General features: G+C 34.2%; 5 protein-coding genes across 7 annotated transcripts; 3 read left to right on the plus strand and 2 right to left on the minus strand.

The window, feature by feature from the left end:
* Positions 1–5,563: 5,563 nt before the first annotated feature.
* On the minus strand, positions 5,564–17,183 carry LOC140060653 (kelch domain-containing protein 3-like). 3 transcript variants are annotated; one of them, XM_072106955.1, is made up of 10 exons: positions 17,077–17,183; positions 15,727–15,928; positions 11,007–11,180; positions 10,541–10,656; positions 10,342–10,413; positions 9,521–9,734; positions 8,920–9,118; positions 8,374–8,441; positions 7,729–7,807; positions 5,564–7,184 (listed from the first exon to the last, which is right to left on the minus strand). In XM_072106955.1, exons 2-10 carry the CDS (start codon positions 15,878–15,880, stop codon positions 7,145–7,147), a joined length of 1,116 nt encoding a protein of 371 aa, XP_071963056.1. In that variant the 5' UTR covers positions 15,881–15,928; positions 17,077–17,183; the 3' UTR covers positions 5,564–7,144. The 3 variants fall into 3 exon arrangements, with proteins under 3 accessions (XP_071963056.1, XP_071963055.1, XP_071963053.1); XM_072106954.1 differs by lacking the exon at positions 17,077–17,183 and adding an exon at positions 16,302–16,400; XM_072106952.1 differs by lacking the exon at positions 17,077–17,183 and adding an exon at positions 16,197–16,230.
* Positions 11,798–15,259, plus strand: LOC140060862 (uncharacterized). The gene is made up of 4 exons (XM_072107222.1): positions 11,798–11,879; positions 12,257–13,804; positions 14,046–14,170; positions 14,274–15,259. The coding sequence occupies exons 2-4, from the start codon at positions 12,270–12,272 to the stop codon at positions 15,074–15,076; spliced, it is 2,463 nt and encodes an 820-aa protein (XP_071963323.1). The 5' UTR covers positions 11,798–11,879; positions 12,257–12,269; the 3' UTR covers positions 15,077–15,259.
* A 309-nt stretch (positions 17,184–17,492) lies between the features above and the next one.
* Positions 17,493–48,206, plus strand: LOC140061135 (potassium channel subfamily K member 13-like). The gene is made up of 2 exons (XM_072107588.1): positions 17,493–18,457; positions 45,244–48,206. Exons 1-2 carry the CDS (start codon positions 18,115–18,117, stop codon positions 46,161–46,163), a joined length of 1,263 nt encoding a protein of 420 aa, XP_071963689.1. The 5' UTR covers positions 17,493–18,114; the 3' UTR covers positions 46,164–48,206.
* A 910-nt stretch (positions 48,207–49,116) lies between these two features.
* LOC140061133 (uncharacterized) lies at positions 49,117–56,027 on the minus strand. Its single transcript, XM_072107587.1, has 4 exons — positions 55,732–56,027; positions 53,743–53,871; positions 53,039–53,296; positions 49,117–51,866 (listed from the first exon to the last, which is right to left on the minus strand). Exons 2-4 carry the CDS (start codon positions 53,774–53,776, stop codon positions 50,650–50,652), a joined length of 1,509 nt encoding a protein of 502 aa, XP_071963688.1. The 5' UTR covers positions 53,777–53,871; positions 55,732–56,027; the 3' UTR covers positions 49,117–50,649.
* A 1,319-nt stretch (positions 56,028–57,346) lies between these two features.
* Positions 57,347–60,475, plus strand: LOC140061321 (gem-associated protein 6-like). The gene is made up of 2 exons (XM_072107831.1): positions 57,347–57,534; positions 60,094–60,475. The coding sequence occupies exons 1-2, from the start codon at positions 57,347–57,349 to the stop codon at positions 60,473–60,475; spliced, it is 570 nt and encodes a 189-aa protein (XP_071963932.1).
* Positions 60,476–62,855: the final 2,380 nt, after the last annotated feature.

Genomic DNA, 62,855 nt, shown 5'->3' on the forward strand with positions numbered 1-62,855 from the left:
ATGACAAGCGAAGTTATAGACAGTTAGCACTCACAAGCGAATAAGCCATCGCTTGTGATTGGTCAATTCACTTGCGTTGCGTCGCTAGTGAGAACAACGCTTAATGTAATAAAAAATGTTGTGAGCTTAGCACTATATTTTCAATAACTTTCGACACAAATATATTGGTTATTCGGTACAACTACACAAGCAGAGTTTTGACTTTGTTTAAAGTATCATTGTTTTTTTACTGTTGCTTTTTAAGGTAATGGAAAATGTTGCGATCGGAACTCATGTAGGATACTTAATGATAGTTGATCCAGATATTGATGAAGAGGCCACTTGCCAGGTTCTAAATACAAACCAAGTTCCATTTGATGTAAGACAGATATATAGTTTGGGTGATAATTTTACCAGGGAGTTGATTTTACTTAGACGTTGGAGTCGACACCATGTTGCTTCAAATATTAATGCATTTTAGAAGTTCGGTGTCGACGCCAGGTTGTTCAAAACATTTCCGTAGACGTTTGGATTCAATGCCAGGTGGCTCCAAAACATTGCAGACGTTTCGAGTCGTCGACGCCCGGTCGCGATATTTCTTTTCGTACATAAGTTGAGGACCCCTCGTGAAACGTCACAAAATAAACATGAATATTCATTAGTCATATCCATAAGGTGTGACGTAAGAATCGAGCTAACTACAATTCGCTATTGTAAACGATTTCTGTCGAGCCGTCTGTGTAGTCGAGTGGATAAGACTATGGACTTTACATGTCGATGTATGGGGTTCGACTCCCATGAGCTACTTCTTTTACTTTATAGTGAGAGAGAGATTATTTGGAGGGTTAGGTTTAGTTATATTTAGGAAGTAGTTTGGCTATCTTTCACATGGGGTCCCCAACTTATGTACGAAAAGAAATATCGCCGCCCGGTCACTCCACCACACGTTGATGTAGACCTTTGCCTCAATGCCATATCGCTCACAACGCCAGGTGATAGATACAAACTTTAATGTAGACGCTTGGATTCAACGCCATGTGGCTCAAAACGTTTATGAAGACGCTTGGATTCAACGCCATGTGGCTCAAAACGTTTATGAAGACGCTTGGATTCAACGCCATGTGGCCGGCTCCAAACGTTTATGAAGACGCTTGGATTCAACGCCATGTGGCTCCAAACGTTTATGAAGACGGTTGGATTCAACGCCATGTGGCTCAAAACGTTTATGAAGACGTTTTGAACCGACGCCAGGCACGTCAATACATTCTATTTCTTACAATTTACGTCAAAGCATAAATATTTTGTTTTATTGTTTTAATTTCAGATTGCTGATTCAAACGAGCTTATAACGTCGGGTCCTTTGGATTTTGAAACCTTTCACATCAATTTGGTTGAGGTAATACATACATTAGGCCTACATTCGAAAATGACCAATTATGGTAATGGCGAGTTAGTGTTTTGTCTGTTACCACGTCATTTTGTCTTCGCAGATAGAATGCAGCGATTCCGATGGCTTATCCTTGACTAAGACGATCGAAATCAGCATTAAAAATGTTCTAGAATCTCCAAGCTTTCTAAGTCTAAGCAAACTTGAGGTCAACGAAGACGCACATGAAGGAGAGAGTGTAGGTCAAGTGTACAGCCTCATAGAACAGGGTCATTGGGTGAGGTACAGCATAGTTCAGGAGGATGTTCCGTTTGACATCGCGGGAAATAACACGTTGGTGCTCACAGATACAGTGAACTACGAAGATGTTTCAAGATACGATATTACGGTTGCTGCCGAATTGGGAGACAATCCGTCGCTTGTAACTTATGCAAACTTCTCGATCACGGTAAGGCAATCAAACAATCAGAAGGCTACACTAATACTTTTTTTATATTATATATATTACTTTAAATAATTATATATTAGTTTGTACACTCACATTATCAACTTCATTTCTAGAGCTCTGTCTACACTATCAAAGTAGTTTGACAAGAAAATGTGATTTGCCTAAATATGGTGGTGATATTTAAAGTAATTTTAATATTTTCAGGTTCAGGATCTTAACGACCCACCAACGTCTATCCAGCTCTCTCCAAGTAGCTTTTCCATTCCAGAGAATGCTATTGATGGTACGGTTGTCGGATCTTTCACCACAATAGACGAAGACGATGGACAAAGTCATGAATACCGTATACTATCAGATGTACAATTAACTGGTATGTATTATTAGACATATTTCAGGTATTATGTTGGAAGTTTTTTAGACCAGAATAGTTGTTATCGCTTCCATTAATGACCTTTACTTTCGGAAAAGAGAGGTAGTAATTTATACAAAAGATTAATATTCGCTTATATCTTCAGTATACATGGTTAAGTTCACACAGAACTATGCTTGATGATGATTAACGTTCGTCCTTCCTCTACCATCCCGAAAACTCACTGTTCACACGTAGTACGACGAACACCATAAGACAGTATCCATAACGCTTCTAATTCTTTTAGTCAACTGCCAATCTCATATTCCAACGCGATGACTGATTTAAGGTCCATTTACACTTGGCCTCTAAAATGTTGATAAGCATCGAATGTATAGTAACTTTTACTAAATCTTTTCTTGAATGTGTCAATATTAGGTGCGTTTCGAATTGAAGGAAACCAACTAGTCATCGTGGAAGGCAGTGCCATAGATTATGAAAGACATCAATACATTGATCTTCTCATACAAACAGTTGATGATGGAAATCCAGTCCACTCATTTAAGGTATCGACCCTAATTGTGTCAATTTGTTCCAGTAATATCTATAAAATTAGAGGGAAATTGCGATTGGATCGATTGGGTATACCGCTGGTGGTGGTGCTAGTTTTCCTATGTTTAAACAGTATCTTATCAATAGTTATTTGGTTTAAAAAATAACGGAATAACTAATTAATTCGCTTTTTAATTTCAGGAAATGATACGTATACGAGTTATTGATACAGGGGAACCACCACAAGACATCATCTACCAAACACCAACACTTCCTGAGAACAGTCCAGCAGGAACATTGGTGACGCGAATTCTGGTCGATGATCCAGACAAAAACGAAGAACACACCTGCTCTATCATTAGAACAGACATTCAGTCTGGTCTATTTGACGTAATCAGGACGTCGAATAATGATATTAGGTTGGTTGTGGCAGAAGGAGGTGATATTGATTACGAGACCAGACCATACCATCGCGTGGAAGTGGAATGTGGAGATGGTTACAACTGGATTCGTAAGGTACGACTTGTCATCACTTTAAACCTACCACTGACATCTGGTTACATGAGCGTTCCTTTATGGTTGCATCATTATAACGATAAGAATTGCTTCTTTGTAGACTATAACTGTCTTTGTTGATGACGTCAATGAACCACCTGAAGGAGTGGATTTGGCGGGCTCTCATTCGGCACCAATTGACGCAGAGACTGGCTTTGTGGTTGGTCAATTACAAGTCCATGATCCTGATACGGACCAGCAGCATACGATCTCTGTATCAGGCGAAACTTCAAATTTGTTCAAGGTAAATTGAAATATGAATTTATTAACTTCTTGTTTTCGAAATTTGATGAATTCTTTACCTTAATGTCGACTCTGAGCAATAATATTATCGTTTCATTTAGGTTGATGGAAATTCTTTGATTCTTGCACAAGAATTTCAAGAGGAGTTGATTGACAAGTCGAACCCTTTCCTACAAGTGATACTGAAAGTCGTAGACAACGGCCCTAACATGTTATCAAGAACTCAAGCATACACTATTGGCATTACAGGGTTGATAGACTTTGATCTACAAGGAAATGAGGTATCTGAGCTAGCCCTCGTAGGTCAACCGATTGGGCGTTTTACGTCCGATTTAGGAGGAGAGTATGAGCCACCTCAATACCGGTTGATGGATGATGCGGATGGCAAGTTCTCCTTAACAGATGATAACATACTGGTTCTTTCAGATGTAGTGGATTACAGAGAGAGTCCTTATTTATTTTTAGAGGCAGAAATGCAAGTTGGGGATGTTAAAGAGACGAGGGTGTTCCGTGTATCAGTCTTGTCAGAGGATTCATGCAGTACGGGTTTAGCACAATGCCTTCCTCACTCCTCATGTGTAAGGTTGTCAAAGGCTGAATTTGCCTGTGTGTGCCATCCTGGCTACAAGGACATCAATAACCAGTGCTTTGCTGTTGATGACTGTGCAACACTTAATGGTAATCCGTGTATGTACAATGCACCGTGTTGGGACGGTGTAAATAGCTTTAGTTGCGTCTGCTTGATTGGGTATCAAGGAAAGCTTTGCGAGTTGCCACCACTGGATCCATGCAACTCGCAACCGTGTCTCAACGACGGTACGTGTCTGTACAGTTCCGACTACACACATTACGTGTGCCAATGCAGGAGTAGTTACACCGGAGACAACTGTCAGAATGGAGTAAACGATCAGCCATTGTGTAAAGACGTTGATTGTGAAGTTGGAGACTGCATCCAAAATGGTGATGACGTCATGTGCCAATGCCCTTCGTCTCATTACGGAATCAAGTGTCAGTTTGCATCTGGCGTTTGTTCAGATAATTCTTGCAATTCAGACGAATATTGCATTCCTCACATCAGAGCTCCCGATATGTTTATATGTGCGCCGCACTCGGAAAGCGTTGATATCAACTTCTTAAATGAAAACTTAGGCTCGGAAACAACAGACCCATTTGTTCAGTATAAATTTAACAGCTTCGTAGAGTCTACGAATGAACTTCCTGACCTCTATGTTCTATTTGCTTCAAATACGCCAACCAATGTATCTATCTTGGTGTTCTTCATTATCAATGAAGCTGTAACGTCCGTTCTCGAAGGTGACTACGTATCATGTGTTTTATACGACAGCTGTGTTGACTCAGGCGCAATAGACGAATTCTGCCCAGATATACTTGATCAATTTGTAAGTCTTTGCGGCCCAGAGAAAGTTGTCGCTACTGAAGAGACAGGAGATTACCTTTGGATATCTCTGCTTTCACTTTCGCTAGCCTTCTGTTTAATCATCCTCCTTATCATTCTTGCTTATAAACGATGTTCTAGAAGGAACTCTGTCATCCACACCTTTGAGCCAATCATAACAAAACAAGAAGGTATACGGTACATCTCCCATTTGCAGCAGAGTATAACAGGATCCTCCAAAGACAACACTTTGACGGGATCGGGAACCAGAATGACGGGCGATTACGAGTATTTCACAGACACTGCTAGACGACCGTCCAGACTGTTTCGTAGGTCCTTATTCCCAGGTGGCATGGAGAATGCCAGAAGCCAGTCTGATGGCCAGTTGGCACAGCACATGTATGCAAATAGAGAATCAAACAATAGATTGTAAAATTAAACTTACTTTAACTAGTGCCAAGGCAATCTAACAACAGGACACTGAGCTCACATTGCCAAGATAGGAACTCGTAACATCACTTTGATCATATGTCTGGCTGCGACAAATACCAACAGTAATGTAATGTACAAATCTTTTCCCAAGTGTGTATTTCATTTTTCCTTTTTTATGTTAGTTAAATTAAATTTTTGTCTGGAAAGCACTATACGTATGAAACGCCATATGTGCAAAATGTTTTATCTTTTTACTAATATTAAGTAGAAACACAGTCTAGAACCTAGACTAGGATGGGGTATACATCAAATCTATATATGCCACTGGCAGCGCCTGGAAGGTAGTCACAACAAAAACAATACAGTCAATTTTAATAAAATATACGTATGTAAATGATGGAATAAATTTTATTAATAATTTATTATCATTTTCTTACAAAGCTTCAATAACTGCAGCTGACAGGATACATTGGGTTTCACAAAATAAATAAAATGTTACATACATTTTTGGTATTTATCAAACAAATGCTTTAACCACCCATATTTGCTCACTTGAACAAAACAGTAAATAATACAGTAGATATTCCCTCTTTCTCTCTTCAGGGGAGACCCACCCTTAAAAATGGAACAACTTCAAACTTGGTGTGTAATACAATATCCCTTAATTAAAGATATATTGTCCCGCTTCTTTTTCAAATTTTTGGCCGAATATGCCATTTGGATGTTCCATAATAGTTAATCACTTTGATTAACTGTAATTTATTAAAGCAAAAAGTAGTCAAATTGGCTGTCAGCTAATGTGTTTTTGGTTTTTTCAACATATTTTAATGCATGTTTTCTTTATCTGGGCCCTGTTCAAGAGTCCCAGTAAGCTCAGGGGTCCCTGGGTGTAACTAGCTCATAACCCTAACTGTATTGTATTGATGATATTAATGTGTATTCTATAATAAGAAATGTTGATATCAAGGGGTTTGTTAGTATTTATCAATGAGAATTGCATGAATGTTTTGAAAATAGAATAAAAAATAAAAAACACTTATTATACATTAAAATATGTTTTAAAATATGACATACACTTTTAGAAAATGGATAATTAATTAGCAAACTTTGGCGAAGCTTGCGTTCCATAGCTACCTATATAACCAAGATACAGGACCTGATTTTTTAAATATCATCATAAATAAATCCTTGTATAAAAATAGATTTACATAATAATAGTTATTAAAAATAAGGATTCCTTATTTGAGAACATAATTTCAGTTAACTTGTTAAATCTTAGTTTGTATAAGAAATTAGCTTTTATCCTTTTCTAGCTTAAAAAATAATACCTTTTCTTTCATTAAAAAATCTTAATGGTTTTATTGTAATTTGTAAATATGTAATTTACTTTACTTTCTATTTTTTAAGCTCTGTTTTCCTTTTCATTTTAAAAACAATGTTTTGTAATTTTAGTTTTAATAATTTAACAAAACACTCTTCATATCTATGTTGAATTACATTACACTGATTGCTAAAAATGTTGAAAAATTGTTTGGAAAAAAAAAATTTAAATCTAAGTTGTACATACTGCACATCAAGAATCGCAATGCAACATTAAAAACAAAAAACAGTAAAATCTATTTAGAATTTACCTATTTTACACCAAGATGTTAATGACACACTGTACACATTTGCCGATTAATTACTGGGCATTAGGCCCAAGCTGTACAAAGAAATAATAATCCAAACATTGGAAGTTATAGAGAAATTGTATAAAATACTCATCGTTGCATCATTGGTCATGTGATTATGTCATGTGACTCCTTAAAGTGAGTTGCTTGAGATCATATTGGTTATTTCAATTCTGGAAAATTAAAAAGCACAACATTTAATAAATATAATAGTATGACAAATATGATAGAATATAAGAGACATTATTAAAACTAGAGGGCCAACTGTGAAACATAGCTGCCGTTTCCGTTAAAAAATATATCAGCATCGGAGACTGATGACCTGGGAAAGTTAGGTCATGTCAATTCATAGCATGCATACGGGGAAGTTCTGACTTGCTTGATCGCTCTATTCTTCAATACAGGTTTAGTAGTTTCTAGGACCGATGACAAATCAATAGATTCAGATTCGATTTATTAAGTCATTCATACATTGTACAATGATAATTGTTTTCTTGGCAGAAAAACACAAACAAAACAATACACACATAATATTTACATTCGTGATCAACATGGAACTAACACCTGATCAAATAATATAAAATACAAAAGACCTAATATAATAGTAGTCGCAAATTATCTAATATATTCTGGACAAAAAAAAAATGGACAAAATAAAATAAACACAAAGCAAAATGTTGTTGAATTATGCATCAACAAATATTTTAGTTCCTTTACCTTAATTCTCGTGGAAGTAAATATGTGTCGAGATTATTTTCAATTACAACCAACTGACAAAGGGTTTTTAAACTTGGCTCTTAAGGAAAGAAGAAAAGGTACCAGTAAGCAATCATAGCAAAAACAAAATCGAGAATGTTAATGGTTTGGAAAAAGGAGGAGAGGCCTACAATTGTGATAGTTCTGAACTTAACATAAGACATAGGCAAATATTATATCATAAACTCCTTTCAAATATTTTGAAGATTTCAGTAAATGTAATGCATTCGAAAAGACTTTGCACCAACTCAAGTTTGAGTACCCATTGCAGTCCATTCCAGACCCTCTCACAGTCTAACATCATTATGGAAATTAGCCATCTTTTGTAAAATATATTAACAGAAGAAAATAAAAATACAGCAAAATTTTATTTTCCTAATCTCAATACAGTATTAATTTTTTGTAAAAACGAAGAAAAAGAAGCACTTTTTTAAGGAACGAACACATTTTGAAAATGGGTGGCTAATGTAATTTAGTTCTCATGGCCTAATGTCATACATTTTATATTGTTTTTTCTCCAGTTTAGTTGACCTCTTGAGATTATCAATCCTTATCATTTCGTTGCAAAATAATTAATTAATAATAAAATAATTTTTTAATTCTTACCAAAATCTAGTATATACAAGTCATCCATGTCCTGTAGATGGTCAATTGAGGTAGACTTTGATGTTGGGCTAAATAAGAAAATAAAACCAGTAAACTAGCTTAATTAAATTGTTTTCAATTCTTCTTTCATACTTGTTTACATTTTGACTTTTTACAAAAATTAAAAGTGAGTTAAGGAGGAAATTGATGTCAACCTGAAACTAAAATAAACTCAATTAATCTTAACTTTCCTGAAATGAAGTAGTTGCTTGAGGAACCGATTGTAACTAGTTGTGATTACCATACCAATCGCGAGATGATTCCTAGAATTAGTTGTGCTCAGTTACTGTCAGTTCCAAGAAATATGTAGACTCTACTACTGTGGTCAATTCTAAATATTTTGCATTACTTGAGTTGAAATATGTTGCTTTCAGTTGCTCAGATTTATGTTGACATAACTGAGTTGAGTTCATAAGCCCACCTGACCTCTGAACTTTGAACTTTTAAGATTGGAAGAAAACCACTAATGCACTGAAAAAACCCATGAAAGAAAATTACAATATTCACCTTGTTCCACCAAACATGATTAGTTTGCTGTCCATCATGACACAGCATTGTCGACGCCGTTGGCATGGTTTCAACACCCCTTGAACTTTAACCTTTGACCATTCCATTGCTTTGGTATCAAATTTATGAATTGTGTCAAAATGTTGATTAGTGACACGATTGTAGCCTCCAAATATGTACATATTGTCTTTGTAAACAACTATAGAATGATAAACATAACAAAACGTAAAAAATAAATAGTAGAAATAAAAAATATATAATTTCAGATTCTATGCTACAGCAAAGTGAGGTGATAAGGAGATGACCCTGAAAAGGGTTATCTGTTAAAAAATGTATAGGTACAATATATATATAAAACTTGAAATGACCCTCCTTCCCGACCTTTGATGCTAAATCGACAAACACCACATGAATGGGAACTAGGGGAAGACATACATATTTGGAGGAAATCCTATTTGTCGTTCGAAACTAGTAGCGTTGCAAAATGAAACAGAACCCATTCAATATTTTTAAACTAAAATTTAGAGATATTTCATCTTACCAGGAGGGGTAGAACGACTCGAAATATAGGGAAGTCCCTATGCTTATTTGTTATACTTACAAGCTGAGTGGCTCCTCCTTCCAATAGGTCGATTCCTTGATATTGCTGGTTGAGTCCATGTTTTATTCTTTGTGTCAAATACTGCTAATTCGTTACTGTAAAATTCCATATTTGTGAACACTGGGCCATTTAAATCTGACCTTCCACCAAATATATACATGTATTGTCCTATGGTTACAGCTGAGTGGAAATCTCGCCAATGTGCTGGTCTGCCCTGTATGGTGACAGACAAAAGTTCTTTTCTTTTGATGTCATATTATGATGTCATGTCACCAGAAGTATTTACAGTATGTCATACAGTATGGTAATTTAAATATGCTAATTTTTGGAAACTTTTATCATATGTTCTTCTTTGTAATATGATGTCATAAGAGAATTATTATGACAGTATTTACACTATGTCATATGGTAATTTAAATATGGTAATTTAAATATGCTAATTTTTGGAAACTTTTATCATAATGTTCTTTTTTGTAATATGATGTCATAAGAGAATTATTATGACAGTATTTACACTATGTCATATGGTACTTTAAATATGCTAATTAGAAACTTTTAGGTGGCCTAAAACCAATTGAGATAGTGGACTTCAAAGTATACAATTTTTTTTTAATTATCTGCTCGACAGCAAATGGTAGGACGCAGAAGATTCCAGGTTCGAATCTTGATTTGGGTGGTTTTTTCTCATTCTCTAAGACTTCCTCATTTTAAACGTTTTATATATTAATTAATTTTAATTATATCCCTTGGTAATTAGGAGTGTTTCTATGCTCTATGAATTTATAATAAACAATTATGATATAAGAAAAATAAATTCATACCTTACATTCAAGTTTTTTCCATCTCATTTTATCTATATTCAATTTATGAACAGAGTTTGAAAAACACTGTGACTGAAAAAAAAAACAAGTCTGTAAAAGAAAGTGTATACATTCGCTGCTGCCATGGTTTCTTGTACGTCATAGAAAATAGAGGGCGGTACAACGCTGTCAAAATTCATAAAGAGACTATAATACGTACCTCATCTTCATATCCACCAAATACATACATCTTATTTTTAATGAGACAGACAGAGTGGCCATCTCTAGCCGGTGGGATATCGCCAGAAGGTTTAGGTAAGCACCATTTAAAAGTTGCTATAGGAATGAAAATAATACTGAATTAAGTTAAATTAAATTGAATTAAGCAATATTTAGCTTAAATTAGGGGTGAGATTACACTTAACCATGGGATTCTACTGTATCTACTACTCATAGTAAATACAGTATATGATCGCAAAGTTTGTATGCAGGAAGTTAATTGGTTACAACCAATGATAAATTGTCCAGAAAAGAGTGGGGGATTGGTATAGTAGCACAGAACAGTACAGAACATGAGTAGCAGTTCCTGGAAATTAGAGTACAAAACTTATTCATACTGGACATAAAAAAGAGACAATCACAACAAAGTGAATGCCAAAAAAACAGACTTGTTGTTGTTTACTTACAGGTTTGAAAACAATACAGCTCATTACAGGCACCATCTGGGTCGTTTCTGCCCCCGAATATGTAAATATTGTCATTGTATGCGATGGCCGAGTGACCATACCTCATGAAGGGTACGCATCGAAAACTTGGATCATGTTTCTCAACTTCGGGAAGTTTCTTCCATTTCAACGATACTAAAGAATTTAAATTGTTCTTATTAAACCAGTTATATTTACATAATATCTAGACAATATTAAGCCATAACAAACATTTAGAAAATCTCTAAAATATCGGGAGACAGAGTTGAATAGTCGTCATCACAAGCCTGGTTAGGACCGATAAAAATTAATCATTTAATATAGGTTTTTAGAACGTATCCCTTTTTGTATTTACCATGGGCAATGCTTGAAACTATAGTAAAAGTCAGTTTCTTTATTTTGTTACTTTGATGAGGACAATTTAGGTGGTGGGCGGAACTGGAACTTCAGTTTTGTCAGTGTCGGTAATACCAATTGGAACAACACTTTTTAATTTTACAGTAACGTAAACAGTAGCCTAATGTTGAATAATGCAATAGTAGGGCCCAGTTATAATATATTCTCCACAACATAAAGTAAATCATAATATTTATCAAATGATAGGATTCAAATGTTTTTTCCAGATATTTCCTGTATATTTTGTGAACTTGTAAATAGTCATTTCTAAGTATAGACATGAAAACATATTCTTGAAATTTCGCACTTCAATGCATTCACACAATTTTTGTAAGTTTCTTTGTGAATAATTTATTGTAATGACTATAAGGAAATCCAAATCCTTCACGAGTTGTACCTCAAATTTCCAGTTTTCAGATTTATCTGTCAATTGGCTAAAGAAGACATAATTGTTTATTGGTAAGTATTTTATATGATTTTATAGACAATTATGTGCTGCACAAATAACATTGTTTTAAATACAAGAACTGGTAGGCACTGCCATGCTGGCTGCTGTGAGCCATGTAGGCCTAATCCGAATGTCCTCAGTTTCCAGTTAAGCTGTAGGACCAGATTAATACCTTAATATGAAATTAGAAAATAGCAGGATTACTCTACTTGGGGAACAGGCGTCTATTACCCTAGGGGAACAGGCGTCTATTACCCTAGGGGAACAGGCGTCTATTACCCTAGGGGAAGCGGTGTGTTAGGCCTACAAATATGAGAGGTTGGTGATGCCTAGACATAATATGCATAATATTACCAGTAGTAACGCTGCAGATATTATTACTTTTCAGAAATTGTAGCAAAATGGATAACAGTGAGTACACAGTGGACAATACAGTGTTCATCGGGCGAGAAAAGGAAACTCAACATTTAAAAGAACTATTTTCCGACGCTGTATTGTCACCGAAATCAGAAATACGACGAGTGATAATAATTACAGGAGAACCAATGGTCGGCAAAACACGTCTATCAAAAGAAATTGGTAACCGACTGGTAAGTGATTTCCAACTTTTGGATAAGCAACTAAATGTGTATTGCATTAAACTACATCAAGTAACACATTTCAACAGAGTCCTTGTCAAGCTATCTGCAGCATTAGGACTTCCACCATGTTCTGAAAATGCACTTATAAAGCATTTCATGCAACTCAAATTTCATTGTCTACTGATTTTTGATGCGGCGGAACACTTGTCTGTTGATACGTCTAATGAGTTGCAGACTCAATTTCTAGACTTTTGTACAAGACTTGTCAATAACTCAAAAGTGTTGTTGCTAATAAACTCCAGGTTTAAATACAGGTTGCTGTCAATCCATGTTAATGTGTACCACCATCGTTTGAAACCAATAAGTATTGAAGATTCTATCAAGTTGTTAACATCCGTTGCGGAAAATGTTGGATTTGTAGATAGTATTGATAAGAAGATAGCTAAATATTGTGCCGGAATTCCGCATGCTTTAGTAATCGCTGAAACTGAACTTAAAAATAATACATATACTCCACATGAACTCTTTGCGTTGCTAGAAGAGAATCGCTTGGAAACATTAAGTTCTGCCAATTACAGTGAAGAAGAAAATGTTTCTTTCGTCATTAAATCATCCGTCAACAAGTTAAAGTCAATAAGAAATGATTACATAAGGCTTTCTTATATTCCTTCTTCATTTACTGCTAAAGCAGTTGCTGACATTCTTGAATTAAACAACGAAAAACCAGTAGTTTCTGCTAAACAACGTGTTTTGATTCCACTAACAACACGGTCCCTTGTTGCCAGGGATACACTAAATGATCGTTTCGATATTCATGCATTTTTACGGGAATTTTTATCCTACGAATTATCTTCACTCACGTCAGAACAGTCAATTGTTCTGCGCAATCGTTATTGTTCATTTTACGGAAAGTTGCTGCAATCGTTGGCGCCAATTGTTGAAGAAGACTCGTGTAAGAAACTCCCACTATTCAGTATAGAGTTAATAAACATACAGAAACTTTTGCAAGAGGCAGCGTTTTGTCCTTCGGAAGACTACGATCTCTTTCTTGACGTTGCTTGCAAGGCAGAATATCTTATTATTAATTTTCTGCCAAGAAAAGAATCTGTTGAATTTTATGCGGCTTGTGTACGAGCTGCTGAAAGTCGAAATCAGAAGAAACATCTCGGTGTAATGTTGTCATCCTATGGTCAAGCATTAACCTTCACTGCATCAAATTGGAAATTGGCACAAGAGCAGTACGAGAAGGCAGTTGACATTCTAGCTGCATATGGTGATACTGTTGACATGGCATGGTTGTTAAAACATATTGGATGGAACTTGTTCCTGCAAGGCTCTTTCAAAGTCGCTTTGAGGTAATAAACATTCTAAATGTTCAGTATAAGCTGTCATTACAGAAGACATTATCATCCTTATAATATTCTTTGATTTATGGGGGAACTCTTTTTGCTGGGGTGGCAAAGATGTCATGGAACAAAAAGCGGAATGTGAAGCTTTTTTAATATTAAATTTTCATGTTAATTGTTATGGGTTATTTGATTTAGATTTATCTGTCCATTATTAGTTTTTAATAGTTTTTTTAAAAATAATCAATAGATATTTTAAAGATGCCGAAGAAACTTTGTTGAGAATGAATGAAATTGAAAGAAAGTTAGACACCCGATGGGAGAGAATAATTGCAGCAGTCTGGTCGTGTATAGGAATTGCATACGTTCTTCTTGGTACGTAATTATTCAAATTATTGTGTTAAATTCCACTTTTTCTTTCTATTAAAATACAGCATTAATCTACATTGTTTTGACTTAAATATCTTTAATTTAACAGATTCATTAAAACGTGGTATTGGATATCATGAGAAGACGTTAAAGATGCGAAGAAAAATATGGGACGATCACCCTTTAATCGGAGGAACATACAACAACATGAGTCTGGCCTATATCAGAATGGGAGACCAAAATAAAGCGCTAGAATATGGTCAGAAAGGACTAGATACGAAGATGCGCTTTAAACGTGAACCGGCTAACGACATCATAGTTTCGTTAAATAATGTCGCAATTAACACATGTATTTATGAAGATAATCCCAAGAAAGCTCACAGGCTGCTTGATCAGTCGTTTGAAATGAGGGAATTACTTGGCCTAAATCATGTGGACACAGCTCTCATAGCTATGAATCGGGGACGAGTATACGAATACCAGGAGAATTATAGCGAAGCAATGGTATGCTACCAACGAGCAGTCGACATTAGAGAAAACCTACAATATTGGCATAAGTCTACAGCGAATTCATTATTTAATTTAGCGTCTTTAAAGCTGAAATTTAATCAATTAGACGACGCACTTGAGTCATTCTACAAGTGCTATAGAATACGTCAAGTTGGAATTTCACAAAACACCGAGCTGGGTGAGGTCATGGAGAGTCTTGGTACAGTTCACGAAAAACGAAATGAGTTTAGTGATGCAAATAAATATTTCATGGAAGCACTTGAGGAATTTAACCGATTAAAAAAATCTTTCGAAAATCAAGATAACGATAGCATGGCAAAAGAAATGGGTAAAAATGTTGAAAGGATTCGCAGAAAACTACAAGATTTGCCGTTTATAGCCATTAACAATATTGATAGATGAAAATTGTGACGGTGTACAACAATTTAATGGATCGTCATTTACTCCTGAAGGTCAAGTGAACCAGAGTCATTCCGATAAAAAAAAATAAAAAAAACATCAATTAAAAAAAAAAACTATATATCAGAATAATGGTAGAATGGAGGGGGGTTTGTTTTCACAACTTATAGAAGTTTTCATTTGATATTCACCTTTTTTTTTCATAATCTATCAGTTTTCATGTCAAATATCAATGGAACTGTTATTGTTTTATTAGTCTTGTAAATAAAAAATGAAAAAAAGTATAAAAAGTGTCATCTATTTTTCAATAAAAACATACTTTCAATCATAGGCCTCAAATTCCTATAACGTTTCTTAGTGATATTTACATTGTATTGAGAAATACCCTCCTTCCTCTCCTTAGAGTTCTCACTGATGATCGACTATTTTGTATTATTGATTATTGACCTATTGATTGATTACACATGACTATTCTCTTTTATTACCCTAATATTTTTAGAAGTAAACCATATCCATAGTGTATTTATTCGAATAAACATCCACTATAGAACATCGTTTGGAATAAACGCCCCAAAATCATGTTATAGAATCTGTAAATTTAAGGTGTTATCATCATTTTTTAACCAAGGATGCCGATAGCTCACCATACCTACCAGTGTTAAAGACATGGACATCAATTGGTCTCCGTCGAGAGTAGTCATCCCCTGTACAATAGCCTCCAAACGAGAAGATTAAATGGTTCACAGCTGCTGCTGCATGGTTTACACGACGTGGACCACTATCAAGTCTCAGCGTCCACATCGGCATCCTGTTGGAACTAACTCTCACATAACTAACTGCAACACAACAAGTTAACTGCAAAATATAAGATTTTTGAAATGGTTTATTTAATATTAATAATACATTTTTCACCATTAATCTAGTATAACTATAAACGGCGCTAATGCAGTTTCGTACCCACCCTAACCTATCCTACAGTGAGAGTGAGTGAGGAGTTTTCCCACCACCCGCGTGTGAACTGACTCAAACTAGGCTAGGTAGGCCTATAAACTAGGCTAGGCTAGCTAGAGGGCCAGTCAGGCTAGGCCTACCCTCCTACTACTAAGTACTAGGCTTGACTAACCATTATATTAAAAACCAATATGATTTTAAGTCTCTTTAGCTAACCACCTAATAGTTAAAATTAACTACACATAAGCAGCAAAAATAAGCTCATTTTTGGGCTTACTTATCTCATTGAAATAAGCTCAGATTATTATACGCTCGACAACAACAAAAAACGGGGTAATCCCAAACACAACTTTTTAATATGTGACGCCGTTTTCGCCATAATACCAGTTAGGTTGGATGGTTCTTGAAATACGAGACGCTATATTCGCCAAATTAATAGAGTGGTTATTTATATTTATAGTAAAATTCATGATAATTCCCAAATATTCTGACAAAAAAAGACCCGGGCGCGATGAAGACCATGAAGACAGCGATGACATAAATAATGGTAATTGGAGGACATGACCGAGTGTGAAAGGTAGTTTAGTAACAACAGATTTAAGAAATACGTACTAGCGCCCTCATGCAATCAACCACTTTCATCATCAATCCGCAAGTGAAAAATGGCAATGGTTATTGAAACAAATGTTGATTAAAATAATTGCGTTACTGAAGCTAATCTAACATTTTGTGTTATTAATCGCAAACTGTGAGCTGTTGTATGAATTATGCAGGTTATAGTGACGGTGAATATATATAAAATATGCTGGTAGTGTTACTGAACAAAGAGATTTAATATTATTCTCGTTGTTCGTTATAATAAATTCAGAATTAGAATAAATAAGAATTACTTAATAAATGAAAAAATTTGCGACAAATTTGAAGGTAAAATATACAAATAAACAACAAGCGTGAATGTCGTCATTAGAATTCGTGACCTGCGAATTATTCAGACAATCCGCTGTTAATTTATTTCCGTATTGGCAATGAACTCGCACACAGGAGATGCTTACGTTAGTGACTTCCTTCGTTTCTCCGTTTTCTTTGATTTAATGTCAATTGCCGATCGATATAATTTCTGCGGACCGACTCGAAATGAGGCGATGGGAAAGCGGCAGCTGCTGTTAGGTTTGCGATTCTCGTAAAATACATCTGTCTTTAGAAGCCTCAGTCAATATGAATTTCACGGTATTTACAGCATTGATGATGGCTTGAGCTGACTTGAAAAAAAAACCTGTTGATATTCTGCTTCAGTGTGGTGTGCGCAGTGACAGAAAACTAATAACGGAAGCGGCTACCTCATTATTTATTCCGATCATTCATGAATATTCATTTCGGAAAGTATAATACGCGCTGTGACGTAGCATATAGCGATGCACTGATGACAAGTTTAGATCAGCGTTATATGGTCGAGAGAGTTGGAGCCGAATATGCATCTATAGTAATACTATTATAATTTGCTCATTATCATCTCGACCTGACCGAGAGCATCCAAGGCAGTGCCTAGGATATAGATGTCTGTACAAGAAAATCATCTTCAAGTAACATAAAGATAATAAAAGGATTTCGCGATATCGAATAAAATGTAAAGTATTTCCAATATACATTTTTTCGAATGAATCTACAAGGTGGATTTTCTGTTATTCTGTGATTATCATCAACGCTCATGGGATTCGAGAGATGTTCTTTAAAATCTACCATAAATACAGTGCTATATTATCACTAGCAATAAAATCAAGTTTTCTCTATTCGCCATTTTGAAGGAGCATTTTGGAATTTTATCGTTATATAAATGCCGGGAGTTTTGATTCGATCAATGGTGGTAAAAATTGGAGATTATAATCACGCACCTGATGGATAAAGTTAAAAAGAAGAAATGCGCGATTTGAAAATATATCTTTTATCTGGAGTTCAGTCTGGTTTAGTTCATAGTTTCAGGCGAATGAGTCGTTGTATGCTTGTTTGACAAGGATATGGGTATTTATTGAGGAGGAATAGACCTCCTAAACTAAGTAGGTCCGTAAAATCATTTTAAATAGGGATTTCAAGGAATGGCGCGAACAAACAAATGTTGCGCTATTATTCGTCTGAAAGAGGATAATTCCCGGTTTATTTTGCTAGCTTTTTTTATCTTATTTTATTGGTTGATGGGGGCTATAATTTTCCACTTTCTTGAGGCGGACATGGAGCAGGTCGAACGAGCGGAATATTTAGATGTTCTTAATGGTTTTAAAAGCAAATACATTAATACGAATATTGTAGAAGAAGAGGACTTTGACGAACTGTTAAAAAAGCATGAATATGCAGTTGCAAAGGGTTTAACAGAAGAACACCGGCTAAGATGGGATTTTCCAGGGGCATTTTACTTCGTCGGTACAGTAGTCTCAACTATAGGTAAGCCTACAATTTTATTTTCAAATAATCATTATGTGTTGACGGTACTAACACCCATTTATTTCAGGTTGTTTTAAGTACATCTATTGGACCTGCGCATCAGCTCAACGCGTCTATAAATAACATGTTACCCGGCAACGTTAATAATTTTATAAATCAAAACGTATATTCATGAGGTATAAGCCTATAAAACGACCCCTTTACGTTTAAGTACATTTAATATTTTTGATGCTGGTATTGTTATTGTTAAACAAAATCTCACTTTATTATCTCCTTTTAATATTTGGAAAATATATAATCAGTTATTTGTTCAAACATGACTATATTTAAAATCAGGCTCACAGAAGAACATGAATGTTGAAAAGAACAAAGCAGCTGACGCGTGCCTACAAGAAAAGTCCAATTTCCATCAAAATGTCAACGCGCGCGTACAGTGCCACTTTCATCAGCATTTCAACGCGCGCGCGTACAATACGATACCATTTTCATCAACATTTCAACGCGCGTGTACAAAAAAGTACTATTTTCATCAACATTTCAACGCGCGCATATAAACAGTACCATTTTCACCAGTATTTCAACGCTCGCGTAAAGAACAGTACCATTTTCATCAGCATTTGAAGGCGCGTGTCATGTATTTCTCAAACTTGTAGCAAACAGATTCAAACACGTGGTCTATAAGCCATTGACCATTGACCTACTTACATACATTATGCTTGAGACAACGGTACACGGATTATACTATAATCTATGATGCTAAATATAAATTTTATAACAGTACATTTGATGACGATAATATTTGATAATTTTTAGAAATTTAGTAAAGAAAGTACTTGGAATTTGTCAGCTAATACGTGTCCAATATCTTTATCCGTATTATGTTTTAATTTATATAGTTTTGGGGGGTAAACGACGAAATGAGATTGCAAAGTATTATCTATCAACATATTACTAATACTAAATCAAAAATATTGCAGTATTTTATATCATATTAAAACCAATGTTTTCATATTTAATATTAAAACCATGGATATATTGTCATACGCCCGTGATTCGTCAATTTAATTTTTTTTCAGACCGGCGAAGTTGCCCTTTAACAGCCTTCATATCGCTTTAAGCTACTACTATATGACTCTGAACTTTCGATTATCCTTCTACAAATCTCATAAAGCAGCAGAGGTTCATTTTACAATAAGAGATTTTCTAGCCCAACGTTATTATTAATATGTCGTTATTTCACATAGCACGGATTCTCAATATCAGAGCAAATATTAACGTTCGAGTATTTATGAAACATATTGAAACAGAATATGAATAATATGCAAATTATACTGATAACGAAGATTATTATAATAATAGTTAATAAAACCTGGTACTGCATGTAAATATAGACGCAAGCGAATTGTCGCTAATTATGATAATGATATTAATGATATTAATAATAAAGCCTTGAATACAGTTAGTGATAAAGCTTGATTTCCACGAGAATTGAACGTACGTGTGAGACTTGATCAATTACAGCCGCGATTAATGCCACTTGTAGTTCGTCAATTGCGTTCACACGTGCACGTAGGCCTACTTACGCCGTTACGTCACAAGTGTTGTGTTGTTGTTACTGATGATAGCGATGATAAGGATAAAGGATGATGAATGTTGGTGTTTACTGATAATGTGTTTCATAATATAAAATAGTAATGTGATTGTGTTGTGCTTGGCATGAGTTATACATGCTATAACATTAAAATATTGTACCATGCATGATTAAACACATATATTTTATCTAATTTTATCTCTGTCGTTGAAATAGGGAGTCATCGATCACGTTGTAATAAACACATTCCTTATTAAATATTTAATCAGCATGTACGAGAATAATATTACCATATACCAATAATATTAAATTTATATCACCTACTAATATATAGCTTATTGGTTACTCTACCGTTGACAATAGATCCTTCCTAATTCATCTGACTTGATCAAAATTAAACACGACTAATATATTTTATAATATATCGATCTTTGCCCTATAGAATATTATACAATTCTTATTTCGACGGCACTTCATCCCATGATGTTTAAAGCAAACAAAGGCCCCTGAGCGATGGCTTTTGTTAGTCGGGCTCTTTGCAAACAAACCGTCGCGTGGCAACGGTTGTAATTAACACAGCGCTGGCGTTCCATAGTGGACAGTGCCCGATGGTTAAATATCGACGTATTATATCGTTCGGTATATTTACTAAGAAGGATATGCTTGATTTCGGTAGAAATCAACCACCGTAGGCCTAATTACAATAATTACAAATACACGACTCTACGCTGTATGTCTTTCAGTTCGATGCGTAAAGAAATTAAACAAATTGTTGTAAACATGGTTTATTTTTACATGCTCGACGACGATTTCATCGTGAGAGCTTAATTTATGTGGCATCCGTGAAGCATGCTTAATAATATATGCTTTAAAACATGGAGGTAGTGATCACGTGTTTCAATTTCTAGTCGATATTATCCGATTGATGACCGGATCTGTTGTCGAATAAAAACGGTTGTTAATGTTAGAAATGTTATACAAAACCTCTTTGTTTGTTGATACAATTGAGTGGTGTATTATTTGTTTTTAAACGCAATGCTTTTTTTAAAATGTTTTTTTTTCCGCAAAGCTGTAAACCAATACACAGACAATAATATCATATAGTTACAGGATAACATTGAATGTAAGATGTCTGCATATCTGCATAAAGTGAATAAATAATGAAACGGACTATTCAGCAACAATTTTTTTGTACAAATTATTTTTCTAGGGGAAAATATCTTGAACGAAAACAAAATTAGAATAACTTCTTATCATTTCGTATACAAAATCTGATCATCCAGTTGGCTTTTTGTTTGCTTTAAATTACATTATTTAGGTAAATCAATTTTTTTTTCATCCAATTTTTTGTTAAAGTGAATTAACTATTAAAACGGCCTATTCAGCAACAATTTTTTTTTACAAATTATTTTTCAAGGGGACAATATCTTTTAACGAAAACAAAATCATAATAACTTCATATCATTTCGTATACAAAATCTGATCAATTTGTAATTAGTGGCTGTCATTCATCATGATTCGAGTTTCTTTATGGTATTGTTATTGGAGATAGTCGGCGTTCCGTATTGATTACATTAGCCCAAGAGATTATTGGCCAATAGGAGGCGTCTAGTCTGCTGCGCCATCTGCAATCTTCGTGTTCAGTAAAAACAACTATATAACCATGTTTCCTATCTGAAATACTTAACTATGACGATAATTACTCTGTAAAATATAAACAAATCCCATATTATTTACGGTTCTTGTCTTTCACTATATTTTTTTTTTATATATCGATAGATACTATATATATATATACTGAAATGGTGCCTGATGGTTGATAATTCGGTTCACATGACGATAATTACATGTAAAATATATAAACAAAATCCCATTTTATTTACGTCTTTGTGTTTCATGTTGGCATTTTTGAAAATATTATAATTAGTTGGCGTTTCATAGTGAAAAGGCATGCCCAATCGTAATAGTGATTCCTTTAGGGGCCTACTAATGCTAATTACTCAGTATATTAATCCTATACCGTCCTTGTTGGTGCTTTAATTTTATATGCCTTGGTTGGCGTTTTATGAAATGGTGTTCGATAAGTTATAGTGATTTCGTTTACATGATAAATAATTACAAAAAAAACACCATTTTATTTACGTCTTTGTGTTTTATAATGGTGTTTTTTAATAGATTTAGTTGGCGTTTCATAGTGACTTTAGTGATTCCGTTTAGGCCTAAAACGAATAATTCAAAATCTATGTCTATAAAACAAGCGGTTTTTATTATTATATTATATATTATAAATACGATTCTATTATATTTCCGTCTTTTTCTTTCATGTGCTTTTTAGATTAGTTGGTGTTCAATAGTTAAATAACGTTAGATGGAATAATCCGGGCAGTAATGCAAATAGAGCCTACAAGCGATTTTGAAACTCTACATACAACCAACTTTGATTCATATTGTTCCTATCAGGAGAGATAGGGTGGTCTAAGCTCGTTCTTTTAGGCCTAGATGGTGTTCATCCTAAGAACTGTAAAGGATAACCTTAAGCTGTCTTAGGTAAAAATAATATTTTCACATATCAATCAACCAATCAATCAAAAACATTGTTGTAATCGTCTTCATCGAAGTCAGGCCTAAAGGCCTATTGTAATATATTTATATATATAAACAGATAGGCCTACCGATAATTCATACCGTAGCTATAGACCCCAAAAAAAGCAAGCTAGGTAGGGCATTTCCTCATGGATTCAACAGAAACCAAACCAAAACGAACATACAACTATAGCTTTTTGTATGTAACAACTTCCTTATTGAACTATTACTTATATCATGTCATCTATAGGCATCTATAGCTTATTTTTTCTTTTATGTTGATGTTTTTAAATTTGTATTTTGAGAGATTCACAACTACAGAAAATGACATGCCAGATGCTAAATAATTGAATTGAATTGTATATAGTTTAAATCATTGTACAAAAAAAAAACCTGGAAAAATGTGTAACATAAAGTTCTATGAGTTAATTGTATATAAAAAACCCTAATTCGTTGAAAAGCATTTGATCTAACACATACGTACATAAGGAGGCCTATCTATATATGTTATTATCATATCGGAAATATAAGACAGAGTCGGTACAAAACTTGTTATCAATTAAGATGATGATAATTTGTTCTATCGTATTATTTATTAAAAGTTTATTTTAAATTGATTTTTTGCCTATAATAGGCTTTTATATATCGTCGTTAGTTCTAGTGCCGAACAAGCCTTTGAACATCGTGTATCATCATATACTGTTGGCCTACACTATACAGATAGGCCTACTGTTGGCCTACACTATACAGATAGGCCTACTGTTGGCCTACACTATACAGATAGGCCTACTGTTGGCCTACATTATACAGATAGGCCTACTGTTGGCCTACACTATACAGATAGGCCTACTGTTGGCCTACATTATACAGATAGGCCTACTGTTGGCCTACCCTATGCAGATAGGCCTACTGTTGGCCTACCCTATACAGATGGGCCTACTGTTTGCCTACCCTATGCAGATAGGCCTACTGTTGGCCTACACTATACAGATAGGCCTACTGTTGGCCTACACTATACAGATAGGCCTACCCTATACAGATGGGCCTACTGTTGGCCTACCCTATGCAGATAGGCGTACTGTTTTAACGGCCGATTCTCTACTGTAGGCCTATTTCTACATTACACGTCTTCTTGCAATGCAATGTCATACACATATGGCGCCTGTAATATACAGTATTAGGTTAGACCATGACATAGTATGCGACAATGCATTACATAATTTGCCTCCTGTGACACTGGTGACAATTACATATACAGAAGCGTACAGAATCGTCTAATATTAGAATATTATGCCTATAACTATACCATACCACAGCACAGGCCTACCATTTTATATGACCTCGACTTAAAATCAGAAAGTGACGACTTAACATTAAGAAAGTCACTTAAAAAAATTGACTAAATATAATTCCTTCTTAAAATGATTGAATTCATTGTATAATTTAAATCTAATAAATGTAATATTTATTAAATTACTGATTCAATTGTGCATTCTTCCAAAATTACAAAAAGATCGATTTATTAAATTAGAATAATAATCCAATCTTGTTAGAAGCATGATGAGTGATATGGCGTTTTCGTCAATCTAATATCTGACTTTTCTGGCGGCGTTAAAAGGCTTTGATCGCGCAATAATATGACGTCATTTATGAATATTCATATAATTAAAAGTGTCATCCGATTTTTTTTCGGTATAGCATTTATTTCGTCAAAAAAGACAATATAAAACTATGATTGACTTATCTATTATCATTCTTATATTCTTATCTATTCTACTATAGTAAAGACTTCTGGTTGAAAAATGAAGTTCTAGGTCTAAATATCTATTATTATGAAAAAAATATCTATATTTGGACATAAATATGATAATAATACTATCAATAATTATAATTAAATGTTTTACTAAATAGTATTTATAAAATAACTATATCAATTACCTTATATCTTTATCTATTCTACTGCATTATATGAGTCTTAATTAAAAAAAATCTCTAAATCTAAGGGTTAACACCTATACTGAAATTGTATATGTAATATCTTAATACGATACTAGACAGTGTAAAGCCGATCTGTAATAATCTCAGTTTTTATGCACGCGGATATAAATCCCTTCAACTCATAAATTATACGGTATATAAATGAAATCTACAAAGGGTAACCGTTCCATTACGCTTCGGTATGACGCGCCAAGTGTGCATTTATACGGGAAAAACTATCTCGGTTATTTTCTCTATTAAAACTATACGATAGTCCTGTTATTAAAACAGAAATATTACTATATATTATAAAAATAATATAAAGCTCTGTCTACACTATCAAACTAGTTTGATAAAAAAAAACTCGGTGATGTGCCCAATAAGAGTGATATGACATCATCATGTCCATATATAAAGGCCTACATTTTTTGTCACATAAAGTTTGATAGTGAAAACAGAATTTTAAATATCTTTATTTCAAAATAAATTACAACACTTGGCGCTTCATAGTTTCCCATTATTTATTCGTATGCATACAGTACCAGACAGAATGTATAATGTCGATGAAGAATTTAATATATATTATTTAATATTGGAGATTTTTAATGGTTGTATCATTATAGGCCTAATATGCGACAAATAGTTTGATCAATATTGTAGCTAAGATATGTGTGTGTTTTAATATGTTGATGATTATATGATTGATGAGGAGGCAACATTTATAATTTTTAATAAAACAATCTAATAAAGATGACGATGGTTAATTATATGCTAATAATATGTGAAAATAATATTATAACGAAGCAACACTATATATATAAGCCCTGGTGAAAGAAAGTGTTTTCCGAAAGCTATTTATCACTTCGTTTTAGATGTTTTACTTTATTGTTTTGCTTTAGCTGTTTGATTATTTTATTTGTATCGTCATTATTATTATTATTGAGACCGAAACACTGCTATGTTAATTATAAATTGAGTAAGTAATTGTGCCTTTAGATTAATATTATAATGATCGATATGACGCAATGATAACGTGAAGATGATAATGAAAATACCAACATTTTCTGTCCCATTTTTATTATTATAAGAAATTAGTGCGTAATCAATATTTAATGGTTGTTATCGGTCCCAGTGGTATATCCAGTGGTTGTTGCTACATTTATATCTCTGATCTCCGGTAATGTGCTTTGTGAATTCATCGGCCACTAAACTCGTAAATACACCATCAATCAGCATATAGGCCCATGCTGACATGTGCTAGAAATAGGCTGGCCACGAACACGCCATATGGTACGGACTAGCCTACACGCTATAAATTACATTTATAGTCACTAATATCAATATTTATAATATATTTGTATAATAATGTACTAGGCTATACGTGTACGAGTTATTTTAAAACTAGGTTAGTTCCATCTAGACAATGTGTAGGCCTATCTGTCTGTATGTGGACTATTGTTATCACTGTTAAGAGGCCCTGGGAAAGCAGTTATACTCCGGTGCTAAAACTAAAGATAAAAGACAAGCCAAATATCTAGGCCTAAATATCGTTTTACATCGGGTCGATGAATCTCGGTCATACACGAGGTAGTCCCATTTGGGCGCATTGACATTTTTTTTCTGTAAAATGTTTAGGCGGATTTGAACCATATCGCTTAGCATCGAACCAAAACGTTTGAAATTAAATTAAAGTTAAAGTTTGAACTATGCAGTCAGAATTGCTGCATGCGTTTCAGATGCATTTAGAATTATTCCATAGCGTTTAAAATTGACCCGGGCGTCTAGAATTTACCTATAGTGTTTAGAATTTACCTATAGCGTTTAGAATTTACCCATAGCGTTAAGAATTTACCCATAGCACATTCAGAAGTTACCCATAGCGTTTAGAATTTATCCATAGCGTTTAGAATTTACCCATAGCGTATAGAATTTACATATAGCGTTTAGAATTTACCCATACCGTTTGAAATTGAGCCGAGCGTCTAAAATTGAGCCGAGCGTCTAAAATTGACCTATGGGCGTTTAGAATAGATCTATAACGTTTCGAATAATTCCATATATAATTAACCTAATGTTTAAAATTGACCAATGGCGTTTAGAATTGAAGGAATACACTTTTGAAATGTAAGTATACAAAATGTTCTTAATATTGATAATAATTAAAAAGCAAAAAAAAAAACAGGTATATCATACTTAAAAAATTGGCTTATGCAATGTAGGATATGTTTACAAATGTATATATTAAACATCATGCATATCGTACTTTAAAAAATGACTTCAGTAGAATATGTTTACAAATGTGTATATTAAATATTATATTAAACTATTATACATTATACGGATGTGATTTGACATTTGAATAATAAGACCATCTTAATAATTAACAATTGAATTATCGTCACTATTTTTGTAGGTCAAATATAACATTAAAATGATTAATTGATTACGATCAAAACACATTTAACACTATGGGGAAAAGGGTTCCATGATTTGTGACTCGATGGAGATTGTCGTAAAATGTCGACGACTGCCGCTGTGCACAGATAACGAATTCCGGTGGGCGGTTCTTCTACAAATATCTCATGGGTTAAATTAATCATGTGGGAACTAAATGACGTCACAAATGCATACGGTTACCATGGTAATCATTCAAGTGCTGCACGGATATGAAATTGTGAATAGCGAGACAAACGATGATAGTTGATAAGAAGAAACAATATTGGCGGAATATTGTTATCTAATAAGGGAAGTGAGAGATGAACAAGATACTTATATTTTATTATTATTAATTTAGTTGCGCATTTGTTTTGCGTACGCGTAGCTTATGGTTCGCTCGCGCGTTCTTTGCGTTGTGGTTGTCTTCCTTAAGCTTGGTTCCCACTAGAACGTAACGCAAGGACGTAAACGCAACGCAAGCGTTTTAACCAATGACAAGCGAAGTTATAGACAGTTAGCAATCACAAGCGAATAAGCCATCGCTTGTGATTGGTCAATTCACTTGCGTTGCGTTACGTCCTTGTGTTGCGTCGCTAGTGGGAACCACGCTTTACTCATTACCACCGCCAAATCTGTGGTGTTTTTAGACTTTTTTGTTCTTATAATTCGCAACTAATCTTATAATCATAAAATAATAAAATGTAAGCCTATCACTAGTATGTGCGAATAATTTAGTTAGAAGTTTTTTTTTGTCTGTCTGCCTGTTCGACTCACGACCATGAAACATGGTTCAGGCAAATAAGCAGAATTGTCATGGATGAATAAGCTTAACGTAAGCACAACGCAAGCGATTTGACCAATGACAAGCCACTGTTCGGATAATCTGTCGCTTGTGATTGGCCAGCCCCTGTTGCGTTGCGTCCTATTGGGAAACAACCAAGCATTAAAATACGCATGCTACTTAGTATGATCGAAATTTGAAACAAAAAATCGAATGCACCGTAATTAAATAGTTCTAAGACTTGATAACGGTAAGTTTATAATGCTTTATAAAACTCTATAATATTAAAAATGAAATTTATTGCTTTTTCATCTCAATAATACTGAAGTATCCGTTGGACGTTAATCGATGTTTATTTGCAGTTTCCATAGTAACCAAGTCATAAAAATCAACATCATGTTATATTAGACAAGGTTATTACAGACATAATTCAAGCTCTAAAAATATTATTATGTAAATTACAATGTAGCCTATTGTTGATATTCATGGATTGGTTTATTACATAACGCATTTTAAAATGTAATACTAAGTGGATTCGGCTATTGTTATGCTAACAAACCGTTGTTCATTAGTCTATAGAACATGTCATTCAATAGTTAATCTCTGACATCGCGAAAGAGATACACGAGGTCTACACATACGCGCACCATTCGTATTGAAACGCGCATATTTGTCGGCGTTCAAAGAAAATAAACAATTACGTACGCGCGCGGTTTGTGTTGAGACGCGCATATATTTGTCGGCGTTCAAAGGGCAATTACGTAATATAACCTGTATATGATAGTTTGTTTGATATTAATTTTGCCTGTATTTAGGTAATTATGATTATTACAAGATAAATTAATTGAAATATATACTTGTTAAGAACCAAATAAACATATTTGTATTTTTAAAGTTTTATACCACTTTAATTGCCATTTCTTGTGTATTGCTTGTAGTCTTGTTATTGAAATTAAATTGAATGAATAAATGAATATAATAAAAATATGATAATACATATCAACAAGAATATGAACATGACACCCACTCAGTGACACGACCTTTGACCGACTGTATTTATATGAAAGTTAATTATGATTCAGTATAAATAATTGGATTGTTTGGTCATTCAATCACTGTAAAATGTGGCTACTAATGAAGTTGATGACAGTGATGGTTGATGATGATGATAATAATATTAACAATACAGTACTAATTATGATGATGACATTAATGATAGCCAATGATGAAGATGATGATTTTGAAGATGATGATGATGATGAAAGCCAATGATAATAATGATTATGATGGTGATGAAAGCCAATGATGATGACGATTATGATAAAAGCTAATGATGATGATGATGATGATGATAAAAGCCAATGATGAGATGATGATGATTATGATAAAAGCTGCTGATGAAGATGATGTTGATGATTATGATAAAAGCCAATGATGAAGATGATGATGATGATTATGATAAAAGCCAATGATGATGATGATGATGATAAAAAGCCAATGATGAAGATGATGATGATGATAATGATAAAAGCCACTGATGAAGATGATGATGATTATGATAAAAGCCAAAGATGAGGATGATGATGATAAAATGATAAAAGCCAATGATGAATGATGATGATAACGATGATGATGATGATGATGATGATGGTAATGATTATTGTAAAAGCCAATGATTACGATGATGATGATGATGATAATTATGATAAAGCCAATGATGAACATGATGTTAATATATGTTGAAATTGACAATTATGACAATTGTTATATACGTGACGACGCTGAAACTGGAAGGTTATGACGTATGATGGTGATAAGGAGTACCGGTATATGATATAGACAACAAGAAACAGTATTGTAACAAATTCAATATCATTATATGTTTTAAAGAACAACCTAATCCACGTCATTTCTTTGAACTCGTATACTCTAATAATAATTTACATTTATAACCAATAAACTAACGGTTGTAACGTTCGTAGAGTCTTCTCCTCCCATAAACACGTTGTCATTTCTATTCCCAACGGAACAATAACTCGCGACGTCGTCTACGCCTGCCTAATCATTACTTTCGACATCATTGTAATGTTCATTTATTACACAGACCTACATAATGTTGAATAATTGATAACGCAATTGGATGTGAAGGTATAATGTTTCTCCAAGTCTTTTGTCCATGTTTTCACAATTTTTAAACGTTTACTTGTCATTGGAATATGAGTAGGAACGGAACAGAAATTAGAAAAACGCGTTTATGATTTGATATTTTTACTGTTTACACACTAAATTCATATTATATATTTATTACTTAAGGTTAAATATTAACATAAGTCAGGAAACACCATCTTTTGTCCATGTTTTCATGATTTTTAAACGTTTAATTATCATTGGAATATGGATCGGAAGCGTCAGAAATGAGAGAAACGCGTTAATGCTTTGTTCTTCTTACTGTTTACACACTAAATTCAAGATTCAATTCATATTATATATTTATTACTTAAGGTTAAATATTAAAATAAATCCTGCAACATCACTTGGCCGCTGTAGAAAAATAACTGAAGTATCAATGTTGCTGCAAAGGTTTATATTTTAAAATAAACAGACGGTATATAAATTTAAAACCGGGAACCCGGAGTCCCCCTTTAAAGCTTGGTTCCCACTAGGACGTAACACAAGGACAAAAACGCAACGCAAGCGTGTTAACCAATGAACAGTTTGAATAATCCATCGCTTGTGATTGGTCAATTCACTTAAGTTGCGTTACGTCCTTGCGTTGCGTCTCTAGTGGGAACCAAGCTTTAGTTTAAAAATACGTAATATAGGCCTATGGTCAATAATATCAACAACTTGCAATACGATCATTCATTCTGTGTTTATCTAGCTTATTTTCTTCATGTGTTATGTTCTTGGATGATATATAATCCTATACTGTGCTATTTTATGTCTTGTATAATAAAATATAATACTAAGCTATGATAATGCGTATATTAAAGACCATATAGCGTAACCTGCCGTAATTGTTGGCTGCGCGTGTTAGTGCGCCCTCAAAAGAGTTAAGTCACACTCAAGCAAAATGTACAGTTGGCCTAAAGCTACACTAACAAACTAGTTTGAAAGTGTAATGTGCCCAAATATGGTAGTGATATGACCATATAATGTCCATATATGGGCACATCACATTTGTCACACATTTTGATAGTGTAGACAAGGCTTGACATAACAATAAAAAAGTGTATATTTAACTATTATCATTGTTCGTGTTAGTTATCGTCCGGAAGACCCACTGTAAACGGGCCTTTAGGCATAATTGTCCTCAGTATCGTAGTAATCAGACCACGAATGAATATGATTATGAAATTATTATTATAATATGATGATAATAATAATAACGTATACATTGTGCTTCTATAAATTTGTTTTCAATTATAAAACATTTACCAAATAATTATATATTTTAAAAACAACTGGACCGTCAGACCTACCTCTCATAGCCTACTTAAACGTTACTATGCCGTGACATAATTACATCATGACCTAAATATTCCACATTTTATAAGTATTGCGCGCACTCATTACAACATCTTGAACGATTAAGTGAATATTGATGGTATATGTCAGACGTGCTCAATGTTTGGTATATGATACATGTTGTATAAATGTAAATTTCATGACAGGAGGGGGAGGGGGGTTGATTTGGTCAACCGCATAATACTTGTATTATCTACTTTACATTATGCATATTAATCCACACCCCCCCCCCCCCCTCTGCCCATCCGATGACCACGATAAAGTCGATCCATTGAATGGTTTTGAATGAGAATATAAATGTGAATAAATATAAAATAATGATTAATTATGAATTAATGAATATGAAAAGAAAAGAATAGAAAAAAGAAAAGAATGAATAGAAATATAATATAAATGAATATGAATGAAAATTAATGAATGAATATTAATGAATGAATAAAAATGAATATGAATAAAAATGAATGAATAAAAATGAATATTAATGAAAGTGAATGAATGAATATGAATATTAATGAATGAATACAAATTCATATGACTATTAATGAATGAATATGAATGAAAATGAATATGAATGAAAATGAATATGAATAAAAATGAATGAATAAAAATGAATATGAATGAAAGTGAATGAATGAATATGAATATTAATGATTGAATACAAATTCATATGAATATTAATGAATGATATGAATGAAAATGAATATGAATGAAAATGAATATGAATGAAATTGAATATGAATGAAAAGGAATGAATAAAAATGAATATGAATGAATATGAATGAATGAATATGAATATTAATGAATGAATACAAATTCATATGAATATTAATGAATGAATATGAATATTAATGAACGAATGAAAATGAATGAATAAAAATGAATATGAATGAAAGTGAATGAATGAATATGAATATTAATGAATGAATACAAATTCATATGAATATTAATGAATGAATATGAATGAAAATGAATATGAATGAAAATGAATATGAATGAAAATGAATATGAATGAAATTGAATATGAATGAAATTGAATATGAATGAAAAGGAATGAATAAAAATGAATATGAATGAAAATGAATGAATGCATATGAATATTAATGAATGAAAATGAATGAATGTAAATAAATATGAATAAATTTGAATGAAAATTAATGAATGAATATGAATATTAATTATTGAATATCAATATTAATGAATGAATAATAATGAATGAAACTGAATGAAATAATGAATGATATGAATGAATGCTGACGACGAAGATAGATGTTATGCTGATTTTGATATGAAATGATTATGTAGGTCAAGATAATGATAAAAGTATTTTGAAAGGTAATAACGTGTAATACCGAACATGCTCTTTCTTTCTACAAATATATTAGTTTATTCATATCGATTATTTTCTCGTCCGTTCGTCAAGCTCCCTCGGCATTTTCTGTCTTTTTGACACCATAAATCGTCATAATGGTTTAGACCAAATTGAATAATCATACGCGTTCACACTATATCGAAACCAAAACATGTTTGTTTAATTTACCGTTACCGATAAGAAAGAGTTGACACTATGATATTTCGAGCTTAGTGTGAAGAAACGGTCAACAGACTGTCCTGAGTTATTTATTTGATTTTGTGTTACCAAAATGAGAATCGAAATGTGTTCAAATACACAGATTGAACAGATCGCGAGCACCGGTTGTCCGATTCTCGTTATGTTCTTTTATCGGATAAATGATTTTCATTTTCGCAATTACTAAAGTTTGGTTTCCACTTGGACGACGCAACGCAATGACGTAAGCGTACCATAACGCTTGGTTCCTACTAGGACGTAAGCGCACCGGAAGTAATTGACTAATTACAACGCGATGGATCATTCAACTGTCGAATGTGATTGGTTAACTCACTTGCGTTGAGCCGACGTCTGCGTGGCATCCAGCTTGTTTCCCACTAGAACGCAACGCAAGGACGTAAATGCAACGTAAAGCGTGGTTCCCACTAGCGACGCAACACAAGGACGTAACGCAACGCAAGTGAATTGACCAATTACAAGCCATGGCTTATTCGCTTGTGATTGCTAACTGTCTATAACTTCGCTTGTCATTGGTTAAAACGCTTGTGTTGCGTTTACATCCTTGCGTTACGTTCTAGTGGGAACCAAGCTTTAGCGAGATAATCAATAACAAGCTTACAATTATTCGAACTTTCGCTTGTCATTGGTCAACACGCTTGCGTTGCGTTACGTCTTTGCATTTTTTCTCTAGTGGGAACCAAGCTTTAGCAGGCGCAACAGAGCGTCGCTGTTTAGATAAATTACCTTCACATGAAGTCAGTCTACGCTGTCGTAATATCGGATCGCATCAACGACAACGCAGAATTCTAAAATGGGGCTGTACACTGAAGCTATCGCGACGCTGATTGCCTCTGTTGCTCTGTGGTTTTTGACGTCGAGTGTGTCGTGATCGAAAGGTCCGTCGTAGTGTTTACACACGTGTGGTTAAGCTTATTAGCGCTTCACTGGTCCGGGTCGTGTTTTACACAATGTTTAGACACTTTCAAAATGTTATTATAAACGTAAATGAGACGTAAATAATCCCTATAATCTTGTTTCATAATTGGCATTAAATCCCAATACTGTGAATTTTACACGTTAATTAACAAAATTCGTGATATCCTGTTCGTGGTATCATGATGAGATATTTCGAAAACACATGACTGGTTTTTTATGCTTTATCTTTTCAAAATCGTATATCTGCCTCAAAGACGGTTCGCGAATGTAATAAAATGTTACGACTCATTTTAATACGATGTTTATTCAACATTAAACGGAAAACTCAGAAGGTTTCCGTAACTGTTTAATAGATGTATGTGAAGGACCATTCAAACAGTGTCAGGAAAATTATGTACACGTTGTCATATTATATGTATCACATGTGATGCATGTATTATATGTAATAAATGTATGTGAAGGACCTTTCAAACAGTGCGTTTTATTCATCTTACTGTTTATTATTGTTTATCATAATCTTTTCAGTATCATAGGAAAATTATGTATACACTGTCATATGTATCACATGTGATGCTTGTAATATAGGTCATAAGCTTCAATCATCCCTAACGTATAACAGAGGCGCCAGATTTAATGCAATTTTATTCACCATTTAAAATACATTTGAGATGTATGCATTTTTAATTCTGTATGTATTCGCCACTAGTTATTTGTCACGTCATCATTAATATCAATCGCTATCACAGTCTTGTGGAAAAAAGTTTATTCAGATTTCAATTAAAAGAGTGAAATCCACTTTTTAGAGTGACTTGCACTGTTTTGAGAAGCGTGCTAAACGATTGAAATTCACGATGGTTCATTCAGTTCATTCTTCAAAGAGTGAACTGTTTAACAGGCTTAAAGAATGAAAATTCCCCTTTTAGAGTGAAAACACTTTCACTATAATTATTTTCACTCGTTTAAAAGAGTAATGATAATTAATGTGAAGTTAAATCCTTACTTGTATTTATTTATTTATTCGAAACTTCGTCATGTGTTTTGTCGAATACAAAAGTGTGTATGTTATATCATAGTCACTATCTAACATTAGCATGATTGTTGTAATACTAAAACGTTGCGAGGCTATTTTTTGAATTACAGAAAACAGCATCTGAGCCGTGAATATTGTACAACCACATCATAATTGAATGGATAATATTATCGGGTGTAGATACTACTTTCACCGAGTTACACTAATACGATTTATTTTCGGTTTCTTAATCATTCGACATCATTTTGATATCTACGCCCGAGAGAAAATGATTAAATGTGATAACGGTAGAATATTTCATTTCTTTAATAATCTTCGTATTATCTAGATAACATGGGTTATTTTTCATAAATATTTAGATTATGCCTTGTAGCCACGATAATAATAAGTTGCAAGAGGGAATATGTTGAAAAAGAAGGTATTTTGAATTCCTGGGTGATGATGCTGATAATACGGATTGTGTGTGATACATACTGATGATAATGATACTAACAATTAAGTTCCTGATGTTTAAGATCCTGATGATGATGATGATGAGCCTGATGATTGTGTGTAATACATACTGATGATAATGGTTGAAGATTATGGTACTGATGATGATGATTATGATGATGATCCTAATGATTATGAGCATGATGATTATGATACGGATGATTATGGTACTAATGATGATGATCATGATGAATATGAGCCTGATGATTGTGTGTGATACATACTGATGATTATGGTACTTATACTGATGACGATGACGTTGATCCTGATGATTATGATCCTGATACCGTATGTGATGCATACTAATACTGATGATTATGATACTGATAATAGTGATAACTAGTATGTAGTACTAATGAGTGTGATAATGATAATGACACAGATGATATACCGTATGTTTCAATGAAGAACAAAATTTGTAATATATACTATTATTATTATTATACTAAAACTATTAGTAGATTGAACTGTAGTTTAAACACGTATCGATTTTTCAGCAGTACCAGTAATATATGACTGTAAATAACAAAAGTACGCTCAGAAATATGAACATAATCCGCTGTACTTTAAGCCGTAACTTAATTATCCAAATGCCCTGATTATTATAAGAATAATATTACGATAGTGTTTGCTAAGTTTTATTTGATTAGTGTAGTATTTATTTAAAACATGCACTAAATGGAACTTAACTATTTATATTGTAAATACTGAGTTTGCCCTTAGAAAAAATGCGTAAGACGCCTTGATATCTCATTTACATATGGCGGTTACCATGTAAATTCCGGTTTAATGTACCGGTAGTATTAAGCATCCGTCTATTTACAGTATGGACACGCATTTAATCAAAGTCTCCATTTACACACATTTTAAGTTCCCTGTTATCTACAAGAGAAATTACGCTAAATGTTAACGTACTTAAATGCGCTCGCAATTACATATAGTAAAGTAACCTAGTACTAAGCAATCGTTTATACATACATGCATTCTGCGTACGGAATTATAGCGACCGATACCAAAACATGTGTCCACACGTATGCTAAACTTGTATGCGTATTATAGCAACTGTTACCAATGTGTGTCCACACGTACCAAACATCTGAAAGTCAGTTTCTATGTAATGTGGTACACTGGTTCTGTACATTTAATTTTCTATATATACTTATTGTTGGTATTCAACAAACTAAGAACAGTTTCAACATATTGTAACAGTTACTGGTAGGAATATTTACATTTCTGTTGTTAAAACAGATGGAATTATGCTAATTAATCTCTCAATTTGTAGGCCTGTTTACTTGTTTGTTTCTTAACGTGCCTGCTGAATGTAGACACGGGTACATATGTCATTATATACTGCACATACAATAGTTAACAATAACTAGATTTAATTCGTCACTATGACGAATTATAGGTTATATGCATTGATTTAAATAAAGATAATTGATTTTTAAAAGATATATTGATTGATTGATTTTCTCAGAATCTTTAATTATTTATAATATATGATAGGACCTTGCTAACGCGAACACCATAGCCGGTATCACAATCCGATCAAAGATCCCTCTGCGTATAATGTCATAAACCGCATTTGTTGTTACATAATAATAAAGACATAAAGTAACTTTTTATCTAGATTTCATTATAAATCATGTGTATAATCTATACACTAAGAAATAAATTTGAACAAACAATACGGATAATAAAAAAAAAAATCTTATTTCGTTTCCCAAGGTGAGACTCGAACTCGGTACCTTGAATGGCATAGACACGAGCACAGCCCATCGAGCCATACACAACTGACTAAAAGTAGAGGAGAAAAATTCCTCCGTGTATTTACTATGCAGTAACCACTTTGGTGCAGATAGATTATTACATACCGCAATGGATTATAATGTTTTACTATGATGACATCTTTAAAAATTGAAAAAAATGATGCACTGTCAAACTATATACTTTTAACTTTAATATATGAACTTCTTAAGGAAGAAAGTTAATGTTAAGTTTGTTATTTTGGCCTAAGAAAATGTTATAATTTGTTTGATTGTCGAAATTAATTTTGTTAAATTTAATATGCCATTAATGATGACTTAATCAACTTTTGTTCTTCTAATTTCATAATAAATTATACATATGATACATACACTTCAAGAAAATTAAATAAAAAATAGGTGTTCCCGAGCATTCTAACGATATATATTAATTTTAAAATTTAGCATATTTTCACCATTTTGTTAACTTACAAGTGCGTAGCCTGTCACTTTTGACGTGCTCGTATAACGCTGTTTCGCGTTGAAAAGTGAATAAAATATGATGATATTATTAAAGAAAGGTTATACAACAGTAATCGGACAAAAACAGTGCGCATTAACGTTTGACGCGCAGTGCACGTGCAAAAATCTGCGCACTCATGGCAATTTTTTAAACGCTTAAAATTGCCTGAAACGTACTCTAATTTCATCGAAAATAAATTCTGACAATTTTCAACATTTTAAGCGCGCGTACGCATGCGTTATATGCGCTACGCACGTAATTGTATTGCCATATGATGAAATATGACCTGAAATTTATGAGTACCAAATTTTGTTTAAAAGTGATTCATGCTTGTGAAGATATGATTACAAACGTGATTTCGTTAAATTGCGCGTAGACCGCGTAATGTTTGATTGCGCACCCTGAAAACATAACCACATCGATTCCTGGCCATAAGGAATATACTCTGAAAAATTGACTTAGATAGATGAAACTGATATCAAGATAATTCACGGACAAAATAGTGCTAAGGAAAGAATAAATAAAGAAATAAATAAAGATTCTGACAGAATCAAGAGGTTATATGCATATCATGCATATAACCTAATAACCTAATTAAATAATCCTAACCTATGACGTTATAAAATTTAAATGATTTGATCATTCACAGGTGAAAGAATGATTCGTCCATTGTGATTGGACAAATTACTTTGCGCGTATGATCTTGCGTTACATCATTGTGTTGCGTTCTAATTTGAACCAAGAATATCTTGAAATAATTTGATTTAGATCCAAAATAATGATTTCATGAGTAAGTTCTCTTCTCTTCTTCTTTCTTGTATCAAACAAAAAACAATTTAATACAAAAGATAGCCAAGGTATAGCCGAAGCTAATCAAGCTTGGTACCTTTTATCTTAACTAACTTAAGCTACAAAATTAACAAATAAATAACAGAACTTAAAAGAAAATAAAAATTTGATAACGTCAAAAACAAAACAAAAAATGTTGAATAATAAATAAATAACATAACATAAAGTGCTGTATGTACTATACTGTAATAAACAAAACCATATCAGTTCAATAGATAATATCTGATGAATTAACAATAAGAGCGTTTGCGAAACTAAGAATAATATACCTTTTATATACTTATTTATTTCTTCTGTTGGATCGACAGAAAAAGAAATTACTCGTAAATCATGATAATATAATACCCTAGATTAGGCCTAGCTCAAGACTTGTTATAACCTACAAGTGTATCCCATAATAGTCTTATGTGAATTATTTATGTTCCTCAGTTCTCACGAGACTATACGAGTGTGTATCGATTCTGAAGAAATCGCCTGTAATTAATAAGACTTAGCAGGTTGATGTGAAGTGGCCTCCTGTCTCATGCCTTTTAATAAGGGTATGGTAATGGCATTATATTGCAGAATTTAATATGAAAATATTATATGAAAATATTATATGAAAATATAATTTACCGTGAATAGAATAATTGGCCTTATTAAATTCATCTTCTGGCATTGTTGTTGTTCTGATTTAACTGTATTTTCATATTTATTTTGTATTATCCAGCTGTTGCTCACAGTACAGATGTGTTGTTTGGATAATAAGATACATAGTATATGATACCGTAGGACAACTCTAATAAGGAGACACCTTTGGGATACAATAGCATCTCCTCTTATGATGCTGACCACTGAATAGGGTTGGCCTTATAAAGAGTGAAACCTTATATTGCACAGCTATCGTTTTAATTGAAAGTGTCCTCTTAATAGGGGAAGGGCCGGGGAGAGGTTATTGGGAGCCTAGGAGGAAGGGCTGTCCCAAAAAGTGGAGTTCTAAAGTATAAATTTTAACCGAATATAAAGGCAATAAGATTGTTAAATGAACTGATTTGTAAACCGCCCAGCAATAATAATAATGAAATAAAAAATGATGCTGGCGAAAATCGCGGTTAAACAACAGAGAGAGAGAGAGAGGAAGTCGAAAAATAACACAATAATATGTAACCTATAGGCTCTTTCAAATCATATACAAACGGTTAGATTTATAAAAAGAAAAGCGTTCGAGTAAAGAAATTAAAAGCGACGTGAAGGTAAATTTTGTAACAAAAGAAATTCACCGATGGTTAGAAAAGGCAGGATTATAATAAATATAACTTGTTATTTTTCCAATGATATTATTTGCAGAACCATATGTTCACATGAATAATGCAATATTATAATTGTGAATAATAAATGCATAGCATACAAGACGCATGGCGAGTACAATGAATTACAAATAAGTTTGAACGTGATTAAGGGTTTGTACACACCGAAGCTATATAATTTTTTGTTTGGTATATTTGAGCATGGTAAACCTGCTGCGTATAACTTAACAACGCGTATGCATGACATAACAACGCGTCCGCACAACGCGCGCGTTAAAAGTCTGTTGAAAATTGGACGGCTTTTACACGCGAGCGTCCCACGTTCTATTTCTGTCATCACTGACGAAATATACTATACGCGTCGTTGGGACCGTTCATGCTTAATAACTGGGCAAGTTGGTTTTATGTGGAAAGTTATCGCTAACTTTGGTGGGTAGGAGGAACCAACTTATATGGGGAAATAACTAAAGGCCAATTTACACAGACGAACGGTAACAGTAAGCGCCAGAGTAATCGGTAACGGTACGTCTGAACGAATCCCATTGACGTGAAAAAAATGTGTGCCGTGCAAAACAAGAATTGCCGAAGCAGTTTCATGTCAAATACAGTTATCTAAGACGTGCTGTTTTTTAAACACAGAGTCAACAGCAGTTTGAATATACTGTGTTCATAGTATTAACTAAAAATAACTTTATAGCCTACACTATTTTCCATTGATCAGGGCAAAGATAATTAAACTGGCTCATATGCGTATTAAAGTAGCTATCCCAATGCATGACGTCATACAAATCTATTTTAACATGGAGTTCGTCCGGGTACACAAATCCGTTTCGGTTATGTTAACGCGATGCTATGCGCATGCGTATGCGCGCGCGTGTACACACACTAATTCAACACTGTGGAATAAATATTATTATAGCCGCTTTAAGATCTTTTGATTCTATACGAATGGGACAAATAAACTAATTCCTGAGAAATCAACGAAATTGGATGAGTATTTTGCACCACGCGAAAGGCTTTGATGAAGCTGTGCGGCGATGAATCGATAATGTAGGAATCATTGTTCAGTTGTTTCTCGCGAACATGTCGCCATTGGTTCTTTTGATTTACCCTGTTAAGCACTAATCGAATAAAGCGGATTGCGTTGAATACAAATAACTGCCAAGGCTACCGTAACAGTATACCAATAAAACGACAAACATAACATTTACCACGAGAAAATTCTCTTTAAAAATGTTTGTTAATGTCCCACCTTGTATTAGATAATAGTACACTATTTTAAGTATATCCTTGTCATTTGATTGGTTGGTGTAATATAACGCATCACTGCCGTATAACAGTGATATTGAACGCGTATGCATTACGTAACAACGCGTACGCACAGCGTAAAATCTGTTGAACGGCTTTTGTACGCGAGCGGCAAGCATTTTAACGCGTATTCGGTCAACTCATTCTCAGCTCATTGGTACGGTAAACACGCGATAGGCCAATGAACATAACGAAGGAAAAACCAACCCACAGGGTGGTTGCACCGTGTATAATTGCTCCGTTCCGCGACCAAAACTGGCCTTTTTGTGGCCTAGCCTTTGACATCCGATTCCATCTTGGATCGGTACGGTAGTGCTGATGACCCGAAACATAAATAAACAAATGAATAACAGTGATATTGATTTAGAACAGTAGATGTGATATTTATATTTATAAATTGATATTAGGGTGATATACATCACCCTAATTTATTTGTCTCCCTTTTCACACAAATTTATTTTGTTATTGAATGAATATTTTTCTAATATTCCACATTTATTTAGTCATCAATTACAGTACATCATAATTACAGTACAACTGAGAACAGGGATCCTGCATAAAAAAAGCTATAGCTTCGTTTTTTTGTAGGACCCTTTTACAAGAACAAGTATATAGAACTTAAATAAACAAAGGTGTTGTTAATCAGCATATAGTGATAAAAAGTATTTTTTAACCTGTTTTTTTATACATTTATTTTGTTTCTTTAAGATAACCGGTTTATTACCACCATTACAAGTGAATTCTTTCCACAATTTTGGTCCATATATGTGTATAAACTGTTGACTGCAAGTTAGTCTTGTGAAGGGAATTTCGAATTCAGTTTCTGTTCTGAGGTTATGAGTAGGCCTAATACTGTCACAGTAATTAAAAATATTTAAAATGTGATGTGGTAATTCATTGAATTTTACGTTTGCCATAAATCCTATGACGTTTACTTTGTAAATATCATAAACGTTTAATATTTTTAGTTTCTTAAACAGTGGCTCTGAGGCTTGTCTGGATTTAGAGAAGGTAATGCATTTTACAGCTCTCTTTTGGAGTTTTAGTATTACTTCTAACGTGCTCTTGTATGTATTTCCCCTACCTACTACTATGATTACATATTTTTGGTTCGGTGTGTTCATTCTATAATCATAATGATTTATGAGGAGATTGATGACCAAGATGATAATGACGACAAAAATGTGAACGCGACAATACCTGGAAATGATTACCAGCAAATCAATGGCAACAATTATTGCGAGCATCTTACCAAACATGGTGTCCTCTTAATGGAGCCCTCGAAATAGGGGTTTCCTCAAAAGCGTTCACACTAGCGCCGCAACACAGCGAGGTATTGACACAAAGTTCTGTATTGCGTAATCACAATTGGGAATCGACGACACAACAGTAGGCTACATCGCAGGTTTTATTTCACGCAGGCGGGGGCAAACACAATTATTAGAAGGGCATTTTCTTACGTTGCGTAGGTTTCGTTAAAGCGTGGTTCCCACTAGTGACGCAACGCAAGGACGTAACGCAACGCAAGTGAATTGACCAATCACAAGCGATGGCTTATTCGCTTGTGATTGCTAACTGTCTATAACTTCGCTTGTCATTGGTTAAAACGCTTGCGTTGCGTTTACGTCCTTGCGTTACGTTCTAGTGGGAACCAAGCTTAAAGCGTGGTTCCAGCTAGGACGCAATTTAAGGACGTAGACGCAACGCAAGCAAGTTGACCACTGACAAGCGACAGTTCGAATAATTCATTGTTTGTGATTGGTCAAATCCCTTACGTTGCGTTACCTCGTTATGTTGCGTCTCTATTGAGAACCGCGCTAAAGCTTGGTTCCCACTAGCGACGCAATGTAACGCAATCTACGCAACGTAAGAAAATTCCCTTCCAATAAATGTGCGTAAAATCAAACCTGCGATGTTTGCAGCACTGTTGCGTCGTCGGTTCACACTTGTGATTCAGAATACAGCACTTTGCGTCGATACGTTGTTGTGTTGCGTTATAGTGGGAACCACGCTTTAAATATGTGTTGCGTTGTGTTATTGGTACGTAACAGCAGAGAAGAGTGAAATCACTCTTCCCTGGTAACAGTTAGTAAGTCACGGAGTATCATGAAAGGACAATTTCACTTATCTCCACTCCGTTAACGGGTCACAATTTACGATTAGGCCTAACGTACGTAACTCCCGGAAAATGACCGTAAACACGTCTGATCGCAATAATGTAGGTTAGTTTAATATCAATGTCCATCCGTAAAAATAAAATTAATTGTTTCTAACGCAGATTTAATTTGAATCATTCAGCAATTGTTTCAAAGTTAATTTACAAATGACATTCTGTACTAATTATGAAATATCTTCAACAAGCCGTTTAATTTAAATTTAATAATTATCGTAATTTAAAGTGTTGACTTCGGATGTAATCGACTTCCGTCAATCGATTGGACTTGTGTTCCACGCATGCGCATATAGTCAAAATTCACTAATCCCAAAACGATTTAAATAATCACATTTTGATGTTGATTTATTGATGGTTTTATATTTTAAACGATGCATAAATGTTTGTTTCTCTTAGGAATGTGGGTATGTAGAGACATAATGTGCATAGCAGTCCAACAATTAGGAAACAGTTACATTTTACAGATATTTTTGTTCCTAACAATCATTAATAAACATTATGCGGGAATAGTAACCAGATCATGTCACTGCAGACCTGTGTTGAACACAAATCTTGAAGAAAAAAAATGAAAGAGTTTTTTCAGTTGTGAATATAGAAAGTGCGTTTAGTTACATAAAAGCACATTTACATAATTTTGTTCCAAACAATAATAATTATACCCTTTGGATACATTTTGAATGAGCGCATAATAATACATGCACACATCGCGCTTAAAACTACCCATGCAAGATCGACGAGAATCTGATCTTGACCTTTGACTTTTTATTTAAGCAAATTAGTCTCAATACCAGTCGTCATGACAACGTTTTATTGTCACCTTTAAATTGGTATTTTAAAATTGATCATTAATCTTGCATATTAATGTTGCTATTTATAGACGTCATCATCGCTATGATAATATTACTATTATCACAAGTGTGCATGGTATCATTTTAATGCAGCGCATGCGCAGTGAACTTAAAAAAGTTCATGCGACGAAATGGATGTGGAAAATTAATTATACAAGGGAGTGTTTTAGCAGATAAAAAATCATTATGTAGTCAGTTTTAAATAGAGAAAGTCTTGCAGTATTCAAAAACAATAAAAATCTAGCAGATATAGGTGATTATAACTTGTATACAGTTAAACCACTCCTTTTAGGAGATACCCCTATCAATTGAAACCTCTATTATGAGGACAATTTCCCGGAAATCAACGAGGGAAAATGTGTTTTTAAAACCACAACGACCATCCTCTTATTCAAGGTACACTCCCATTTAATGAGATATTCTATTGGGTTGGTTCTACAGAATGCCTGCTCAGTTAGCCGTCTTTAACAGTTTTCACACGCACGCGTAAACTTGGTCTTGTGACGTTAGAGCTTTTCGATAATTGCTTTTTAAAAAACATTTTATATATACACGTAATGTTTAACTGTACATAATATGATGATTATTCGTGAATAAAATGTATATCATACAAAATCGTCAACAGTAAAGGTGTGCAGTAGTTGGGAACAGATCAAGTCTTAAATAGCATGTTTGTGGTTCTTCTATACCCTCCTAAAATCTAATCGTCCATTTAGTAGCCTAAGTGGAGTAAACACGAAATATTTAATCTTATTACATCTATACATCTTGCAAAGTTAACTTATGTAACTATTAGCTTTTTACAACATAAACATTGAGGAAACTCCATTTCCCCCAGTTAAAAAAACATAAAAATTAGCGCCATCAACGGTTTGTTAAGCGTGGTTCCCACTAGAACGCAACGCAGCGACGTATCGACCCTGTATTGCGTAATCAAAAGTGGAAACCGACGACACAACAATGCTGCAAACATCACAGGTTTGATTTCACGCAGGCGGGGGCAAAGCTTTATGATTTTTATACCCAATGCAATTGTCATTTCCCTCTATTTTACATTCTGATTTTTTAAATGTTAACATACTTCCTAGTTACACTGTTTGATGACATAACACGACTTTCTTTTCATCTTTCAGGTTTTGGAATGACGTCACCGTCAACAAACAATGGAAAAGTATTCTTAATTTTGTACGGAGTGCCCGGATGTGCAGCAACCATTTTATTTTTCAATCTCTTTTTAGAAAGACTCATCACGTTTGTAGCTTATGTTTTAAAGGAATGGCACAAACGAAATGTAAAGAGAAGAGCATTAGCTGGAAATGGTCCAGTCGACCAAAGGATTGAAGCAGAGATTGATGAAGAACTGGAGAGGTGGAAGCCTTCTGTTTATCGAGTAATGGTGTTACTGGGAATAGCAGCGACTGTGATTGCGCTATGTGCATCGGCTATGTACACTTATGTTGAAAATTGGGAATATTTTGAGAGTTTCTATTTCTGTTTTGTAGCCTTCAGCACAATTGGATTTGGAGATTACGTCACAAGTCAAAACAGTAACTATGATAGACAATTCGCATATCGATTTGGAAACTTTTGTTTTCTTGTAGCGGGAGTATGTTGTATATATTCAATGTATAATGTTGGATCTATAGTTATCAAGCAATTCCTAAATCTTGTATTGAAAAAGTTAGAATGCCGTTGTTGTCAAAAGCCAAGACCGCGAGCGAGGCGGAACGCCATCACTCCCGGTCATGGAATGCGGCAACAAGGCGTCCAACGACAGGGAAGTGCAGGTAGCAAGAAAATCCAGAAAAAAGTGGAAGTCAAAGATATTGATTCAAACTATGATAGCGACGCGGAGATGAATCACGGAGACGGCCGCCGTATGTCGGGTGAGATGATATCTCTCAAAGATTTTCTTGCACATAATAAAGTATCTCTGGCAGTTATGCAAAAACAATTGTATGAGAGTCAAAATAATCAGAACAGTCGGAGTAATGGGGCGCTTGGGATGCCAATTGGGGGCGTGGCCATTGCTGATGATAAGCTACAAGAGTAGACAATTATGTTGATATGCAAAAAATATATTTCAATTACTCGAACAAAAAACGCCGATATAAACATTTCAAAGCCAAACAAATGTTATGTATGTAAGTTTTACACTTTGTCCAGACTATTTCTAATCATATGTTGAGCAAAAGTGGCCTTATTTCATATATTTAGGTCCTAAATAAAACGTGTCCTGTGGCATTGCTGTATCTAGTATTTTTTAATAATTTAGGTTGTGTATACAAAATGAATTACAATAAGTTAATTGGTACGTGGTTAGAAATCAGTAGCGTATTTTAATTATTTGTTATGAAATTAAAGTAAACGGATTAATGGGACTAAAAACCTGTATCGTACCAATTCGTACTAAAGTCGCACTAACGCACAACATTAAGTTACGTACATATAGCCCAAAGTGAAGGAAAACGCTATATAACCTTTGCTATAGGTCCGAATGTATAATGTAAACATATCAATATAGACCCTATGCTATAGAAACATTGTATATTGTGTGAAAAAAATCTAGATTTACCGTCCCAAACTATTTTGTAGATTTGTTTTGCCAAAGGACTTGGCGTTTTATATTTAATGAACACAGCTTTATTTTAAAGTGAATTAATATCAAATATTAAATTATTGATGTGAAATTCAGGAACCAAGATATTAAGGGGATTCCGATTTGCGATGACCTATGACCTATGAACAGGTCATGTTAATTCATTGTGCGCATGCAGAGAGGTTAAGACGTAAATGTGACGGTGTCTTGGTGTTCAGGTCTTGTCGCCGACAGACACATTAATGGGTAGGTCATAGTTCATCGCAAATGGAAAACTCCCTATTATTAGCTTGGAATTGGTTTTGTGATTATTATTCCGACACTCGGACCGATGTCCGAACGAAGCTGTGATTGGTGCAGCGCAACCTTCGGCCACTCACCCATTGTCGGAAAAATAATCACATCATTTTGACGAATTAACATTTTACAAAAATATTAACATAAAAAAAACATAAAAATATCAAATGTAGAGTTACATAGATTTTAAAATATGATATAAGTAACTGAAAAAAGCTATTTTAAGAGCATCACATTTATATAGTTGTTGGACGAGGCTTAATAGCTTCTCAATTTGATTACAGTAAGTCTATAATAATTATACATACCTGTACACTTATATTAATTCTCAATTATTGGTTCACCTCTACTCATACATTAATACTTGGATGTGAACCAATACATACATCATATCTTTTGTTTTTAATAAACGTAATGTATAACCCATAAAAAATATTTACAATTATAATAAACTCCTTCATTGATGTATACTCCTTCGGCTGATGCATCTATTTGCGTATTATTCTATGCAAGTTAAATAGACGGATTTCGATAGGTAGGGCCTAGGATATCGGAAACTAACGTACCTACTAAAAAAAGGAAATATACACTCCTTTTTATTGTACATATAATAAGATCTATATATAATGTAAAAAGTAACTTCCTTTTAACTAAAACTATTTATCGTTAAAAGGAATCAAAGATTTTTCAATATCTAAAAATGTCTTTTTTTTCTAAATGTGTGCGTGTGTGTGATGTGCTACGAACGTACGTCTGTGGAATATTAACGCGGTTTTGCGAATCATTTTAGTTTTTTTTTCAGAGAGTTTGGGGCAATATTGAGAATTGTAATAATGTTATTCAGTGACCTTTGTCCTTTGTTTTATGCAGAATATAAATCGAAGCATTCCCACAATTTACCTTACTAAGCGTAGATAGATACATATATTATTATTTATATTTTAGTTTGAATCAACGATTGAATAACACAAATAATTATACTGATTCAAACAATTAGTTTATTATGAAAAAAGAATTAATAATATAATAATAATCTTGCAATTTATTATCAATGTGTTAATAATAATAATTTTATTATTTATATTAATTTAGGTTTTTTACGATCTTGTAAGTTTCACATTGAGCTCGGATTTAGTCCGGTGGCCAGAGAAAGCTTCAGTCTATTTTTCGATTTCGATCACACGGTTCAATTCTTAAATACTACATCCATAAAAAAATAGATTCTTTATCTGGCCGCCACCGGACACGAATCCGTGCTCAGTGTAGATGACAATGGTGATGGTAGTGATGATAAGTGCGCTATTGCGCAGTAAAAAAAATTGCAAGCGCGCGCACATCACATGTTATGGGAATTTAACTTATGTTAAATCAACACCGGTAACCAAAATAAAGTGACAAAAGGAAGGCTTAAGCCACACAAATAAAGTAAAATGGCCAAGTAATATTGAAATTTAGTTGCAAAATATATTTGGAGAATAATTATAAATTACAATTAAAAAAAATATTGATTGATGTTTCCATGGTTATTTATTGTTATCACTTATTATCAATATATTATCACTTATCATCATTATTATATAGTTTTATATGTTACTATGTTTAAAAATGAGAATTTTGTAAACATTATCTTTAGCTTTAAAATTGTGTTGAGTTATTGTTGGTTTCATTAGCAACTGAGTAAAAAAAATCGTATTATAAAATTTACGACTAGGTGCATTGAATTACCTAATCAAATTACCACAACATTGGTTACGCGTTTCCGTCATTGATTTTTACGACTTCGACGCGTCATACTAGGCGCGCCATACATAAATTAGACGTTTATCTAAAAGATGATGTTAACACGTTTGGCGAACGATTCAATGTTCATATATTACTTTTTGTTGTTAAGACCCCGGTTAAGACTTAAAATAATAACGAATAAAACACATTATTTTCTATACGGCGTTAACATAAAGGAGCACAGGTACAGTAATAGTCGTAAAATGTGCATTTAAACATTTTTATTATGAACCCATTAAATTTAATATCATTGCATGATTTCCTGAAAATTAATGAGAAAAACTTTACAGTTATTAAGGATTAATACCCATCAAATATGTTTTTATGAATATTTGAAATTACTCAATATGTTATTAATATAGTATTTTACTTTATAATGCTATAACATAACCTGTCCATGTGCATTTATATATACACGTATGAAGTTTCGTACATAATTTAAAAAAAGACACAAAAGTGGCGCGTGCGTACCATTATTATCAATGTTTAAACGCGCGCGTCAACGTTTGTATCTCCTTGTGGTGATATACTTTATCATGTACGAAGTATAATGATTTTTCGTACATGTGTATGATTATTTTATAAAAGACACAAAAGTGACGCGCGCGTACCATTAATATCATTGTTTTAACGCGCGCGTCAAATTTTATTGTGGTCTTCAAACACACCGACGTAGAATACACTATTTAGTCTTATTTCTGCTAAAATAGCATACAGCCCTAGAATTGTTATCGGCCATGTTCTCCATATTCAATTGTTTTAACTACAGTTCATGCTTAATTTAAAACTGTTACATAATATATGTATTGCGCAATTTGTGTGAATTATCAAGGCTAGGTTTTCATCATCAATATTGTACACTAAGGCCATAAATAATATAAAAGGCGATGCGACAAGTTTTAACGTTTGAAAATCAATTTCTCCTCCCCTATTCCCGCAAGAATATCGCAAATCGACTTTAATATGCTTAAAACAATAATATTTCCCAAGTCTAGAAGCAGTGGGTTCATTAATGGCTGTTTCAAACATAGTAGAAAGGTCTTGTCAAAATGAGGTCTTTTAGATTCAAAGTACAGTTGTATAAGATGAAAAAAAAATGTATATATTATCATTGGTAGTTTACGGTAACTATGGTAACATAGCTATTAAGTATATCATATTATTTGGAAATAAAATCCTTTCTTTTAATCGCTATTTCATTGATTTTTGTAGTTAATTAACATAACATGAATAATTCATGAGCACTTTAGATGATAATTTTAAAGGTTGTTTTATTTTAAAATTCAGACAATCTTCTTACAATAATGCGCCAACGATAATTAGTTAAAAGTGCGTTTACACGGTTTCATTAAACCATATTTTAATTTGTGATCACTTAAACTGTATGGCAATGTACAATAATATGTGATTCTACAGAGACGTGCCCTAACAATGGTGGGGGGGGGGGGGGGGGGCAAAAAGACTTGCCCTAAAAGTAAGGGCAGTCAACATTAGGGCAACAATACTGAATTCTTTTGTAATTCATAAGTATAATAGCTGAAACGGATGTCTTCTGAAAGAAGAAACTAAATGTTATTGCGGTAACAATTACACTCATCTGCAGTTATACATTATGCCTAATAGTAGGCCTGCAATATCAATTGGTGATTCACACAAAAGGAAGAGATCTGTAGGTATAGTTGAGGGTATACAACGAATACCCTCATCTCTAAGGAATTGCATAGTGTCCAATTTGAAGCATCTTCTGACTAAAGCCGCTATGACACGGAGTTGGAAAATACAGGCCTAGTTGCAAAATACACATGCCCACCAAATCACCAGAATTGCATAGTGTTAAAAAGTTCATTAAAATATCTACCAACTAATTGATTATATGTGTAAAGATCTGTAATCGTTTATTGTCAACTTCACTGACGACAATTCTACCGTCTGTCAAAACCGTGACATCTTCAGGCCACTTTAGCTGTCCTTCTTTCGATCCTTTCTTTCCCAATGTTGTGATACACGTCCCTTTCATGTCCAAGATCTGGATTCGATTGTTGTCGCTGTCAGCGACAACTATCCTGCCTTGTTTGTCAACCGCGATGCCATTTGGAGATTTGAACTGGCCGAGTCCTTTGCCGCGCTTTCCAAATTTGTGATGGAATTCTCCATCTAGACTGAATATTTGTATGCAGTGGTTGTCCCGATCGGACACGATTATTTTATCTTGGTTGATAGCAAGGTAGGATGGGAAGCAGAATTGGCCTTCTGCCTTTCCTTGGCTACCAATTCGTCGAAGAAACTCTCCGTCAGAGGTAAAAACTTTGACAGAATGATTACAAGTATCGCACACGTAAATGTTATCGTCTGCATCGCATGCAACGCCTGCTGGGTAATATAACTCATCTTCCTTTTGACCCTTGCTGCCAAACTTTCGTAGAAACTGTCCATTTTTATCCCAGACATGAATGCAGTTATTCACGTGATCAGAAACGACTATGTGACCTCTGTTATTGATGCAGACACCAGTTGGTGACGTGAAGTACTCACCACCTAATGCGTACGATCCAAATGAGGTTTTAACCTCTCCACTTGCGTTCATGATTCTGACGCACTGGTTTCCTTCGTCAGCCACGGCAATCACGTCTCCGGACACGAAGGCGACTCCTTGCGGACCGCTATTGAGTTCTATGACTTCCGAATAAGTTTCTGGCTTTGAAGTTTCCTCGATTGTGTTCTTTACATTATACGGAGTATTTACTGTATTGGAATTGTAAGGAGGAACATGGCAACCGTATTGCGAATACTGCAATCCACCGTGGGCCCCTTGAGGGATGTGACCTGGCTGAGCTGGCATGGCATAGGCAGGGGACGGGCTGTAGGCTGGTGGCGGTTGAGCTGGGTACGGGTAACTCGGTTGATATTGCGGTGGTTGTCCTGGATGATTGTTATGGTCAGCTGGAGCTCTGATCGGTGGCGTGTCCGATAAAGAAAGCTCGCTTATTTTTGTCTGTAAACTTTCAACGTACTCTCGTAATTCTCTCAGCATTTCCGCCGACTCTGTTCCTGGAAGTTTCATTTCTTCAGTGACGTCATCTGGAAAAGATAAAAAAACACAATCTGCTGGTAGATACGGGTAATTCAATTACTCTCAATTACAAGCTACAGCTTTGCGAAATGATATTGCATAATTTGTCAACATAATTAAAGTTAAAAAAGCCGAATTTAATTTCAGTTTCCAAGGTCAGACTTCATGGTAATTATTCTATTGTGTTACACTATGTGTGTTTATTAAATAAAATCATAACCTTGTCTAATTCGATGCATGTCGAATTAAAAAGGAGAATTTTACATCATCATAAGACTGGCTTGTGTTTTCACGGTATATTATCTTCGATCATTACAAGGAAATATCAAGCGCAGTTCCCACTAGGACGTAACACACAGACGTAGAGGCAACGCAAGCGAGTTGACCAATGACAAGCAACAGTTCGAATAATCCATCGCTTGTGTGTTGGTCAAATCACTTACAGTGCGTTGCGCTTCCGTCCTTGCGTTGCGTTTCTAGTGGGAACAAAGCATTAGTGATAATATTGGAGAAGTAAAGGCGATACGATGGTGTTGATAGTGACGATGGCGGTGATAACGTCAGTTAAAAACCCCAGAACTTAAAGGTAGCGTTATATACGCGACTAACAATGTTTCTGTCTGAACTACAGAAGGCGGATTAGTGTAAGACAACTGTTACGCTTCGTATCTGGAGTTGGAATAACGATGATACAGATAATCAATAATGATAATGATCACGGTTGAAAACAATAAACTTGTTTATTTTATGCATTTTATTGCGTTCATTGTAGTTATCGAGTTACTCTATTCCATTGTATTAATCACGGTTAGACTAATAAACTATCTCATATAATATTGATTAAACGCAAAATATGAATATATATCGCTTTAAAGTACATTAACGGTTATATAGAATGTGAGTACTTTTAAACGATTTTATTTGAATAATATTAATTCCGTAGTATTTTAACCACATTGACGTAATTTAAATCCATCTCATTTTTACGGCCACCGTACCTTTAGACTAATATCATTTAGGAGAGTTTGGTCCAATCTTAAAGTCTGTCACAGTTATCAAAGTAGAAGACTTAGATACCTGTTATCCATAAATTATATCCATACGTTGCTCAATTATTTTTTAATATGAAAATTAAATAGTTTAACAAGCAGAGCATGACGCCGCCGCGCGGCAGACCTACCTTGATGGAACGCCGCAAGAATGTCATTGCGACCAACTTTCTCCAGCGTCTTGCAAAGTAGTTTCACCGTCTCAATCGATGAGCCTTTCTTGCGTTTGAACGAGAGAAGCATGGCGAATATCTGGTTTTCTGTTGTTGCGTTGTCCCTCTTAAGCCGGTCCAGTTCACTATAACTGATGCCTAGGTAGGATGCGATGGACTCCCATTCGTTGCCGAGGTCACTGGCAATGTTTCGCAGAAGTTGCTCCTTTAGGAGATCTGGAAAGACAATGATACATTAGTTGGAAATGAATTAGGGAAAGAATTTTAGAATTTTTAGATATAAATGTGGCTATAGACCCGTGGAAATATGGCATTAGCTTGTTTCCAAAGTAACGCAACGTAAGTGATTTTACCAATCATAAGCGATGGATTATTTGAATAGTGGCTTGTCAGTGGTCAATCCGCTTGCGTAGCGTGTACGTACGTCCTGGCGCTGCGTGTCTAGTGGGAACCACGTTTTAGTTGGAGATACGTAGACATCATACTTATATATCATTGCATTGTGATGATAATGGTAAAGTAATATTTATAGGACTTTAGTCCTGCGTAAATAAAAAAAAACCAAGCATAATGTACTTTTTTTTAAATGTTTTAAAAAATATGCGGTTTATCCAGGAAAGAGTAAAGAGACAAAAATAAATATTCAAAATAATTTATTCTACCTGGCTTCTTCCGCAGTCCGCCCGATGACGTCATTGTATTGCGTGCGGACAGTACAGTGTTTTTATAGACTTAATTCTTTTATTTCCTTTTAACAGCTGATTTGCGTTTTTAATGGCAGTTAACAGTGACTGAAATGTTACAAAAATACATAATGTTATTTGTAATAATTAACCTGTTTACAAATACGTGACGATTTCATCTAAGTCTTCTTTGAAGAAATTCTAAATAAACTAACAACATCAACATCATTAGCAGGATGTCGGAAGCAGAACAAGAACAAGAGGTATTTTGAATGTAAATGTCTTACCGAACCTCTATATAGGGGACATTTTCAAGACCAAAACAAAAAGGCTGTGTAAAACATATATTTCCATTCGTCCATGTCTATAGGACAGGTTTCCTTCTTAAAAAGGGGTGTCCCAGATGAAGGGTTCCATACTGTAGGCCTATTTATCAAAATCATCAGCGATGTGTACAACTTGCGACGACCGACGACTTAGGTGTCTAGTCATGTTATCTTTGTGCGCATGCGGTGATGTTAGGACGTGTTTCCACTATCCCCATCTCGACACACCTTTGATGGTGTTTAGGGCCAGGCGACGACCTACGACATTAACTAATTAACCTAATTCGGTCGTCGTCGTCTAAAATCGAAAACTCCCTAATGTTGACGCTTGTACACGCGAAGCAGGTTGTGTGTGTGTGTGTTTGAAACAAGTCTTATTTACCCGGGTGATAATGCGCCAATGACGTCATCAAATTAAAGGGGTTGACCCAGAACATTTTAAACGAGAGAGTGGTAACATATATTAGTCCTTCGTAGTTTTTCAAAAATAGAACGAACATTCATTTTAGCTGCAAAGGGGGAAGCGCTCCCGCGCCTGAATAACAAGGGCCTGCATTTATTTGTTGCCGGCATACTGGAAACCTCTTTATTTAACTAAACCTTACACCATGTAGGCCTAAATGGTTTATTCCTTAGCAACAACTTTTAATATTGTCAAGTTAACTTCTTAGGGTCAATGAACGCAAAAGGAACCTGGATTTTATTACAATACTTCGAGTTTAATGCACGCGTGTAACATTCGTATGACACGAGAGGACGTATGTGGCATTATTGTAATAATACCGTTCCGGGCAAGGACCAACTATAACTTGTACATCGGGTAAAACAAGTTTTGAAAATAAGTATACACGCGAGTGCCACTCGTGATTTGCTCGCATGGGTTCACAACAGGTTACTTGTTTTACACAGAGACGGGCAAGATACGGTAGTTAGTAGAAATCAAGCTAACACTCTCTGGTTATCGCGAACGACGCAGAATAGAAATGATTAATTCCATTTAGATTTCGAAATGTCACATAAATTAAGGAGATTCGAAACACATTTATTATCATGTCTTTGAGTACAAAACCTCCAAGTACTTAACTGAGCATGCGTGCGCGTGTCGTCTGAAACCACTTGACATGATTTGCAGATGATTTTAAATTCGAATTGAAAATACTTCATTGAACAAGTTGAACTATGATATTGGTGTAGGTAATTAGGCCTACCGTACCTTCAAGTGTAAATATAAAGAGGTCGAGGGTTCGAGATTACGTGTTGGATCCCAAGGTGTAGGCTATGTGTGTGGGGTGAAGGGAGACGAGGTGTGGCGAGGGGGGGGGGGGGGGGGTTTGGAGAGGGGGAGGTAGAAATCCAACAAATAGACCTATCTCCTTTTGACAGACTTTTAATATTGTCAGAACTCTTTCGTTAAAAATCCTAAAGTTACGTTATAAACAATATGGTTTCTAATAAACTCTTTCCTTTAACAACATAAAACGCCGTCTAAATATGAATGAATAATCAATATTTGAAAGAAAAATCTAGGCCTAAATAGGCTTAAAACCTACAATACAATAGAACCAATTTCACTTGTCAAAGTCCGCACTACCTAATATAAAATTTACTAATAATAGTCCTATAATATAACAATAAATCTTACCTTATATTTCAATACATTTCCAAATATGGATAACGTGTATCATATCCAGCACAAGGACTATTTTATTGCAACTCCCGTCCGAATAAAGCACATGAAAAAAGTTTTAAAATATCATGGCGCGGCTGAAGTATTGCCTTAAGTTTGATATCGGTGTTAAAAAGTTAAGAATTAAACAACAAATGGCAGTGAAAATAGATAAATCACTCTCCAGGATGCTGTCTAATTAACACTCTTTGTTTTCAGACTTTATTTACAATCCGTTTCCAACAATAAAATGATTAATTTTCCTTCCCTGTTTTTCGGGACGTCTTTTTCTGTGGAATGCGCGTCTTAATTTGAACGGAAATTAGAGCATCCTGCATGAGTCAAGCGTTTTAAAAAGATTTTTGAAAAAAAATAATAATATAGATTATTGACAAATATTATAAAGTACATAATTATGATTATATGAATATTATTATATGATTATAACAACATTGAACACTAATAAACAAATCAAAATTACAATACTGTATCGCAAAAATTATTAATAGCAATACCAGCCGATTCTTCTTGGTATTTATCTGGAGTTTGCCAGTATCATGGCAAATTCCATGATATAATGTCGCATGTGACGACGGTGTAACAGCACAGTTTTACAACATCTGGAATCGCGTGTAAAAATACACTTCAGTCTTGACCGTAAGCTAGGTTGTAAATGGCAAAAAAGGGGGTATTTTTTTTTGGAAAGGGGATTAAAACTATGCTGTATATTGTCGAATTAAAAAATAACAACAATATGTGTATCTTCATGGATGTGTGGGGGTGGGTGTTGGAGGTGACGAGTGATAAAGAAAGAAAGAATGAGAAAGGCTACTTCTAAATCCTTCGCAGAAGGCCGGCTATAGAAAGGACACAACGAAGAAAAATATATGATTTATTAACAATGAAAACAAGTCGATTGGCGCAACGATAATAACTGCGTCGGTTATTATTGAATTTAAGGTCGACTTAGCTAAGTCGGGCGAACAAATTAATTTACTTATTCCCGCCACTAATGCCATCTGCCCGTCTTCGTGACAAGAGGATATGATGATCATGCATGCATGGGTTGTTGATAAAGAATATTTTTTGTCGAAGTCCATGGAGGAAATCCTCCATGCGAAGTCCGAATGAAAAGGCCCCTCGTGCGTTGTATCCAAGCGTTTATTGTCATATTAGATGTTATGGGGGGTGGGGGGGGGGGGGGGGAGGGTGGAAAGGAAATTCGTCCAATGAGGAAGGGGAAAACATATTTTAGTCAAACCATGAAATGTGCTTGAATATAAATGATAAAGAATAAAGTAGCAAACGTGACCATTAAATTATCAGGCCTATAATAAATATTATATAACGATTATTTTATAGTGACTATATGCATTAGACTACGTGCGCGGATCGGATGAACAATTATAATTTATGATATAATTGTGTAGGCTCCTTTGTAACCATTTTAATACAAATTTGATAATAAAATTCATGTAACCATGGACGCTGAATATTGTATAAAATTATAACGCTAAGAAATCGATTGATGAACCGGGAAGAGGGAACAAAAACGATAGCGCCCTCATAAAATAAAATAATCACAAAAAACATGGCTGCCCCCACTGTTACAAGTACAGCTGAAGATTTCTTTGAAAATATGTCTCTTCAGTCGATACATGACCTAAATATTTCACCGTGTCGATTCTTAGAATTAGTGTACATGGAAATTGAACTATTTGATATGAATGGGAAACGATATAAAGGTTGGGTACACACGGTTGACCCCGTTTCAAAAAGGTAAGCTAGGCCTGGCATTTGCGCTGGTTGTGATGAGGTAGATCATCGCTCGCGGAGAAAATGCCGACGACGAGGTTTTCGTCGTTACACGTTTACTTTATGAAGTATTGAACAGTAATAATTTTACATTGAGTTAGGCCCATGCAGCATACATTACATACGTTTACATTGTGAAACTCTTGTTGTATGGGTGGCCCAGTTTTGCTAACTGCTGAGGAGAAGGAATTGATTCTGTGAAGTTGAAATACAGTTTGAGTGAGTAGGCTAGCCTAGCTAGGCCTAGGCCAAATTTTAATTAATATGCAACATTCAACAAATACATCTCCACATATGCAATAATATGGCCAGTATCATAGGCAAATTCTGTAATACAGTGTCACATGCATCACATATGACGCCAGTATTACGCTAAGGTTTGGGTTAGTTTATTGCATGTGATAAATGCGACACTGTCTGTATGACAGAATTTACCAGGATACTGCACAAACTATATATACAGTGAGAATCGGCTGCAATTAGACACACAGCAGACGTACTTGAGACTGCCTCAATTATACAAAGTCAATACAAAAACAACTACTAAAAATATAGTACGTCAGGCTATACCCTGGTGTTAAAAACTAATTAGACATTGTTACATGTAGCTAATCTTAGTGATTAATTAGATGGCTAGTGCTGTGTCAGTGATATAGATATTGAAGTTTGATGACTCTCATGAGAGATCCGCTTATTGATTGGACACAGAAAAAACTCCATGAACCATGACCTCTAATCTATACATCGTTAACATGTAATTAAAACAATTCTTTGTTGAAATATGATTTTATTCCCATAGTAGTTTAACATTGTATAGGATTTTGTGAGAATGGGAGAGTGGTGCTAAAAATACAGAAAAAAAACCTTTTAGCACCCTCCTATTCAGTGTGCAATACCTACTACTAAAGTGGACACTTTTCCATGGACTGAATTAAAGGCTTGTTTTAACACTTATGGCCATCTACTATTCATGTGAACCTGTAACTTTGTTGGGGTCCTGAATGAATGTGTCCCATTAATTCAACTGTATTAGGTGGGGATGGGGGGGGGGGGGGATATTACTAATTGATTATTTATTACTACTTATCAATATTGATATCAATTGATATCATACTGTATATCAGACGCAACAACAATCAGGTCTATTACAACATTTACATTCACCTGGGAATAGAACAGCCGACCTTATAATATATACAATGTATACAATGCATTTTGAACAAGTTTAAAATTAATAAAGTATAAAAAGCCCATGGAGGTATTTCCATGATGAGCCGTATTAAATGGTAACACAATAGGCAACACCTATTCATAGGGGTATTATTTATTAAGGGGACCGTCCTTCAGGGCCCAAAAATTTGTGTCCTGTAGAGTGGTTCTACTGTAATTTTAATTTAGAGGTGTTCCTGCAAAGCTCTGTCTACACTATAGAACTTGTATGGTAGTGATATGAAATCATCCTGTCCATATATGGGCACATTACATTTCTTTTTCACATAAAATTTGATAGTGTAGACAGAGCTTTATAGAATTGCGTGTATTCTGTAGTTTTGTACCCCACCCTTGTTATTAAAGAAGTTCTCCTTCCTTGGTTGAAACAAAAGGAAAAAATGATCACAAGCTAGGTTAATTCTCAGACATGCCCAAGTCGCCCCGCCCCGCCCCGCCTCCCCCCTTGGTTCCATGCTTGGCAACCCCTACCAGTATGGCATCACATCTTTCTATTGCAGAAATGTATATGAAAGACATCAATAATGACATAGCATTCATATTAATAAGCCTTCATCATATTAATAATACTCTTATTATTATCAACAGCATAAAACCAAACACCATCAATCAACCTGTCATTTGTCCTCCTATATGTTCATCTTTTATTCTGCTTTTAATTAGTCTCTTAATTAAGATTGCGAACATCAACATGATAATGATGAATTAGAAATTACCAAACATGGATTCATAATAATATTTAAAGCCTTTTCATGTAATATTTTCGAGATGTTATCAGAATTTCAATGTGGTTTGATGAATGTATGTGCCTGTGGTGGTGATTTGACGCTGAAATTGCCCTGGATATGAATGAGTACAATTGATTGTTAGCCACAAGCAAAGCTGAGCTGAATGTGTTAATGTTCAGAAGACATACTGAATGGCACCCGATTCTCTGTAGGCCTACTGTATCTCCACATACTGTATGGCATGTATCATAGACAAATTCTGTAATACAGTGTTACAGTATGTTAAGTTTATGGTTATGCTTATGACCTATGATACAGGCATCACATGTGATACACATACTGTACAAATTACAATACTGAGAATTGGCTATGTATTGTATGAAATTGTCTAGCTCAATTAAATTTGCTTAACATGCTGTGTGAGTATTTCTTGCTCAGCTAATCTTAATCTTATATTAAGAGTACAGTATTAGTGACTGTATTGTATTCCTCAGCTAAATTTAAATAAATTTGCATAAATTATTATTTTTCTATGTGCATCATGTTCTTTTATTTTTCTCGACAGCATTGTCCTAGTCGAATTTGGAGAGGTACCGGCTGTTCAGGTGATCATGGGACACGCCCTAAAAAACTTGCGCATTTTGAACGCTGATAAAACAATAAAAAAAAAATTTTTGGACAGTTTATTTCGAATAAATAACGCAAGTGGGTATACAAAGGATAATCTTATCAAAACAAAGAATGCGGTTCGACATTGGCTGGAGAAGAATCGTATTCCTGTTGGACTTACTGGCGAAAATGGAGAGAATTTAACGGTTTCAAATGCGTTGTTTATTGTGGCGCCGTATCGACCGGAGGATTGTATAAGCACGAATGAAATAATTTTAGATAGAGTACAAGCCTTATTAAGGTCGAGGCCGTCTGCGGATGCAACAGTTGTTGCTTAGTAACAACACAACTTAACAACAGCATGACAATTATTTATATGATAAACAGCAATAAACTTTATTGCATTTGGATAATCAATAGAGATAGTAATCATACAGCACATTTACATATGCATTCCAATATTATAATTACTATAGTTTTGCAAATAAATGTATTATACTTTTTGCATTTTTGTTTAAACAAACTTATTTAATTTAAGAGTGTCGTTTTGAATTAGGGGGCGGGCGAACTAGGCGTTTGCAAGAAGACATGTTTTTCTGGCATTACAGTACATGTTTATTTTCTCTTGGCAAAAACAGACCCTTATAATAACAATGTTAAACAAAATTTTAAAAAGATAAAGACAGGTCTAATTCACTTATCAGGCCTATGTTATTGACCACTCCTAATCTGACCACTGGTACAGTACTGACCACGCCTAATATTACTGACCGAAAGTGATGACAATGATGCCTAATATTGAGCCTGAACATGCCTAATATTACTGACCAGAAGTGATGATAATGATACCTACTACTGATCCTAGATTAAATGATGGGACTATATCCGACTGTCCGAGTATGAGATTCTTATTATTTCACCATGGTATTCTTATTATTGCTATTATTATTTTGTATATTATTATTTTTTAATGATAATAATCCATTTATATTTGGTGTATTTTATTGCCATCATCAATAATATCAGTTTTTATATGGTGTGAAGAAAAAAAAATCTATTTTTGGTTTGTTTGACTATAAATATAATGCGTTTATTGTGGAGTTATAAAACAGAAACAAATCAAAGCGTAACTCTAATACATAAATAATTCCCAAACTGTTACGCAACATTTAGTTCACCAACAATACATTCAAATTATGTGATGGTTTTATTGTATTGGATTCTGTGAACTTGCAATTATTCCGTTTCATCGTTTGGTTCTGGAATAATACTTATCAGCCGTTACGATTTCTAACGAGACAGTTCGTCCCAAGGGCCTACAATAGTAGATGAAGTACCATAAAAACGGCTTAAATTTAATGTTCAGCTTCGCACGAAAGCCACTCAATAAACCATCATTCGTAATGACTCCCAATAATTATTGATTTTGTTTTACGATACTGAGACTTTAAAAACTGTAATTAGAAGAAAGTTAAATTGAATGGAATTCACGTATCAAGCGTTGATAACGATGATTTTACAATAAGGATGGATATAGAACAATCGACGCCTGCAGGTAATAATGCCCGCAACAATAGAATTCTGATAATTATTTAGCAAAATGGTTATCAATTGCTTTGTTGTTTTGTATGCACGATAACGTCCACAGTTTTCTATTTATATAGATATATGACCATACATTGACTATATTAATGTCTGTAAAACTGTATATGAACATTGGATATTTCATTAATTTTAATTTATTTGTATAGCGCTTTCCACAGTGTGGCGAAAAATAAACAACAATAAGTTATTTTAAACCAAAAAAAATCTATTTTGGAACTTTGGCTAAACACAAATTACACAAAGTGCTATATCACAAAACAAATCGTAAGAAATAGAAAGGATATGTATAGCTCTTAAACAAAGATCATCTCATTATCAAATGTGTTTGGAGAGTAAATAGTAATTATACAGTGTTAACAAATTAAATTAAGAATATTCCAGGAAAGTTGCAAATATCAAAGTAGAAAAATATTAAATTCTATTCATGTTGTGATAACTAAAAAATTCTTACTAGCAAACAAAATAAAATTTGTTCAAACGATTATCTAATGAGTGTGTCAAAAATAAATTTATTTTTAGGCCTGAAATAAATATTCTGTCAATTGGAATGTATGCTAATAATAAACACAATACTAACAAATTCTTGTTTAAATAGAAACAAAAATATTATTAATGGAAAGTATCTGTTTATGTAATTACAGGCTGTTGTGAATTGTGAAAACAGTCTTTTTTAAAATATCCTTTTAAAAACCAATTACAAGATTGAATTAAAACACCAACTAGTATTTTAATGACAACATTATTTTCCTGTGCAGTTACTGCAGTAACATTATATAATATAAGCACAGGAACAATTCTGAACCACTCGGTGATATACTGAAAATATATATTTGAAACGATGAGATGAGGAAAATGCGACAATGGGAAAGTCGTCCCAACAAAGATTCGAATATATATATAAACATCACAGGCAAAGAATAAATTTTAAACCGCCCGGTGATATTCTGAAATTTAAAATTAATTGATTTGAAATGATAAAGATAAGGAAATCTGTGAGAATGAGAAAAAGTCTCCCCAATATACAAACAAGCCAGTTTTAAGTACTTCTCGGAGAAGACTTTTTCCACCACCAGAACAATAGTGGAATGTCTTGTATATGTATGGTTTTCAGCA

Source organism: Antedon mediterranea, chromosome 10 (assembly GCF_964355755.1).
Source record: "Antedon mediterranea chromosome 10, ecAntMedi1.1, whole genome shotgun sequence".
Taxonomy (NCBI): Eukaryota; Metazoa; Echinodermata; class Crinoidea; order Comatulida; family Antedonidae; genus Antedon; species Antedon mediterranea.

What these genes read in the sequence shown, in the direction of transcription:
- LOC140060862 (XM_072107222.1), top strand. Translation starts at nt 12,270, where the DNA reads ATGGATAACAGTGAGTACACAGTGGACAATACAGTGTTCATCGGGCGA. An exon ending in TCTTTCAAAGTCGCTTTGAG is followed by an intron (nt 13,805 to 14,045) that starts GTAATAAACATT and finishes AATAATCAATAG; the next exon opens with ATATTTTAAAGATGCCGAAG. An exon ending in AATTGCATACGTTCTTCTTG is followed by an intron (nt 14,171 to 14,273) that starts GTACGTAATTAT and finishes TTAATTTAACAG; the next exon opens with ATTCATTAAAACGTGGTATT.
- LOC140060653 (XM_072106952.1), bottom strand. An exon ending in TTGGTGGATATGAAGATGAG is followed by an intron (nt 10,414 to 10,540) that starts GTACGTATTATA and finishes TTTTTTTTTCAG; the next exon opens with TCACAGTGTTTTTCAAACTC. An exon ending in GGAAAAAACTTGAATGTAAG is followed by an intron (nt 9,735 to 10,341) that starts GTATGAATTTAT and finishes GTCACCATACAG; the next exon opens with GGCAGACCAGCACATTGGCG.
- LOC140061135 (XM_072107588.1), top strand. Translation starts at nt 18,115, where the DNA reads ATGGCGCGAACAAACAAATGTTGCGCTATTATTCGTCTGAAAGAGGAT. An exon ending in TACAGTAGTCTCAACTATAG is followed by an intron (nt 18,458 to 45,243) that starts GTAAGCCTACAA and finishes TTCATCTTTCAG; the next exon opens with GTTTTGGAATGACGTCACCG.
- LOC140061133 (XM_072107587.1), bottom strand. Translation starts at nt 53,776, where the DNA reads ATGACGTCATCGGGCGGACTGCGGAAGAAGCCAG. An exon ending in CGGACTGCGGAAGAAGCCAG is followed by an intron (nt 53,297 to 53,742) that starts GTAGAATAAATT and finishes TTGTCTTTCCAG; the next exon opens with ATCTCCTAAAGGAGCAACTT. An exon ending in TCTTGCGGCGTTCCATCAAG is followed by an intron (nt 51,867 to 53,038) that starts GTAGGTCTGCCG and finishes TATCTTTTCCAG; the next exon opens with ATGACGTCACTGAAGAAATG.
- LOC140061321 (XM_072107831.1), top strand. Translation starts at nt 57,347, where the DNA reads ATGGCTGCCCCCACTGTTACAAGTACAGCTGAAGATTTCTTTGAAAAT. An exon ending in GTTGACCCCGTTTCAAAAAG is followed by an intron (nt 57,535 to 60,093) that starts GTAAGCTAGGCC and finishes TTTTCTCGACAG; the next exon opens with CATTGTCCTAGTCGAATTTG.